The 66,127-nt window shown below is 37.8% G+C and overlaps 5 protein-coding genes, 1 long non-coding RNA gene, 1 other non-coding gene and 1 pseudogene across 22 annotated transcripts; 7 read left to right on the top strand and 1 right to left on the bottom strand.

Moving 5' to 3' along the window:
- The first annotated feature begins 5,795 nt into the window (after positions 1-5,795).
- On the top strand, positions 5,796-8,547 carry LOC103931234. Its single transcript, XR_007250935.1, has 4 exons — positions 5,796-5,929; positions 6,393-6,488; positions 7,311-7,383; positions 8,257-8,547. It is a non-coding gene; the product is annotated as an uncharacterized LOC103931234 (long non-coding RNA).
- A 1,267-nt stretch (positions 8,548-9,814) lies between these two features.
- On the top strand, positions 9,815-9,954 carry LOC125468654. Its single transcript, XR_007251039.1, has one exon. It is a non-coding gene; the product is annotated as a small nucleolar RNA snoR136 (small nucleolar RNA).
- Positions 9,955-13,740: 3,786 nt separating this feature from the next.
- On the top strand, positions 13,741-15,833 carry LOC103931233 (probable protein phosphatase 2C 25). Its single transcript, XM_009340666.3, has 4 exons — positions 13,741-14,282; positions 14,698-15,036; positions 15,143-15,322; positions 15,436-15,833. Exons 1-4 carry the CDS (start codon positions 13,830-13,832, stop codon positions 15,592-15,594), a joined length of 1,131 nt encoding a protein of 376 aa, XP_009338941.2. The 5' UTR covers positions 13,741-13,829; the 3' UTR covers positions 15,595-15,833.
- Positions 15,834-21,193: 5,360 nt separating this feature from the next.
- LOC103931232 (putative disease resistance RPP13-like protein 1) lies at positions 21,194-29,028 on the top strand. 16 transcript variants are annotated; one of them, XM_048564426.1, is made up of 9 exons: positions 21,194-25,355; positions 25,449-25,544; positions 25,900-26,071; positions 26,413-26,614; positions 26,734-26,896; positions 27,327-27,449; positions 27,595-27,726; positions 27,884-28,467; positions 28,657-29,028. In XM_048564426.1, exon 1 carries the CDS (start codon positions 21,318-21,320, stop codon positions 25,311-25,313), a length of 3,996 nt encoding a protein of 1,331 aa, XP_048420383.1. In that variant the 5' UTR covers positions 21,194-21,317; the 3' UTR covers positions 25,314-25,355; positions 25,449-25,544; positions 25,900-26,071; positions 26,413-26,614; positions 26,734-26,896; positions 27,327-27,449; positions 27,595-27,726; positions 27,884-28,467; positions 28,657-29,028. The 16 variants fall into 16 exon arrangements, with proteins under 16 accessions (XP_048420383.1, XP_048420372.1, XP_048420384.1 ...); XM_048564415.1 differs by having other exon boundaries at positions 26,734-26,979; XM_048564427.1 differs by having other exon boundaries at positions 26,734-26,979; positions 27,565-27,726.
- On the bottom strand, positions 28,860-31,914 carry LOC125468507 (annotated as a pseudogene).
- A 7,519-nt stretch (positions 31,915-39,433) lies between these two features.
- On the top strand, positions 39,434-41,277 carry LOC103959029 (mitogen-activated protein kinase kinase kinase 18-like). Its single transcript, XM_009371364.3, has 2 exons — positions 39,434-40,808; positions 41,219-41,277. Exons 1-2 carry the CDS (start codon positions 39,629-39,631, stop codon positions 41,275-41,277), a joined length of 1,239 nt encoding a protein of 412 aa, XP_009369639.2. The 5' UTR covers positions 39,434-39,628.
- Positions 41,278-44,424: 3,147 nt separating this feature from the next.
- On the top strand, positions 44,425-54,467 carry LOC103931231 (clathrin heavy chain 2). The gene is made up of 30 exons (XM_048564413.1): positions 44,425-44,658; positions 44,922-45,126; positions 45,441-45,529; positions 45,661-45,739; positions 45,869-45,996; positions 46,435-46,533; positions 46,631-46,739; positions 46,834-46,913; positions 47,004-47,231; positions 47,316-47,381; positions 47,728-47,844; positions 48,007-48,204; positions 48,370-48,486; positions 48,679-48,738; positions 48,870-48,956; positions 49,085-49,168; positions 49,269-49,403; positions 49,486-49,548; positions 49,620-49,724; positions 49,809-49,921; positions 50,035-50,287; positions 50,426-50,562; positions 50,645-50,923; positions 51,011-52,013; positions 52,232-52,717; positions 52,832-53,002; positions 53,080-53,265; positions 53,491-53,613; positions 53,694-53,804; positions 53,877-54,467. Exons 1-30 carry the CDS (start codon positions 44,614-44,616, stop codon positions 54,027-54,029), a joined length of 5,109 nt encoding a protein of 1,702 aa, XP_048420370.1. The 5' UTR covers positions 44,425-44,613; the 3' UTR covers positions 54,030-54,467.
- A 6,779-nt stretch (positions 54,468-61,246) lies between these two features.
- On the top strand, positions 61,247-63,250 carry LOC103959028 (galactinol synthase 2-like). The gene is made up of 5 exons (XM_009371363.3): positions 61,247-61,475; positions 61,642-61,918; positions 62,006-62,326; positions 62,452-62,586; positions 62,690-63,250. Exons 1-5 carry the CDS (start codon positions 61,342-61,344, stop codon positions 62,972-62,974), a joined length of 1,152 nt encoding a protein of 383 aa, XP_009369638.2. The 5' UTR covers positions 61,247-61,341; the 3' UTR covers positions 62,975-63,250.
- The last annotated feature ends 2,877 nt before the right edge of the window (positions 63,251-66,127 follow it).

The following is a 66,127-nucleotide window of genomic DNA, read 5'->3' as shown; positions in this document are numbered from 1 at the left end:
TAATAAGGTCAAATTCTAAACATATAAACGGTGTCACGGTCTTCCTCTGTTCGAATCACAATTCGTTAGGCAGGAGATTTATCACATGCAAAACGTCTTGATATTAGTTGGAGTGAGGTTGAGATATTTAAATTCTTCTTTTCTCAAAGATACGATTGATGTGAGATATTTCAACATCATCTTCCTATCTTTCTTCAAGGCAGTCTCTCAAATTTAAAAATGGAGAGCTCAATGCTATCAGGTTATAGGCACATTTGGAATTGCTTTTAAAATAACTGAAAGTGCTTTTGGTGAAAGTGTTTTTATATTCCAGAAGCACTTGAAGTGATTCCTGAATGAAGCACAAATTATATGCTTTTTATAGAAAGCAATGCAAGTGCTCTTGCAGAATTCACTTGTATTTTTACAAAAAATTGGCTCCAAAAGCACTCTTACAAAAAAGAAAAAAATCAATTATTTTAAAAACACGTCCAAACGAATCTATAATAATTTGAATGAATTTGCTACACTATATCAACATATGTTACTTAATTATGATCTGTAAATTTTCTTATTGTGAGCCATAGCATGAGGCTGAGTAAGATGTTAATAATTTATATAGTGATGGGCAAGGATCACTGGTGCTTGTAGAGTTGTACGGTTTTGTGGGGAAAAGCCAGGATGGAAAAAAAAATAGGCCAGTGATATGACCACGACTGTCCATCTCTCCAATTATTCACACTTATCTTTCTGAAAGCTGCATGCAGTTATCTATATTAATTAATAAAATATTCATTATCATTTAAAATTTTATGAAATTATCAGTTTAATCTTTTAATTAAAACAGAATAAGAAATACGGGGTAGAAATGTAATTTCATACAACTAAATTTTGTTTCTTTTTTCAAAGCTCTATCTACATATATTCTTAACATATCTCTAATTATAAAAAGAAATAAAGAATAAATAAATAAATAAAGAAAAAAAAAAAAAAACTTCTCACCCCACGTTCTCTATCACTCTATTCCTCTCTTCTTTTATTTCAAAAACAAAAATAAAATTCTCTCACACTTGTGTGCCCGTATGCTAGTATAGAGTCAGATAAGAGTCAAGTATACGACCACGTTCTATGCCAGGTTCGTGGAGAAACTAGAGGTAGGACCGAGAGTGTTTTCCTTCCTTAATACGATGCCAAATGCTTCACAGACTATGAAGCTAAGCTAGCTACAGCCTACCATAAATTACAATTGATTGAAGACAATGTGATAGGTTGTCTAACAGCCTCTTAGTTGCAGCTAACATCAAATTAGAAATAACTTTTGTTCGTATCCATAACATGTGATGAGGCATATTCTTTGTCCTTCCACTTTCCATACACTCTCATCTTCTTCCTGTTTATACGGTCAAGGTTAAGTCACGTCAACATTTTATATTAATTTTTTTTATATAGATAAAAAGACAAAATAATAGTAATATAAAATGTTGACGTTGTTTAACCGTGACCGCACAAACAAGAAGGGATGAGAATGTACGGGAAGTGAGAGGGCAAAGAATCTGCCTCCCTATAAATTTACGCCTTATAACATGCGTTATTATAAATTTACGCATAATAACATGTGAAGTTCTAGATTTATTCTAAGATGTAAATTTTTTGAAAGGGGATGTGCTAATTAAATCTTTGATTAGATAGTTTTATACTCTTAGTTTTATGGTAGTGATCTACACCTATAATTGATTCCAAACTGACGTACAGATTCTGCTAGCTTATCGTTTGTAAACAAAGAACAATAAAATCTTCTTAATTTCTTATTAAGTACTTTAATTGACTCTTTATATAATTAAGAAATTGCAGCGAAGAATATTCATGCAATTGATAGGTTTGAATAAAATGAACAGAAGGTGCAAAGATGTGTACTCTCTCGTGTTAATCATGTCCAAATCAGTGCAAATATTGCCACATTTTTACCCAATTTTCATGCTCAGGTAAATTATTTCTTAATCATACCCCTACCTCCAATGAATTTTGTGCTTAAAAACGTGCTGATCACATTTTATAATATAAATGCATATTATCTTGCAATGAATTTTGTGCTTAAAAACGTGCCGATCACATTTTAATAATACAAATGCAGATTATCTTACTTGTTTATGGTCATGGTCTCTTGATTATTATTGACTCAAGGAAAAAAACCATGCCCTTGAGTTGAAAAACAAACAAAAGAACCGTTAGTAATTTGTTTTCATGCGATATCCGAAAAGGAAATTTAACACAATTCTACGCGTGCAAGGATTAAACCACTTAAACTACAAATTTATTGCACCGAAGAGCTTAATTTGGTACCGTCGATGAATCAGAAACTCCACCATTCCCAGTAAAGCCAGATACACTTACGGGATTATTATTAAACAATTATTTTGTCACATAAGTATCTAATTTTTCTTTAGAAAAACAAATGAAAATGGCTTGAAAACTTTAAGGCTATCTCCAACCAATGATTGGCCAGAGGGTTCGTTTTAGCCATCTGGCCCTCCAAGATTCTCTAAGATATTAATATGTTAATGAACAGTACAAGACCATATTTGCCTCCGTCTCCAACCGAGGGCCAGAGGGCCATAGGGCTCGTTTTAGCCCTGTCACGAAAAACCGTCTTCAACTGAGGGCCAAAGGGCCATAGGGCCAAACATAATTTATTATTTAAATTTAAAAACTACAACAACTTAAATTCAAATCCAACAACATAAATTTAAAAACTACAATGATAACTAGCTCAAAAAACCAAAAAAATTAGAATTTAAATTTAATGAATGGTTTAGGTATTTATAAGGAAAAAAAAAATTAGAATTTTTAAGAATTTTAAATAAAAAAAGTTGGGCCAAAAAATCCAAAAAATAAAAAATAAAAAAAATTGAATACAACGGCTAGCTGACTAGCCGTTGCATTCAAAATTTTTATTTAAACAATCATGTCGGTTATAACCGACAGGAATACATTTAATTTTTAATATAAATATATTCCTATCGGTTATAATCGACAAGAATGCTATATTTTCTGGCCAGTAGCCAGCCCTCTAGCCTTCTCCGATTCCATGGGGCCCTCTCAGATTTCACAGCCCTCTGGCCTAGCCCTCGGTTAGAGACGGTTTTCGGGCTATTTTCGGCCCTCTGGACCCTTCAGTCGGAGATGACCTAAGTTTTAACGATAAAGACAAAATAAAGGGTAAATTGAATAGTACCATAATTGACTTTTTAGTGTAAAAATGTGGTTTTTCGTTAAAGTGAATAATACCGGAAGTTTTTCGTTAAAATTCTCTTCTTCTTTGGTCCAAACACGTGTGCATTATTGTTTAACACTCAATAATGTTCTTACTGTAGCTAGTTGATGGTAAGCTATGATTCGTGTACAAGATATGTGGCGTGAGGAATCCGCTGGTGCAGTTTGACATTTAGCATTAGAAATCTCACTGTATATATGGGGACGGCCAATATGGTGAAAACGAAACCCTAATTTTCAATTATTGTAACACCTTGTGAGTGGAAACGATTGATGATGTATCCACGGCCAGTAGCTGATCGCCATCTAGAAAAAAAAAATAGCTGAAAGCATGAATAATTTGTTAGCTTTATTCGACAGGTAAGCTCGAATAAAATAATCACAATGCAGAAAAGATCTATTAAAATGGCTTATTAATTGGAGTCATGGATAGTTAACTTGCTAGGCTTAACCTCCAATTTCAGCTATAATATTCACAAATTGACATGGCGTGCGGCAACACGATTGAGTTACGTGTTTTAAAGATTGAGCAGTGACATGGTGCTGTTGGAATATTTAAATATGATCAAGAGCTTCGGCTGTTCGCGAACGAGAACTCTGAAGGAATATTAAATAACGATTTGACTAAAAGAGCTTAAACGGTTGAGAGGTAAGTTTTAACAATGTATTTTAACGTAATCCTAAACCGGCTCTTCACGAACGAGAACTTTAACACAATGTTATACGAACGATTGAACTGTAAATGAGCATAAATTGTTAAAAATAAGTCAACAATGTATGTCAAACTCCCGTAACACTAAACCCTAATCAAACACTGAATATGAGTTTGCAGTTTGCTTATATGCAAGAGAGTTTGAGGGAAAAAAACAAGATTTTAAAGCATTTATATACAAAAACAGAAAGCCTGTCATATTTTCTATCAGATTAAGCTATGAAAACGTCGTAAGAGATTCTACAATTATAGAAGGAACCGAATCCTAATGTATGATGAGGACAAATTGAACGATTCACTTGGTTAAACATAATCTTATCGTTTGTTTTACGTCTTAATTGTAAGGCCAAGTGTAAAAAGGGTTTCACTTTTTAGCGTTTGGCCTCTATTTCAACAAGGATATCATACAAACAACGACTAAATCCATAAAATATAACATCTTGATTAGGATCTGTTAATTTTTTAAGGTCAGCGTGGTGCACAACTGAGTTTGGAGCTTTGCTATGATGGAATTTCAGCTGAAAAGCAGAGAGGAAATGGTAGTTGTGAAGGTCATAAGTAATTTGGAAACAATGAGTGGTTAGGCATTAAACAAAGGAGAGAAAAAGAATATAAGATAAGATAAGCAGTGGATGAACAATTTAACATCGTTTAAGTGTACTAACTTCTTCAATTAGGAAAAAGTGATGACGATGATGGAGATGAATGATGATGATGATAGACTTGACAATTGTTAGTAATTATTTACACTCAGTGCTATTTTTGTCTCACTTGTTTTATCTTTGACATTTTGTTTTGTCTTACTTTATTTTTTGTAGCTACCGTCTGTGTTCCTAAGTATTCTATTTCGTCAATTAGGTTTAATGATGCGTTAGTTTTGCTAACATGACATGAGTTTTAGTATTTTTAACCTCGTTTTTACATTTGGGACATCTAAAACTGCAAAAATCATTTTGGCAACAAAAATTGAAAAAAAAAAAACTTCCACCAAAGTTTTCTCAAAACATGATAAGCTCAATTTCTCAGGAATTGTCATTAAACTCAAAATGTCTTTGACGTATTCTTATATTCATTGTTAAAATGGCCAAAGGACAAAGAATCCCTGAATAAAGAAGCTTATAGTTAGGTGAAAATTCTATAAAAATAGGTTTATGACGGTTTCCATAGAATTTTGGAAAACTGGTTAAAACAGTAAGGATATTGTAATTCTTTTTTTTTTTTTTTTTGTGAATATTATAAACCAAACAAACAAAATTATTCAAAACTCAACGTAAATATCAAGAACTAAAGTTACATTTTAAAATGACACGCTATCAGAAAAAGATCACGATGAATAAAACAAGAGAACCCGACTCTTCAATCCTAATTTTAAAAGTACAAATTCTTCCAAACAAGCATTGAACTAGAAAACTAAACATTGTACACATATAATGTGGTTCTCCAAAAAAAAAAAAAAAGGAAAATGCCAAGGAAATCATGTTTTAAATCATATTTTGTAGACCACAAGATGTGAAGGTTGATATCATTAAAAAAAAATCAACCATCAACCGTCGCATCCTGTAATTTACCAAACATAGTTCAAGTGGATGATCTTCCTAGCATTTCCGAAAAATACCATGAGACCTTATTTCACTTACTCATCTAAGACATAACATGTGAGAATGTTGATAAAACTACTCTAAAGGCTAAAAAGCCCAAGCCTAAGGGAAAGTCCGATCCACAAAGCTTTACCCAATTTAATCCTAATGGGCCTAAGAGGCCTCATTGATAAATTGACGAAATGGGCTTTAAAGTGGGTCGAACAAGTTTTTCTTTTGTTTTGGTCAGAGTCAAACCAACTCGTTTTCGCTGGTTGCCACTTGCCATCTCAAATCTCTCTCTCTCTCTCTCTCTCTCTCTCTCTCTCTCGAAACGATTCATCGTCTCCGGCCAGCTCCGCTGAACTCACCCCTTCGTTTTCTGAAACCGGTTAGTCATCAGCTTCGTCCTCTCTGATTGGTTGGTGAGAAAGATTCGGTAAAAAGATACATAATTTGTAGGATTTGACAAATATGTAAAGCTACTGATCTGTTTGGTTACTTGTGAATAGAAGTAGATTGTTGTTTGTGTTAGAATAAATCTTGTGTACAATCCCAATTTTGTTAAACACCCATTTGTGGTTTTCTCAATTTAAAGTTCTGTAGGAATCCAATCAAATATACACACTTATATGCATATATATATGCGTGTGTGTGTATGCATATAGATGGGCAAGATCACAATGAAGCTCTGACCTTTACAGTCAACTCCATCCTACTAGATTTTTTTATCCTGGAATTTCTTATGCTGATTTACTCATGTTTTTCTTTAATATTTGGGATATGGTTTTGTTGACTTTTCTGTGACCTGAGATATCTTAATCTGGCACTAATCTTGTGCTTGATGTTTGTAGATTCCAGAGTTATGAATTGGGTTCAACGAAAGATCTATCTTTACAATGTGACATTTGGGCTCTATATGTTGGATTGGTGGGAGCGTTATCTCTTCAGTATCCTATGTTTTACCTTCTCTTCTCTTCAGAATGCTGGATATTTTGTCTTGTTTTAGTTTATAGAGAGCATGTGGATTTACATACTTTCAATGAGTGAACTTATTTCCTTGATCTGGTACATTTAGAGTATACAATTAGGAATGTTTGATAACTATTTCGTTTTTAGTTTCTTGTTTTCATTTTTGTGTTAGATATAGAGGGAAATACATGGGAGAAATGAGGGATATAGAAGAGTGGAGCCGAGGAAAGATGGTGGGGGAAATGTAAAATAATATACAGGGAGACACAAAATGAAAACCAAAAACCTAAAACCAATTCTGGTTGTGTTCACTTTCTAAATTTTGTTTTCGTTTATTCTTCTTTATTTCTGTACCTCTCTCCCATCACACTTCTTCATCCCTCTTTTCCCTCATATCTCAAGCACAAAAAGTGAAAACTGCAAACTAAAAAGCAAAATGGTAATCATAGGGACCCTAGCATTTCATGAGCTCATAAGAAATTCTTCTTGCTGTTATGATTTGGAAAAGTGTCTCATTTTTAGACAGTTGCTTTGATCATCGTGTGCTAAGAACTGATTCTATTTTTTAGCCTGTTTAATCCTTTCTACCATAATGTCACATATAAGTATCATAAAAATATGTGTTTTTGGTCATCAACGCCTGGTGCAATATAGCAGGAAACTGCATGTTGAGGAAGTAATGCCATTGAGGATTCAATATTTTCACTGTATATCCCACCATTCTGGGTCAAATTTAATTTGGAGTTCTCTCCCTTCCTTTCTGCTGTTTATTGCATTTGTCAGTTCCTTAATCTTAACAGATACTTTGGTTGTTGTGTTACTGTGGTTCTTGTGTTACAATGGCTCACGATATTTGATGGAGTTTGGGAAGAGGTAACATTCTAACCGTTTTCTCTTGTCGGATATCATTTGGTGGTAGCATCTTATCATTATGTTATACTATACCTTGTAGTATGTACTTTGCTATGACGCATTTGGATGTGATGGTATCATGATCCAATAGATAATGTGGTATTTGGATGCCATCTAAAAGTGAATCAGTTTACAGCTCTTGGTTCAACCTCCTTTGTGACACTGAAATTCTCTAGTTTATGTATCCATTTTGGAATAGAAGAATTGCCTTCTTTATTGCAGGCTTTGCAGCCACTCAACCCTCTTTTGTAGTGCGCAGTTTCAAAAATTCTTGAATTAGTTGTTGTAGTTGAATAGATTATTAGACTTCATCTGAATCTCCATTATCACTTTTACACATGAGAAGTGGTTTCTTTTGCTATGAATTCAAAGCACCATAACAAAATAATCTGAACATTATGAAGGGTTTATCATTTTCTGTTACTATCCAGGAATTGTGGCAATTTTATGCTAAAATAGTTCTGAGGTTTCTCTAGTATTTTTAGACTTCATCACATGTGCTTGTCGGGCCATTAAGAAACATACACAAAGAACTACATAAGGTGAAGTTGTTTATGGATTTCCAAAAAGACTGCCTAATTTGCAGGGGTGTTCTTCGAATAAAGGTCCCAGATTATATTCGAATCCTTTAGGATGTAGTTTAGACTTCGAATGCAAAATTTTCATCAACTGATTGTTGTGCTTTGTAGAAGTCCCTAATGAACACTTCCATACAAGTTAATCTCCTTTCAGCTTATCTATCAGATATTTATGGACTGTCATTGGTTGAACTGAAAGATTTAGTGTAGTAACTGAAAGATTGTAATGTAGCTTTAACTTGTCCTTCGAATATAGTGTCAGGCGTCTATGGTGAGGCCTGGACTCTGGATGAAGTGTTGACTTGGACTGTTCAGATTGATGACTGAGTGATGATTTGAATGCCGATGCACCTTGTATTACACTGTATTTAGATTTGACTTGTGAACTGTCGATTTTGTGAGAGCAATTGTGCATCTCCTACACCATTTTTCTCTTGTTTTAGGCGTCAGTTATCACTTACTATAGCGGACAGTTTTACTTCCTGCTGTATGGCATAATTCTAACAGTCGATTTTTCGTTACATGTTGTGATTCGTTTTGCTTTCCACTCCCTGAAAGCTTTGTTATTTATTTGTTTTCCCATCTCTGTATTCTCCATATCCGTTTGGCTGAGAGCTTTCTTAATATTTGTATTTTAGCAACCAAAAAAAAAAAAAGTTACATTTTGATTCAAACTATTGAAAGGTGAAAGTGCACTTTGAATTTGAACGTAGACCAATTAGAACGTGTTTTTAAAGTGTGGCAAATTTGCCCCATGAATCTTAATGTTTGTTCCACTTTGGTCCTCAAATTGTTTTCTTTTCCGCCCAAATTGGTCCCTCAACCATTTCAAGGACAATTGTAATGGGGGCTATCATTAAACACTTTGTTGTAATAGCTTAGGGAACGTGTGATAAGCGTGTGCTGTGTCCTACATCGGTGCACTCTTAGGTTGATCGACGCTTTACAAACGATTGTGTCCCTTGTCAACACACTTAAATGCATCTCGCTATCAAGATATGATGCGATGTAGGATCGGCACACTTTGTATCTTACTAATCTACTCTTGTCCGTCCACATAGTCATTACTCACTAAACGTTGTTACAATATACTGAGTCTATTTTGATAAAAGTACATGGATTACTGAAATGTTCGTTAACTAGTGGCCATGGCCTTTGTAATGAAAACCCCTTTTTGTACTTAATTAACACACATTCAAAAGTTTTACTAATCAAATTAAGACAACAAAAAAATGTTGAAAGACCAAAGTGAAAAAAGTCCAAAACTTTAGAAGACAAATATGTAATTAACCACTTATCAAAAGGAAAAAGGAAAAAAAAAACTCTAGGGGCACAAGGACCATTTGGTAAGTTCACCCAATGGAGAGGAAGGAAATTAGGGTTTCCCCCGACCCTCTCCTCCCTCTCGGTCCTCTATATATTGAGGCATCAGAGCAGCCGCTTCCTCCATTCTGAAATTTGCTACCCTCTTCGCTCTTCGCATTTTCTGTGTTTTCTCCATCATTTCCATCCAAAATTTTTTGCTGGTTTTTTTTTTTTTGGGAATCCGATGTGATACGAAATAGTTGTGTGCTTCACTATCTGGTCATTGCGGATTTTCAATTCCCAAATCGACTCGTTCCCTTGAAGCAAAATCGATCGTGTTGCTTCGGTCTTTTTTTAATTATCTCCCTCAAGTCTGCTACTTTTGGGAGATTCAGAACGCTGAAGCAGCTATATTTCAAATAACCCACTTCATAAATTCAATCCTTTTTCTTGGGTTTTGATTCTTTTTGTGATTTATTGGGTATTTTTCTTAATTAAATAAAAAGGGAAAGGCTTTGAATTTCGTATGAGCATGCACTGAAATTCGCTTCGGTGCGTGTTAATTTTGAGATGAGCCGAGAAAGATGTTCTCCTCGCTATCTAATGCCGCAATTTCTGTGTGGTATTTGGACGTCGGAGAACTAAATCCAATCCCCCCACTTCCCTTTCTTTTTTCATTCGATATTTTATTTCGTTTTAATTTGTATCTGTAGAAATAATTTGATCTGTTTCAATCCTTACAAGCTGCTCTTTTATATTAGGAACTGGAACTGCAAGTGCCCAGAAGAAGAAGAAAAAAGCCCAGAATTTGAGTGCTTTTATGAATATTGATTTTAATTTAGGGGTAAATAACTAAATTGCACAAAAATTAACAAGTACGTGGTGCCTTTTGTAAAATTGTAGAAGAAAATATACTGAAAATAATATCACAAACTACTGGTAAAAGTTTGTAAATAAAAGTAAAACGCAAAAAAAGCTCCAAAGAGATGAATTACTCCACTCTCTTGGGCTTCAAGAGGAAGGGGGTAAATGGTTAGTTTTAGGTGGTCTTGGGGCCTCCATTCCCAAAACAGGCACGGGCTTTGGTTGAGAAAACGGTCATTTTTAGTCAATTTGGATTTCACAGGATTTTAAAGAATTTTAATAGATTTTATAATCTTATGTGGATTTTGTCGGGTTTATATGGATTTCTATCATAGGATTTCTATGAACTTCTTTCATAGATTTCTCATTTGAATTGAGGTATAGTTTTGCGCTCATGTGGGTTCATTTCAACCGAGTTAGGGCTTAACTCGAATGATACAGCCTTGGTCCATTAATATTTAGTTCATCGGTGAGGAGAGGAGCTTGTTTTGTGAGATTCACCATACCCATATGAAGCATTTTGATTTGGGTGCAGTTAGGACCAGAAAAGAGCATACCATAAGAATGTCAGATAAAAAATGGCTGATGAAAACATTGGAGAAAATGATAATAGAGAAGAACTTTATTAGCTCAAAATTACTTCGACATATACATTTCATGACAACGAATTTTCTTTGCACAAATTAAAATTTTTCACTAGGATTTGGTCAGTTATAATTTGCAAGTGCAAGGGCCGGTATGTTGTGATTGCATAAAATCTCACTTATAAGAATCCTTCAAAATCTATGACATTTTGAATACCAACAGATTTGTATGCACTTTTAAAATGTTAATTGATTATACCTAGATTTGGATGTATTCTTTTAAATCATGTCAAATCCTACCTTGACTACACCATAATTTCAAAGTCTTTTAAAATCCTTCTTTAAAATCCTAATTGACTACACTTTGATTTCAAAATCTTTTAAAATCCTTCAAAATCCCCTTAGAGTTGCTCTAACTGATTTACTCGATAATGTCACAAATTCAACCCTTATTTACATGAAGAATGTCTCAATCTATCCAAGAAAGTTTTATGAATGTAGTAGCATGCAAATTGGTGTTTCATCGAGTCTAAAGTGCCAAGTTATATTGTATGCCTGTTGACATATGGCAACATATGGAATAAGGCTAACAACTACCTTGTCCAGTGTCCATAGAGACAATTCATCAAGCAATTGTATGACAGATTTCAAGGGCATCTAAAATTTTCGAAGGGTAGCATCCAATTTTTCTATGGAGAATTTCTGAACTTGGAGAGGGACTAGCCGACCCACCTTGTCTAAGGTGGATCCACCCCTAGTCTCAAGTTCGACAAATAAATGCACGAACAACTGTGTCGTTATAATGAGCCCAATACGAAGTTTTGGCCTTATTATGAGTAAGTTGACATCCAATGTTAAAATGTATGTGTAAATTGTAAATTCCTGTGTCAAATCGAATCAAAAGGTTAAACTAAACAAAATCAGATTGCACTCCTCTATATCACTTTTTAAATCAAATAAAAAAAACTCGCACAATTCATCAAAATCAAACAAAAATTTGAATTTGATCATAAGTTAAAATCATAATTTACCACTTCGAATTGAAACTCCAACATAATAGAGTCATCGACATCAAATCAGGTGCTATTTTCTCCTCCTGTTATCAGTAGTGGTCGGTTTTTGCGCTCGCTTAAGGATTATGAGCGTTATCTTTCCATTTCGTTAGATGTAGTTATGTCGAACAAGTTGTGTATTATCTTTATGTTGCATTCATAATTGTGGAATTGTATTCCTGACCGACGATATTCTTGGTTTTGTTTGATTAATGATCACTTATCATCTTCAAAAAAGAAGAAGAAGATCAAGGGAATATAATATAACATACTGCTAATGCTTGCTTCAATTGGCTTCTTTATCTTATGGTCGATCGCAATAATAAATTTGTTCTTGTTCTAGTATAGGATTAGGTGTGGGAGAGGTGAATTCAACGAAAGAGATTTTTTTGAGCTTAAAATAATTAGAGAAGAGAGTTTTTAGAACAAAATCATACGTTTAGCAATTCAATTGACATACAAATATGGCAACATTCAAAATTCAAACTACACGGTGGCACAGTTTCAAAATTTCACACCAAAACAAGTGCAAAACCGGAATTTCAAACTTCTACATGTTGACCGTTAGTAAACGCGCACAGTTTCCCAACGGTCATTTCTCAGTCATTTCCGAGTCAGCTCCCTCCCCACAAGGACAGCAGCATCGGCAAACGACGACGACCTTGTTTGCAACGGTAACTTCGCGGAAGCTCATCAAACCACCAATCAGGGGAGAGAGAGCGCGGGGGCCCACACTTTGAATGACATCATTAGCTTAGCTTAGTTAGTAAGTAGTCAAACACCGTATTGAAATTAATTAACGTGTTTGACACCTTAATTATCTCCTCCAGTTTTAGTGTTATCCGACTTACCGGGGGGAAGGGGCCCGGTGTTGTTTCATTGGACGGATTTGCCCCTGCGGACTAAAGCACTCCAACTGAACGGTAAAAGGCTTGTGAAATAAGATAAACATAACCAAACTATAACAATAATAATCTTGAAGAAAAATGTCTTGGATTATTTTTGGGTCTAGAAACCGAATTGGAATTGACTTGGATATATTCAAATTGCTTGGGTTTTGAGACCGTTTCATCCAAAAATCTAGAACCATAATTTGCTCAGATAATATTAGTTTTAATTTTCAAAACGAATAACCCTGTAGAGATAAAAAGAAATAATTATTTTTAACATTAAAAATAAGTGATTGTCACCGAAAGAAAGATAGAACGATCAGTGGAACAGACTTGGAGCCTAAATTGTTCCCAATGCATTGTAATTCACGGAATGGAGCTAACCAACTATTATCAGCTCTGCAAAACATTAATCATGCACTCCCCCGCCAATGTAGAAGATGATGAAGAAAATGTGCATAATGATTATAGTGCTAATTCATTGGTTTTACATATATGTACAAATTCTAGAGAAAACAAAGAAAAAGGAAAACATGATTAATTAGACTCCAATACCAGGATTTAATGAGTGATTAGCTTACCTATTAAAAAGAAGCTTAAATAATTCCAGATAAATTAATAATCATGACTAAGATAACATGCTAACAAACGTTGAACATGATTAATAATAATTTTTAAGCTTTAAGAAATTCAGTCTTCTTGTGAAATAGCATAGAGAATTCACTTAATATTTACAAGGAGTTCGTAGACGTCCACCAAAACTCCATAAAATACTTGTTTGTCCAAAATGAAACAAAAGAAATTCCAATCAAAACAAGATGAAATTGTTGAATAACCAAAACTTTAATCTCAAGCAACGACTAAAAGTCAAAGCAAATCCAAAGAGGGGCAAAATCGACATTCTAGAAGTAATGCCCCAAATAACTGGTCAAAACACTGTTTAAAAATAGCCCATTGGGGGCCCACAAACACGGAACAATGCGTGGACCCCACCCCGTGGAGCCACCTTTATATAATCAAAATTCTCTTCAACCAAAATTTTAAATCCAAACAAACGCAGAAAAGGAGGAAAAAAAAAAAAAAAAAAACACGAACTGTCTTTGGAATCGGAATAATAAAACCGAAAAGGGGAACATGTCGTGCTCCGTCGCAGTTGCTAACTCCCCGATGTTTTCTCCGCCGTCGTCTCTGTTCTGCAACAAATCCTCCATGATCTCTCCGGCCCCAGAAACCCTAACTTTACCGCCGCCGCCGCCGTCGGCCTTATCACCGTCGGGATTGGCTTCGTGTTCGTCTCCGTCGTCGCCGTTTCGGATTCGGATCCCGAATCCGCCAAGCGGGTTGTCGTGTTCGGGTCCGGGGTCTCCAGTGACGCAGCTGAAGAGGAAGAGGCCGGCGAAGCTTTGTATTCCGGTGGTGTCCTCGGGATTTGGGACTGGTCCGCCGACGCTGTCGACGGCGGGTAGGAGAGAGATGATGGAGGAAGATAGAGAAGGTTACTACTACGTGTGTTGCAAGAGAGGGAGGAGAGAGGCTTTGGAGGATCGCTACTCAGCTAGTCTTAATCTTGAAGGTGATTCCAAACAGGTAATTCTAAAGTTGCTCTCTTTTTTTTCTTAATTTTTTTAATTGGGATTAATTTGTTTTTATTGAGCTGAATTTTGAGAAATTCGAATGCTTGATGTATGATTTCCGGAAATTTGAAAGCTTTGGGCAGAATTGTGAGAAATCAAGTTGAGGTTTTCATATAAACCATAACTAATTTAGTTTAATTTTTAATTAAAATTCTGTGTTATTAGTTTCTGAAATGATGGAAAATTTTAAAACCCTTTTCTGAAATGGTGGAATTTGAATTCTATGTTAGGAGTTTGGAGAATATATAGACTATTTTGATCTATTAAAGCAGAATGGTGCTTCATGTTTTACGACTTTACTGATTGTAGTTAGTCGAATTAGCGGTTTGATAATTGGAATTCGAGATGCTGAAACTTTATTTCTGCAGGCGATTTTCGGTATATTTGATGGGCATGGAGGTGCAAAAGCTGCTGAGTTTGCAGCAGAGAACTTGTCAAAGAACATTTTAGATGAAGTTGCGAGGAGGGGTGATGATGAAATTGGGGAGGCAATTAAGCATGGTTATCTGAATACGGACTCTGATTTTCTTAAAGAGGATTTTCGTGGTGGATCATGCTCTTTAACAGCTTTGATCAGGAATGGTAACCTGGTTGTGTCCAATGCTGGCGATTGTCGTGCTGTCTTGAGCAGTGGAGGTGCTGCTGAGGCCCTCACATCTGATCATCGGCCATCAAGGGAAGACGAGAAAGCCAGAATTGAGAACTTGGTAAGCATTTGAGCTCTTCTCTACCAAATTGTTATACATTATGGTTACTTCAGATAAAGCCTTATTCGAATTGGGATTGATAGTTACGGTGAATTTGTTTTTGCAGGGTGGATATGTCGATTTATGCCATGGTGTTTGGAGAATTCAGGGGTCTCTAGCTGTATCCAGAGGAATCGGAGATAGGCAGCTTAAACAATATGTAATTCCAGAGCCAGAGACCAAAGTACTCAGAATCAAACCCGAACATGAGTTCATAATCATGGCCTCAGATGGATTATGGGATAAGGTATATTAATCCCCTTGTCATGATTGTGCTTTTGAATCAATAGAGTTCCATACATACTATTTGGATCAAATTAGTCCTCATCAACTAAATTGGATTTATTTCTTTGGTTTCAGGTTAGCAACCAAGAAGCAGTGGATGTTGTTCGTCCTTCATGCTTAGGCACTGACGGGCAAACTTTGGTGGCTTGCAAAAATCTGATAGAACTATCTACATCACGCGGCTCTTGTGACGATATTAGCGTGATGGTAGTCGAATTGAGACCTTACTTATAATTTTCGGCTTAATGAGAGGTGGTACATCGGAAAGATCATCGTGTTTGGACTTCGTAGTAGCCATATCTATGCTAAATTATTTAACAATCGTAGCTGCAATTTTTTTAACACCCGTAGAAGGTAGATCGAGCTTAGTCATTGACTTGTATAATTGTTGCAGCCCTATTCTTTAATTCTTTGTAGAACTTGACTTAGTTCAAGATGTTGATTAATTCCATTCTTTTAGAATAATTTACGCATTAGAATGTTACAAACTCTCTGACCTTTTCTCCCCTTGATTCGGTATACGACGTCGACGGTTGAAAACTTGATATCAACATCCGTTGTGCGTAAGACTTTGTCTTTGTGTTTAATTTTTTATGGGATGTGTTAGGATTTGAGAATATGTTCTGGAAATAGAACTACTCGGTCAATGTTGAGTCAACACCCTAAGGCTTCTAAACCTCATCCCTATGATTCCATCATTTATCATTTTTTGGGTCTTAGTTGATGCTGCATTTTGTTGTCCAAGGCTCCATCTTTCTAAGAACCTCTCTATATACGTGGTAAATGTTTGATCGATTTGTTGTCAATATTTGATTTGAAAATGTTTGAGCGGTTGTTGTCTATTTCATTTGAAATTCGTAAAATGGTCGTGTCGGTAAATCACACCAAGTCCACTCTACACTTGCCTACTCGAGCCCAGACTGGGTCTCCACCATAATGTACCAGCCTCAACCAAGGTTCACCCAAACCACACCAAGTCCACTCAAACCACCACCATCCACCACCCTCCCCTTCTCACCCAAACCACACGACCATTTTTGGGTCTTAGTTGATGATGCATTTTGTCCTCCAATGCTTTGTCTTTCTAAGAACTTGTCTAGATACGTGGTTAATGTTTGGTCGGTTTATTGTCAATATTTGATTTGAAAATGTTTGAGCGGTTTGTTGTCAATATTTCATTTGAAATTCGTAAAATGGTTGTGTCAGTAAATCACGCTAAGTCCACTCTACACTTGCCTACTCGAGCCCAGACTGAGTCTCCACCATAATGTACCAGCTTCAACCAAAGTTCACCCAAACCACACCAAGTCCACTCAAACCATCCCCATTCACCACACTCCCCTTCTCACCCATCCCCACCTCCCTAATCTTTCTTTAAGTCTCTTAGGCTATCTCCAACCGATCCGACCAAAAGGCCATAGGGCCGAAAATAGCTCAAAATGACACGAAAACCATCTCCAACTGAGGGCTAGGCCAAAGGGCTCGTAGGCCCCATTGGGCAAAAAAAGGAGAAAATGGCCAACTGCTGACCCAACCCAGCCAGCCAGCCGGCCCCGGGCCGGGCCAAACATTTGAATCTAATGGCTACCTAATGTCAGTTAACCATTGGGTTTGATTTTTTTTTTTTTGGTACAAATTTAAAAAATATATATTTAAAAATTCCTATTTTTTCCTATAAATATCTAAGCCATTCCTACACCATTTCTCATATTATTTTCACAATTCCATACTATCTTACACCATTTCTCTCCTACAACATTTCTTACCTCTTTCAACAATCTTTGCTTCAATTTTTTTCAATAATTTTCAAATGGGTGGATCTGCATTGAAAGGTAGGGCATGGACCCGAAAAGAAGATGAAACTCTTTGCAGGGCTTATAGATGGGTTTCGGAAGATAGTGTGAGGGAGAGTTCTCAAACAAGTGAAGGTGTTTGGACTCGTACGTCCGAAAAATACTATAAGTTCTACGAACGCACCACTCCACCAAATACCCGACATCACGAGAGTTGTTCTTCAAGATGGAAAAATCATCTTCATCCAAGTTTGAATAAATGGCATCAACCAGTGTTAAAGGCTGAAAGCAGACATGAAAACAGAGCCAATTACTACGACAAAGTAAGTGTTTTCACAAGTTATTTTTAATATTTAATTATATTACATTTAATTTCATAAACTAATTTCCTTTAATTTTTGTAATTATATTTTCTAGTTACGCCAAGCGGAGGAATTGTATATGGAGGACAACTTGAAACCCTTTAATGATCACGGTTGTAGGGAAATTTGTAAAGGGTGGGTGTTATTTGAAAATCCACCTCAAGAAAAAGTTGCTCATACGCCGGTGTTCGGAAATGCATCCTCAAATGCAGTTGGGGATGAACATGAATCTCCTACCATTCAAGAAACAATGGTAGAAAATCTGTCTTCGGGTGAAGGTTCCATACCTAAGGTTATGGGACAAAACAAGGCCCGAAGGTTGAAGGAAAATGGCAAGGCAAATGATGATTACGCTGTTCAACAGGAAGTGACGACGTCATTGTGATTAATGGTAAAGCAAAATGCCTTTGCCGCAGAAGAAAGGAACCGTAGACACGAAGAACGGGCAAAACAAATTCAAGAAGAGATGGATGATAGGAACATGCAAAGGAACACTTTGGATTACACTCCAATGAGTTTGGCCTATTGAAAAAAAAAAGGAAATTATGGTCCGACGGCAGTTGTTTACATCCGACTATAATCCTACAATAGCGGATGATGATGATGATTATAGACTTTAAATTTAAGTTGTTGTAGTTTTAAAATTTAAGTTGTATTTTTTAAATTTTAGTTGTAGTTTTTAAATTTAAGTTGTTGTAGTCTTTAAATTTAAATAATAAATTATGTTTAGCCCTATAGCTCTTTGGCCCCATCGGTTGGAGATGGTTTTTTGTCACAGAGCTATGTTTGGCATGTGGTCTCGGTTGGAGATGGTAAGAAATATGGCCTGATACTATTCATTAAAATATTAATTTCTTATAGGGCTATAGGGCTGAAACGAGTCATCTGGCTCTCCTTCGGTTGAAGATGGCCTAAGGCTGTCAGCCCAAGCACGAGTGAGGGTAGCTGATCTTAGTAATAGTGGTGAAGCAAATAGCAAGTACATGGTTGACATATTTGGGCAGAATCATCCTTCTGTAGCCAGCGAAGTGTTTGAGTGCATGAATTGTGGTTGGTCTATTATGGTTGGAGGTTTGCTTCTCATCTGGAGAAATGTATGGGAAAAGTAATTATCCGTCATCTTTTTAGATAGTAGAAATTTCCCCAGCTTTTATTTGTGAAGTCTTTAAACAAGAGACTAATAGACATTGTGATTTATTGCTCGACCACAGGGTAGAAATGCTTGCCTCAAGGTGACAAGAAGTAGCACGGTTGCACAGACTTGTAATTCTCGAGGTAACCCTACTTCCACATACTCAATATATTCAAGTTCCAACAGCACAAGCTGGTTATCAAATGGAGCATCCAATGTTGCTGGTGAGTCGAATGGTGCATTGGAAGAGCCATGAAACAGTTTAAGCACTGCTAGCTCCCCAAGTTACTTGGATGCAATGGATCTTGCATACTGGCTTAGTTCGTGATGATTGTGGAAAGTGACGCCAAATTTTGAATATCAGTCTATTGGTTTAGTATATGATCGAAGGAATTATGTGCTGACATTTGTTTTCCCGTACGAAGAATAGCGCCTTGTACACAACATTCTTGACCACATCTTGAATGATAATTCTAAATCTCATAAAAGCTGATTCTGTCTCCAAATTAAATATAACTGTTTGCTCAATAGAAGGTATCAAAATTATGAATACAAACACTAGAAAGATCTTGTATTGAAGGGATTAATTGCAGACTTAATTAGGTACTGACACTTACTCATTCTCTATTTTGTGAATGATAACATTGTGTTGTTTAACTCAAAGCCTCGAGAACTGCCATTAATATCGATTTCTTTTTGGTTTGTTTTTTACTGGATTTCCAATAACCCATTATTTTTTGGTAACATGCAATAACACATTATTGAGTAACCATGAAATTGGCACTGAGGTGTGATACTTTTCTTTCTTTGTTCGGGATTTAATCACATGTATTTTCGTTGAGCAAGGTTTTACGAGATCACTCTTTTGCTGATGCCACACTTGTATCTTAATTGAGTCCATCTCATGATAAAAAAATAAAATAAAAAACAATTGTTGTTCATGTGTATTGTACAAGTTATGTGTCAGTGGATCCCATGTAAGCACAAAGAAAGCTTCAAAAGGAGTACATATCATCTTCAGATCTTAAAAAACAGAGTCCAATGATCAAATAATCCGGACCATTGAAATTTGATTCAACGGCTACAAATTAGAGGCCCCGCTAAAAGTTATAATAATTATAACCGTTAGATCAAATTTTAATATTTCAGATCATTTGATCCTTAGATTCTGTTTTTTTTTTTTTAAATCTGGAGATGATCTGTACTCCTTCAAAAGTTGTCCCCAAAAAAACCTTTAGTGACAGCAGAGGAATATTCGAAGGTTGATTACGAGAGATTGATCAAAGACTAATTACAAATTGAGCTGGAAAGTGGAAACCGAAAGCGTAAAGGAAAATAAAGATTTCGGTAATTTTTGGGATTACCGATCAATGAGATATGGAAACCAATTCCACTTTTTACAGACCAATCTCAAGTTTTCTTTTGGTCAATTGACCAATCACAAGTTCATTACAAATTGGGATGCATCTGTATAAATACAAGAGTTTTTATCACAAATAATTTTTGAAATTGATCTATCTTATTAAAATGGTCATTGGAAATTTGGAATCGAGAATCAATTAATATAGTTCTTTAAAATAATTGTTGTAAATCAATATAGTCATTCCGTTAAAAATTCTACATGTTTAATTAAATATTAGCATATAGATTAAAAATGTTGAAAGAATAAAAAATAATAAATTTTTATGTCAAAATTAAAATTTTTTATTCTCCCGTTGTGTTCCTCTCGCAGGCTTGGCTGCCATGGCAGCCCTGCCCACTCCAAGCAGAAGCAAAAAAATCCCATAGGTGTGGAGGGTTTTGCCGAAATTTTATGCTACTTGTCGGAAATATTGGTTTGGGGCCGTCAATGTAGGCCTCGGGTGCACAGTAGATTGGAGAATATGGTGAGGAGAAGATGGTTTGGTTTGACTGGATTTTTTCATGGTAATTTGACTGGGTTGTAAGGTGGCGCCGATTATGTTTGAATGGGTCGAGTGCCAAAAATCGAGCCACCCGAGTAAAGACTGCCATGGCAGCCAAGCCATCTTGATGAAGATGACGGGAGAATTTTTTTTTAATTTTAATTTCGACATTAGAAAGATTATATTGATCAATTTTCAGTTTCAAAAATCATTTTGATAGAATGAATTAATTTCATAAATAATTTTTAATAACACAAAAATTAATATTAAATTATAAAATGATAAAGAATTGAAAATTTTCAATTTTAAAAAATACACTAAACATTTATCTTCTCTTTTTATTATCTCACAATTTTACATGTTCTGATTTAACGTTGTCATGAGAGTACCACCAGCATTGTCATGTGATGCTACAGTGTCACCCTCCCAGAAAAGCACCAGCTGGAAACCATTAAGCAACGCCTCGCCGTTTGTGTAAATTAAAAAATTTAATGGCCGCACGATTAGCATCCACTTTGAATCAACGGCCACGATGTTGTAGGCTACCAATAAAGCGATCCAGATCTGGATCAATGGGACAACTTTTGAACCAAAAGACTAATTACAGACCAATCACAAGGTCATGGTCAACAGACCAATCGCAAGTTCTTTTTTGGTCAACTGACCAATAACAAGTTGATTACGAATTGGGATGCATCAATAATTACAATCTCAAAAGCCCTTCTTCTACATTGGGCTACTAGCAAACTAAGCAACCAAGAAAAAAATGGCTGCCGCTTTGATCGGAGAGGCTTTTCTTTCCGCTTCCATCCAGGTGCTGTGTGACAGAATTGCTTCAACCGACTTCAGTGACTTGTTCCGGCAGAAGAAGCTGGATGAACCGCTCCTCATGAAACTGAAGACGACGCTGCTCACCCTTTATGCAGTGCTCAACGATGCGGAAGAGAAGCAAATTTCAAACCCTGCTGTGAGAGACTGGCTGGACGAGCTCAAGCATGCTGTCTTCGACGCGGAGGACCTGCTGGATGAGATCGACACTGAAGCTTTGCGATGCAAGGTGGAAGGTGAAGGTCAAACCGAGAAATTAACCAAAAAGGTGTTGAACTTCTTCTCTCCTTCTCGTAGTAATTTTTATCGAAGCATGAATGTTGAGATACAAGGGTTATTACAAAGGCTGGAGGGCTTTGTGCAACAGAAAGTTGCCCTTGGTCTTACAGAAGTTGTTGGGAGGAAGGTTTCACAAAGAACTCCAACAACTTCCTTGATTCATGAACCTTTTGTATATGGAAGAGACGAAGATAAAGAAAATTTATCAAAAGTCTTGTTCTCTGACGATGCGAGCGAGGATGACGTATCTATCATCACCATTGTTGGTATGGGCGGGGTTGGCAAGACGACCCTTGCTCGAGCCCTTTACAATGATGATAAGGTGAAAGAGCACTTTGCCCTTAAATCTTGGGCATGTGTTTCAGAAGATTATGATGCTATTAGGGTGACTAAAACTCTTCTCGAGTCGGTCACTTCAAAACCTTGTAACATGACGGATTTGAATTTGCTTCAAGTTGAACTTAGAGAACAACTGAAGGGAAAGAAATTCTTATTTGTGTTGGATGACCTTTGGAATGAGAAATATTTTGATTGGAAGTGCCTCCAAACTCCTTTTACTTCCGGGGCAAGGGGAAGTAAAGTCGTCGTGACAACACGAAGTGAAAATGTCGCATCTCTCATGAAAAATGTCCCCATTCAACACTTGAAGCCTTTGTCGCATGAAGATTGTTGGATGTTACTTTCAAAACATGCGTTTGGAATCGAAAACCACAATGCACATCCAACTTTGGAAGAAATTGGCAAGAAAATTGCACGCAAGTGCAATGGTTTGCCTTTAGCAGCAGAAACACTCGGGGGTCTACTACGTTGCCAGAGAGACTTCAAGGAATGGAATAAATTGTTAAATAGTAGTCTTTGGGAGCTACCTTATGATAAAAGTGATATCCTTCCAGCCCTACGGTTGAGCTATCATTATCTTCCTGCTCAGTTGAAACGATGCTTTGTGTATTGTTCACTGTTTCCAAAAGACTATTTGTTCAAGAATGAAGATGTCGTTCTACTTTGGATGGCGGAAGGTTTAATTCCACAAGATTTTAACGGACAAAGAATGGAAGAGACGGCTAGAAGTTACTTTGACGAGCTAGTATCACGATCACTACTTCAAAAATCAGGGGAGGATGGTTTTACAATGCATGATCTTCTTAACGACTTGGGTCGGTTCATGTCTGGGGGATTTTTTCTCAGGTTGGAAGAGAGGGAATCACAAGAAGTTAAAAGACTTCGTCATTTGTCATATGCTAGGGGAGAAATTGATGCTGCTAAAAAATTTGAGCCATTAAATGGGGCGAAGTGTCTGCGGACCTTCCTACCTATCTGCATAAATGACTGGTTTGAACGTTTCTACATAAGTAAAAAGTTTCTACATGATTTGTTGCCATCCCTGAAACGTTTACGGGTCTTATCGTTGTCCCGTTATAAAAATTTTGCTGAAGTACCTGATTCTGTGGGCAATCTCATTCACCTGCGCTACCTGGATCTCTCCCAGACGGCAATTGTAAGCTTACCTGGTGCAGTTTGCACTCTCTACAATTTGCAGACGTTGCTGTTGTCATATTGTTATGCTCTCATTGAACTGCCAGCAGACATGAGAAAATTGATAAATTTACGGACGTTAACGTTGGCAGGTTGCAGCTCCCTTACTAAATTACCTGCAGATATGAGGGAATTGAGTAGTTTGCATTACCTCGATGTCAGTGGAACAAAGATAGAAGGGATGCCAGTGGAAATTGGAAGACTAAAGAGTTTGAGAACATTAACTGCCTTTGTTGTGGGGAAATATACCGGATCTAGCATTGGAGAATTAAGGGAGTTGCAGCATCTTCAAGGAAGACTTCGTATTTCAAATCTGCAAAATGTAGTTGATGTTGTGGATGCTTTGGAAGCCAATTTGAAGAATAAGAAAGAACTCAATGACTTAGAGTTGGCATGGGGTGTGGAGGATGCTGATGATTCCCAAAAGGAGAGAGATGTGCTTGACAAGCTGCAACCTTCTGCAAATTTGGAGAAACTGACTATCAGATTCTATGGAGGAACCAGCTTCCCAAATTGGTTAGGAAGCTCTAATTCCTTCTCGAACATACAGTTCATGCGGATCAGTGATTGTAAGTATTGTTTGTCCTTGCCAAGTTTTGGGCAGCTGCCCACTCTTAAAGATCTATGTATCAGAAGGATGAAATTTGTTAGGACGGTTGGTGTTGAATTCTATGGTGATCTTAATGGAGCTTCTGTAATTCAGCCCTTTCGGTCTCTGAAGACGCTGGAGTTTGAGGAGATGCCAGAGTGGGAAGAGTGGGAGAATTGGCGACCGAGTCCAAGTGGAGCTTCTGTACTTCAGCCCTTTCCTTGTCTCCAGGAGATGATAATAAGGGATTGTCCGAAGCTGAGAGGATACTTGCCCAATCGTCTTCCATGCTTGAAAACACTTTGGGTGTCTGGGTGTGGATATCTACGTCTGCATGATGAATGGGCCAGTAGTAGTAGTAGTGGTCTTAACATGGACTACTTACAGAATTCATTGGTAATAGGTATTGGAGGATGCCCAGGTCTGTTACCATTAATAGAGAGAGTAGAGAAGAAGTTCTTGTCCACACTTGGAATTTCTAATTTTGATGCAATACAGTGCCTGCCCAAAATGAAATATCTTCGAATGTTGGTATTCGAGAATTGCCCAACCGTGTCGTCATTAGAGTTCTTATCTCATGAGATGATGGCCGAATTGACATCACTTGAGTCTTTGTTTGTGCACAACAGTTTTCATTCAGTGAGGTCCTTCCCGTTGGGCGTTTTCCCCAAACTTTCATCTCTTGAAATCCGTGGCTGTGAGAATCTGGAATCCTTTTCTATTGAAGGAGTTGATCAGAACCTAAGCCATCTCATTCAGCTAGAAATCAACGACTGTCCAAATCTGGCGTCTTTCCCGGACGGAGGATTGCCCACTCCCAACTTGAGACACTTGTCAGTCCGGGAATGCAAGAATTTGAAGTCGTTCCCCGAACGAATTCGCACCCTCACCGCCCTTGAAGGATTGGTATTATACGATCTTCCAAATCTGGTATCATTTGCCCAAGGGGGTTTGCCTCCCAACCTGCAATATTTTAATGTTACACGTTGCGACAAAGTGAAGCCTTCAGTGGAGTGGGGATTACAAGGACTTGTCTCCCTTAAACAATTTCAAATTACTGGCGAGATCTGGGCACCGTTGCTCAAGGAACAGCTCCTGCTCCCTACTACTCTTAACGATCTCCGCATCGTTGGACTATCAAATCTGAAATCGGTGGTGGACGTAAAAGCACTTCGACACCTCGCTTCTCTTCACCGGCTAACCATTGGTGATTGCCCAAGTCTGGAATTCCTGCCACGAGAGGGACTTCAACACCTCACTTCTCTTCAATATCTAACTATTGATCGTTGCCCAAGTCTGGAATTCCTTCTAGCAGAGGGACTTCTACACCTCACGTCTCTTCAAAAGCTACGAATTTCTGGGTGTCCAAAACTCCAATTCCTGCCAGAAAACGGTTTGCCGCGCTCTCTTTCTTGCCTGGAGATCTACAATTGTTCCACCCTGGAGAAAAGGTATGAGAATAAGACGGGAGAAGAGTGGGCCAAGATATCTCACATTCCTTGCATATGGATAAACGACGAAGTCATCATATGAGCTCTGTCTCTCTCATACAAAGTTGTGGCATTTCAGTCACAGGTATTTTGCATCTAATGAACTTGAATAGTTTGAAAAATAAAAGACATAACAGAAATAAGAATCATAGCATATTGATCAAATATTTCTTTGCAGGAAGGAAGACACATTATCGCTACATCTTTAACATTTTCGGAAGGTATGAAGAGGATCAATCCAGCATAGTAAGCATCAAAAGTGCAACATGTATAGGTGCTCTTTCATAACCGAATAATGTATTAACATTTCAGAAATTACAAAATTTTGCAATTTGTTTCTCATCTCTCCCATTTTCTTTGTCAAGTATTGTTTGCTCTTATTTAATCTCTAGCCTTATCCCTGGCGTCACTTATAGAATATATACTAGTTCGAAAACTCAAAATTTTTTGACCAAGAACTTTTGGAATATGTTTATTCCTGGACTTTAGGGAAAAATGGTGCTGTTATATGATAACGTTTCTGCATCCGCATTCTGGTTTCGGATTTCATTCATTTCTTATTGAAAGCATGCATGTTTCGTATATCAAAAATAATAAAAATCATCAATACTGCTTATTTTGGTCTGCAGAAGCCTACACAAACTTACATCCACACTTTCCTCCTCCTCCATTGGCAGGCTGTCTCGTTTTCTTTATTCAGCTGCCAGATTGATGCTTGCGTATATACTTTATGCTCTTGTGGTTCCGATCATATAATCGTAGTTGACAAATGGAAAGATGTGTGCAGATAAATCTTTCGAGGTCTGTTTTCTGATGTTTCGTTTCGTTTCATTCTTTTTATTTATCTCCAACATAAACTTGTTGATGAGAGAGAGAGAGAGAGAGAGAGGGGGGGGGGGGGGGGGGGGGGGGGGGAGGGAGGGAGCAAGTGAGTGGGGAGGGAGGGGCAGAGAAGAGGAAATGTTTTTGAAAGTTTTGAGAATCAAAGCTGCAGATAAGTTTCTCAGTAGCTCATGTGTATTATTGATGCATTATTCAACTGTTCTGTATTCTTTTTACCATTTCTCAGTTGCGTGAATCAGCATTAGTTATCAAGACTCTTGTAAAATCAATCCTAAGTATCTGTTAATACAATTTGACAGGACAGACTCATTTATGGCCTTTGTGGATGCGGCAGTGAGCTAACTGTGGTGTGGAACTGTAAAGTAGAATTACCCAAGGGAACAGATGCTAGCTTGCATCAATTACTGGGCCTGTCTGGCATGAGTAAACAGCCGTGGCATGCTTTAATAGTTTTCTTCCGATGTCCTAGTGATCTTCACGCTGGTGCAAGAGATATATCATGTAGGTAACCCTTGGACGATTTTTTTTTTTTTTAATCATTCTGATTTCGTTTTTATATGGTGGCTTTTATGTTGGTGCGGATGAGTTTCTTTACAAACACAAATTCGTAATTGCTGCAGAGTCCTTATTGTGGAACTTAAGAGGCGATTGTCTGAGGCAACGGATGTTAGCTCACATCAATTTCCTAAGCATTTTTGGCTTGAAGATGATGCACCTCTAAAGGAAGATGATGGAACCCCGGGATGATATATTTCTTTGTCATATGGGCATGGTTTGAATACGGTGGCCTGCTATCTCATCTTCGTTCAATGCCATTATCATCTTCAAGTTGGTGTATCTATGCTTTTCTTTACGAATGTGAACTGGTAATAGATCTTTAGTTGAATACTGCAGATGAGCTTTAATTTACATTCTCTCTTACCATGGACCATCTTATGCAGATGATATGATGCTTCGTTTTAACAAAGGGTAGCTGAATATATGTTTCAGTTTTGTTCCTTCACAGTATCCCTGTTTTATGTAGTTTGCATACCATTTAAAAAAATAAAAAAAAAAATCTCATGTTAATATAATTTACAAATCATATACTTCTTAGAGAGAATTAATTTATGAAGCAACAATAATCGGATCTATTTAAAACCGTAATAGTTAGTTTTGTTCATTCTTTATCATCAATGTGCCCATTGAATTTTACTTTCATCTCTGTATTTAGGAGTTTGTTGAGCTGATATGTAAGGCAAAAGCATCCGAGATGACATCCATGTTGAATAGCTATCACAAGAAGCAGGCATTTCAAAATTTCATATGTAGTAGGAGTGTTAGAAAACAGATGGAGGTAAACGTCTTTGTATCCTTTTCCCCTGCCTCTAATTTCTGGAGGACTCTAAATGTTGATTTTTCCAGTTGGAACTGCAGTTTATTGTTATTGTATTGCTTATTTTGGACTACAGAAGCCTAATATAGGTGGCACAAACTGGCAGGTTGTCTCATTTTCTTTATCCAGGGACCATCAAGCTTGCGGAGATACGTTATGCTCTTGTAAACCTGGCCATAAATTCGCAGCAAAAATGGAAAGCCGCACGTAGTTAGATCTTTAGACAGAAGATGTGGAGGTGTGCTTTCTCACGTTTCTTTTCCTTTCATTCTTTTTCTTCATCATCAACATAGAATTTAGCGAACAAGGGAAAAAATGAGACGTTGTGAGAATCACAGTTCATATGGTTGAATGTTCTCCATTTTTTAATAGTGTGATGCTTTTCTCCACCACAGGGTACAAAGGCTTGCCTAAAGGTGACAAGAAGTAGCACAGCCGCACAGACCCAACATCTTTACGATGCAGTGCTGCTTCCATGTACTTCACTGTTCGAATTCCAACAACACAAGTCAGTCATAAAATGGAGCACCGGTTTTGCAGGCGAGGACGTTAGAATAGCCATGAAACAATTTAAGCACTTGTGATCTGTCCAAACTACTTGGAAGCAATGGACAGAAAAGGACTTCGACACCTCACTTCTCTTCAAGAGCCATGAGCTGAAAGCTGCCCAGGTCTGGAGTATTTGCCAGGAGAGGGACTACTTCAAAACCTCACTTCTCGTCAAAAGCTATATATTTGGGGGTGTGACAGTTCCCAATGCCTTCCAGAAGAGGGTTTGCCGCCATCTGTTTCTTTGCTGGAAATCCACCAATGTTCGCCCTGGAGAAAAGGTACAACAAGACGTACGGCAGAAGATTGGGCCAAGATATCTCAGATTTCTTGCATATGGATAGGCAGAGACCTGATCATAAGAGAGCTCTTTTCTTCGGAAATACTTTGTTTTCTGACATTTCCCTCTCAACTCTCAAATCGAAGTCAGGTATAGTTTGCGTCCAATTAACTTTCATGGTAGCACAAATATAAAAATAAAGAAAAATAAATAAATATGACAAACATAGCATGCCTATTGTTTCAAATACTTTGCAGATCATCGTATAGGCAGACATTAGACTCTCATTCTGTGAATCTTAACAAGTCTTAAGTTCTGAATTATTATTTTTTTTCGCAGGACACAATGGCTTCTCTTGGAGAGCTTTTCGTACGCAAGCTTCCCAAGTTTGCCAATCATTGCCAGGGGAGAGGAGGGTTAAATGACCACTGTATATAACATTTCGTTTTTCTACAAGAACAATCGTCGCATGGAGGAGAAAGGGAAAGGTTCAAAAATTACAAGCTTTGCTAAGTTAACTAAGCTTTGTTTACTTCCGTTTACTTTCAAAAGTCTTGCTTGTTCTGAATATTTTGTATTTCATTTTTGTAATATGTTACGGTGGTTAAAGTCGATTTTCCCATTGTAGTCTTTGTAATGTGATTCAAAACATCAAATTTTGAAATATTTCGTGTATGCATTTCAAAAATCAATTGACAATATAGTTTCATACTTCCTTTCTTTCCAGAATATTACTCGCACTTTGTAAAATGTTGCTCATCATCTTTCATCCGTATTGTTGATCTCAAAGAAGATTGTCATAGATATACATTGTTCGGAATATTTGTCATCACCGCAGTCATTGACAAAGGCAACCCCATTGCCGCCCTGACTTCCAATGCTCTTTTGATGAAGCTGCAATGTCAACTCAAGCCCCCTCACAACATATTCATCGATGATCGTTCGATTCCTTTATCATGTAAGCAACTTATAGCAATGTCAACGAACTTTGTTCAAGCACTCGACTTCAATCTTCCCTTTCACATTTGGGTCAATGATTTGATCAAGTGTCCCGTTTCCATGACAACTCTTGGCCCACTCAGCTAGGCTGATTTCCCTAGCCTCTACCTTATGCATCAGAGATGGCCTCGCACACAATACCTCCCACAAAACCACCCCAAATGAGTACATATCAAACTTCTCAGTCAGTTGTTGACGTCTGTAGTACTCCGGGTCTAAATACTCGAAGCTACCTTTCACCACCATGCTGATGTGCGTTTTGGACGTGTTGGTCGTGCCCATTTTTGACAACTCGAAATCCGATACCTTGGCCACCATTTTTCCAATAAAATGTTTATGCTCTTCACATCGTGATGAATAATGGAGCCCTTGGCACCGCTATGAAGGTAATGTAACCCTCGCACTACGCCAATACAAATTTGAAGCCGTTGTTTCCAGGGAAGAGGTTTAGAGTTACCGGTGCGATACAGATGGTCACTGAGAGTGCCACATGCCATGTAATCGTAAACCAAGACCATCTCGCCTATATCGGCACAGCAACCAATGAGTGAAACCAAATGGCGGTGGCGGAGTTGGGAGAGCAGCTCGATCTCCATCTTGAACTTGCGGGCCTCCTGTGATGACTCGGGTCTCAGTCGTTTGATAGCAACAAAAGTGGCACTATCGTCAATGTATCCTTTGTACACATTGCCAAACCTGCCAACACTAATAATGAAAGTATCATTGAAGTTTTGGATGCCGGCTTTAATCTCAGCCAACGAAAAATAACGACACAGATAAGGCAGTAAAGGTGACTCGAGGATCTTTGTTGACTTTGTCTTCCCATGGTTGGAGCCAAAGGACTTGACTTTTCGTCATCGTCGGAAAATTAAAAATCGTAGGAGGTCAGACATAACAAGTATGCCGAAAACTACACCAATGACGAGGAACAGAGTGAAGGCCAAAACTGCAAATGTAGTAATAGTTGCCTGCAGAGGTGAGAGCAATGTTTACTGAGACAGCTCTGAGGGCTGAGCCAATGGGTTTTGCTGCACTGCATGAGTCGAATGATGCCTTCAATACTCGGATAATGTCGTGTGCGCCGATGCTGAATATGAAAACTGGTATACATAGTTATTGAAAATATGAAAATGTCGAGAAAAAAATGGTTATACAACATAAGGTTGAATATACTTCACATTAAGGTTTAGGAGAGAATTTTAAAATGTCATATGAATTTATACATTTTTATCAATTTGTTATATGTATTAAAATTTTAAGCAATTTGTCATTTCAACTTTTTGAAATCTTAAACCAAACCGTTGCCCTCCCTATATATTTGGTATTCACTTATATTAAAAAAAATGCACAAAACAAATGTGTTTTGTTTTGTATGTCTGAAATGCTAGATACTTCATGTGTTGTTGTCCAGTGTAAATTGATTTACCAACTAATTTAACTCTTGAAAATTCAACAGATTTGACACTTTTGAAAATATCACGATTTTAACACTCTCATGTCTCTTTGTTCAAAAAAAAAAATAATAATAACATAATAATTTCTCATGTCCTAGATTCTCATGCGCATTTTTCACAGGAATTGCAAAGATCCTGAGTTGGGTATGTTGTAAATTCGAACCCAATTGAAGAAATGGGTTAGGCAAATTTTCCAACTTCTTGGCTTTTTGGTGAATTCAGAATATCAAGCATACTGGGTTCGTGTGCTGATTTGGCTTCAGCAAGGTCTGGAGAGCAGATCCAAGGATATGCATGTTCAAAATTCACAAATATGAATGTATGCAGAAATTCACTATAGGCAAATATAATTTGATGTATGATGTTTACTAATTTTTTCTATTATTATACATTTGTTTGGTATAAATATGGGAAACCAAACGGAATCGCATGCTTGTATGCATTAAGAAAATCCCGAAATAGCTTGTCGGAATTAATTTTGACATGCGCAGCTTTGAAATAGCCCACCTTGCCAAAAGAACCACCTTGACGGTACAAGGGTGGAGGATATTCGCCACTCTTGCGATCAAAGGAAGACATCTTAAAGTCTTTGCAAAAAGTATGAGGAAAAATATTTAGAAGGCAGCACAAGATAAGAGAATAAAAAATAAGATAAAAAAGACCGCAAGCCCGGCACCCCCGTGCCAGGCCTCACGGCCCTCATGCTCTCTTTCGCGCCCAACACTCCACGGCCCAAGCTGTTTCAGCCCAGCATAGGGGGAAGCCCGCGCCTCCTTCCCCTCTCTCTTCCTCGCGCGCCAAGCAGCTTAGTGAGGCCCAAAGCCTCTCGGCCCTCTCTCATTTGCATGCAGGTTGACCCAACGCGGGGGGGAGGCCCACGTCTCCTCTTCCCTTTCCGCTCGCGCGCTAGACGCCCCAAGAAGCAAGGCTGAGTTATGCGAACCAGGCCACCAAAGACCGAGAGCCGGCCCAAGCCGAACTCTCCCTCTCTCTCGCCTCTCTGCTGACAGGCCCCTGCCCAGCAGCCTACAAGGTCCGGCCTGTGCCAACCTTTTAGCACCCCAGTGACGCCGACACCTCGACCAAGCCGAGCCGACCCTCTCGCCGCACTACCTGCAGCCCCGTGGCATCCCTGCCACACCATTTACACCTTTTTGGCACCCACCGAACCAATTTTTTAAGTCTCAAGACTCCCCAAAAATTCAAGAAAAAAAAAATTTAAATTTTTCTTACTTTGTGCGGCGCAGAGAAGAAGAAGAACAACGAGAAATGACTCTTTGCAAGGGCAAGAAAAGAAGAACGCTAGGGGAGAGGGAATAAAAATTTCCTCTAGCTTCTCTTCCTTGTTGGAATAATGATTGTTCTCCAAATTTATTTAATCCCCTGCTTAAGGTATAATTAAATAGGTATTGGGGGCAATTATTTTTCTTTTCCTGGAAGAAGTCTATATCCAAATCAAGAAAGAATATCAAGTTCAAATTGGGAAACAATTCTACAAGCCTAAGCAGCTTGGGATTCCTACACCTACTATCCTTTTTTTGCATGCAGCAAAGTAAGTGTGGAGGCATTTGTGGAACCTAAAATAATCCCAAAAAATCTAGAGGCAATACATGGACTTTTATTCAAGAAATACAAGATTGACCCCAATAAATGGGCAGGCTTCTCAGATGCTCACATCCCTAGAGGTCTCAACAACTGAGTACGACTGCCCAAAGCTTACCTGCCCTTGGCAAGGAATTAAAGATAAGGATTAATTACCCAAATCCTATCTTTAATACATTCCCAATTGAAAATTGATTCCAATAAAGTAAGTAATCCTAATTTAAATCAATTGGGATAATTACACCATTATCTCAAGATGTTATTTCCTATTTAATATCTTGGGAATATTTAGAGAATATCTCTCCATTAAACACTATGCCCGGCCCTATCTCTATAAATACCCCATATTTCTACCAAATTTTGAGAGCTTTGGCTAATCCTTAAAAGAAGCCCTAAACACTTTACTCTCTCAGAGAAACTAGCTTAGGCATCAGAGATCTGTTGACCTAACCCCCCCAACCCCTCCCCCCGCCCCCCCCCCCCCCCAAAAAAAAAAAATCTTGTGGGCGCATGAGGCTCAGGTCTTTGATCAAAGGTGTTGATTGTTTTGCAGGTGCATTTTTGTCAATAGTGAAGACGGCGGAAATGTGCATCAACAATATTAATGTTAAATTGAAATGTACCCCATACAAACTATCCTTTAAAAGGAAAACGTACCACTAAATTATATTTTTCTAATGTACCATGGTACGTGAAAAAAAAAATGAAAAATGGGTCGATAGTGTGTGCTAAAGCAAAAAGCTTACCCTCTGGTACAGATACTCAGATAAAGAGGAGTACGGATACTCACATAGATGATTATCCTTTTGATATCACTTATTAATTCTTATTATCTCCACTAAAAATCAGAGACACACGTTTCTTACTTTTTCGTTTCTCTTACCAATTCATCAAAACAGAGATACAATTTATTTTTCAAATTAAAACGTAACAATTTCAAATTGAAATGTATCCATTTCAACTTGAAACGTACAATTCAAACTTGCAACATACTAATATATCGGCTTGAAACGTACCAATGGTAAATTGAAATGTACCCAATACAAACTATCGTTTTAAAGGAAAAGGTACCACTAAATTCTATTTTTCAAATGTACCATGATACGTGAAAAAAATGAAAAATGGGTACATAGTGTGCTAAAGCAAAAAGCTTACCCTTTGGTACAGATACTCAGATAAAGAGGAGTACGGATACTCACATAGATGATTACAGGCCTTGGGCCATTTTGAGTGCAGGCGTCCAAAACCCTGTGCGCAGCCCAACTGCGGCAACCCAAATCAGACCATTTTTCCGAGGAATGGCAAAATCGTAAATAATCCAAAATTAGGCCCTCAACTTTAGAGTATAGTAATGCTAATCTTCATTTCTTTTTTCAAGTTACTTTTATAAAATTCTTTTACTATTTTGAAATTCCAATAAACCCCGAAGTGGGACTCATTGTTGCACAGATAGTGTATTATGTTTGAATAATGTTATTTGTACTGCAATTATTCACAATTTGTCTAATAAGTGTGGACCCTGCTATATATTATATTCATAGGCAAAATTGTGGTTTCCTATCCTAAATAAGACTGGTTAGGATCATGATTCTTTTCTATATATGTCTTTTCAAAACGTACGTGTAAATAACGGCTTCATTGATCCTATATCTATCTTTTTGAAGAAGAAATTAGACCCACCTTTATTAAAGCGGCAGTCTTCAAGGTGATCAGTAAAAGAGGTCCAAAACAGTTGTTACATTTCCTCATGTTATGAGTTGTGTATAAATATGAATAAGGAAATTAGCTATAATACAAGGATTTCAAACACGAAGTGTTGAAATAGAAAGAAAGATGGGAAAGACATGAACGACAGAGTGTTAAAAGAGTAAAATGTCTAAAGTACCCTTACATAGATAAATATTGATATAACGTAAATACCATATAGATAGTATTGACATACAATGTAAATATTGTTGAGACGATGTCTATAATGTGTGTAAACATCTATATGTTCATAATGTTGTTGATATGCTAATAGATATTATCAATGTGTTGGATACCTCATTATTTTAAACTCACCCCATCTACGATGTTGCTATCACCACAAGCTAAAATTTGCTCACTAAAGGAGGATCCACAAAGGAACGACAAACACAGATCGATTTAAAATTGAACTTAGAACGAGGTGGAATCAACTCCGATTCGGTAAAAACTGCAAGCTACTATATAGTTCATTAAATAAAAATCATAAAATTGAACAAAAATGTAGATAATCAAATAGCTAAACAAATGAACCACGAGCTGGTGGACTAGTGATAAATGACGGATTACGAGACTTCCTTACAACTAAAAATTGGAGGTCTCGGGTTCGAAACCCGATGTTGGTGTGGAAGCCAGACTTGTGGCCAGGAGGCGGCTAAAATGCCTCTGTGAGTCTTCATGGCCCCCGAAATGGGTGAATAACCATGATTTACCACCAGTTGTCCCCCCTCCTTTTTTAGGGAAAAAAAAAAAAGCTAAACAAATGTAGGGTACCCTTTCCTAGAAAAAGCGCAGTTTGGCTTCCCCTTGGACTTTTCAGTACCAATCACGGTGTGATTTTGTTGTACCAAACATCATACCTAATTTATCAATCAAATTCCACTAGAAAATCCTAATTACATGCATTGTATATGTCTATAATGCAGCCAGATCATGTCATGTACTTACTAGTTACTTCGTATCTAGAAAGGAAAAAGATGCATGAACTGTTAAGTAAATGCACGAACTCTCAAGTACTCACGTAATTAAGGCTTAATTATACTTTGACGAGGTCTGAACTATAATTCGTGCTTCACTTAGTCAATTGAAACTGACTCGCTTTGGTTTCTTGATCTACATGCGGATCATTCATTGGTTCATACTTTACATGTTGGGGCAATGAAGAACTACCATTGTTGTATGTGTCACATCATCAATTCTAACGGAAAATGTTTATGGTTATTAGAAGAAAAATGTTCTATATTGTGTATGTCAAAGGATGTGACGGTTAATGATTGGATTCTTTCTTTAAAAATTTAAGAATGAGTCCAATCATCAACTGTCACATCATGTGATTTACAAAATATGATTTAAGTAGATACTCTATCTAGCATCACCATTAACATAATGTCACATTTGGAACCAGATAAACTGAGTCAATTGAGTTTCAAACGACATACATGAAACGAGATATAGTTAGGGGGCATATGTATAATTAAGCCTATACTTGAGTTCATGTCTTTAAAACTTTAATTTGGATCTTAGAGGGATGTTGTGACACATGACCAAGTACCCAAACAGGACTCAGTTTTCATTTGATTGTGTAAGATATTATGTTCATGCACGCAAATATAAAGACGATATTTTTATGATATATACTGTATTAAATTGTAAATTATTGTGAATAGATTGACGATCCGTCATAAAGCATCTTTCTAAATATCCTATTATCTGTCAAAATCAAAACTTGGGGTTTGTGGGGATTGTGATTCTGTTGGCAATTGGTAGGGTTCATTAACACAATGCGTGCATGCATGATGACAAGGAAGAGGAAGCATTGTGAGTTGTGAGGACTGCATGCCAGCCGCAAAAGATGCAATCGTCTTTGGGTTCATGCATATCGACTTGAACGACATTGGTCCGAACCATCGGAACAAACTTGGACTTAAACTAAACCTTGTATGTATCAGATTATCAACCACTTCAAAAACAATTGAAAAAACAAACACACGTTTTTGTTAATTATAATTATATACAACTAATCATAGGCTATAAACAATGCAACACTTCCAGCTACTATAACTAGATTGTATAATCTTAAAGTCGAAAATTGGCATTATGGTGGTTAATCATCGGCTTCAAACAAATATGCGACACTTCCAAATACCATACCAATTGGTTTTATGGTGAAACCTCAACTTCTGTCATGGTATAAGAGCAAGTTGTACCATTTACGAAGCCTAACGGCTACATGTGCTATGTGTCACCTCAGTTGTGTTGTACGCGTATTTCGCTTGAAAATTCGAAACATGTGAGAGGCTGTGTTGAGATGAATCCGACATATAAAAGGAAGGACTTTACATGAGCTTTTAAGTAATCATGTTAGGCTACTCCCCATGGTCAATTGATTTATGGTGGATCCTAAAGTTCCTTCACTATTTTAGAGGTGTGTCTCCTTGTGGACTATGTTGTAATTAACGAATTTTTATTATACACATGTTATGATCAAAACCATTTATTCTTTGTTAGCTATCAGATCATGTATTAAAAAATGATAAATCAGATCAAAGATTGTTTGGCGATATATGTATTAAGTCAATGTACGGTCTATCATGATAATTTTAATTAATTGTTATCATAATCATCGATTTTTCTGAGACGTAATAACAATCAATGGCCAAGCAAAAGGAAACACTTTGGAGAAATGATTCTTGGGTCCGTGTATGGTTTTGGTTGGACACTTTGGAGAGATGTTACACATGAGCTGCTGGCCATATATCATTAAGCAAAAAAGGACACGTTTTTCTTTCCCTTTAAGGCAATCTCCCAAAAATTGAAGGTTCATCGACGAACCTTTACATCCTTACTCCCTTTTTGGCCTTGCCTTTCTACACCTACTTCTCCTATGCTTAAAAGCTTGCACCAACTTTTACATTGAACCAAACTTTGGAACACGTGGCTGAAAACCCATGAACCTCATTGTAAGAGGAAATAGATTTTTTGATGTATTAGAGATACGGTCCAAAAAACCACATATAATAAGATTTTTTAATGTATTAGAGATACGGTCTAAAAAACCACATATAATAGTACAATTGATTAAAAATTTAATTTAGTGTATGACATTTAATATTTCAAGCTGTGTTTCTAACACTCTAAAAAGTTTCTCGTAAAAAGAATAACTTAATCATATAGCTTTAACATGTCACATGTGACACCAAAAAAGATTGCTCACGAAACTTCTTGCTACTTGCTCGGTTACTTCTTGATTAACTAAAGTTTATCAAAAGAACCCAACTCCGTATGAGATTTCTTCTGTTTTTGAAGCTTCCCCATATTTGTCAATCACCAAATTTATACTGTTGTCTACTATTTTGGCCCTTATCCTTCTACTATGAAACAAAAAGGGCGAATCTTGTATACAGTCCGGAATATATATCACTGTGAATAGTTAAGATTTCTTTTGATTCGATAAAAGCAATGTTGATTAAACATACCGTGTTGTAAAATCTCAACTACAAATAAATCTTAAAACCAAAAACGTTTAATCAACTGAATTACAAACCGTCTGCTAAATTGTTGTTCATTTTTTATTTTGACGTAATTTGTCCCAAATGGTGGTGCCAACAAGTTAGAAGGAAAGAAAGATGAGGAAAGTGCCAAAAGGCACAGAATGTGTTTCATCATTTCATGTTATGGGCTCCCTTCCCCTCGTCCTTTTCCACAGGATTCGATTTGATATGGATAGCTGGCTGGTGGCTGCTCTCTTTATGCCAATTTGTCATTCCCCACATTATTTTAATCCAAAGTATTTTCCATGAACCGCGATAACGACACGTCATCACCAGACTCCTCCCTCACTTTCTTTCTCGCTGCCACCCGCAAGCATCCCTTCTTTGAAGGAGGATCGTCTCTGGATATTTTTCAGGAAATTCTAGATATTTTTAAATTGTGTTTGTTTATCCTATATCGTGTAGTTAATTTTTATTAAATATTATTTATATTTAATTTTAAATTAAAATATTTAAAATAATTTTTAACCGTACGATATATGATAAACATACATGATTTGAGGATCTTTGAGACCTCACAACCTCATTCCTCCTTGTTGCCGACCAAGTTATCTCTTGCCGTCGTGGACCAACCATTTCCCGCCACGTCACTGTAAAAACAGTTGTGCCTCTTCTGAAGTTGTCCATGACTCCGTGATGCATTGAGCGCCCACCCGCTCCCAATTTGTTTGGCGACCAATTTTCCACTTCTCTAACGTTCACAAAATAACAAAAAAAAAACTATTTGTTTAATTGTCATCCTGTGTAACACGTCCGCATCAATGTCCATTCAGCCTCGGCAGTTATAAGTATTATTGGATAAATACTCAAAGGAGCTGCAACAGCAAGACCGTGGGAATATAGTTTTAAGTCAACGAATCAAAGGGTCCGGATTTTGTTGCCCACCTAACCACAATGCCTTCCGCCACCCCATCACCCCCCACTCTATTTTTCCTTTTTCTTTTTTCGTTAGGAAAACAAAACACAAAAAGAACAGTAAGTTGGCCGCGAGGCCCGGTAGTTACGGAATTCAGTTCCAATCGGTTTCATTTTTTATCAAAATAAAAAATTGAACTAAAGTTATTATAAAGTTCGGTTCGATTTATTTTTTAAAATTTTTTTCAATTCAATTCACATTCAATTCAATTTTGATTCGGTTCGGTTTGAAGTTCAGACAATGACGAATCGTGACCTCATCATCTCATCATTAGCTAGGCCAAAACTAAAAACTTTTAAATAGACCGATCACCAATTTCAACCACAAAAAAGACTTTTTCCTGGCACATGGTGAAGAAATATCATTTAAGGTGTGTCTATTGCTTTCATCTGTGTGCTTCATGTACCATTTTTAAACGTAAGTCCAACGAAAATTCACAAATTTTTAACTTTGGTTACCGACATTAGTCCAAGATCAAAATTCACCACATGAATTGGCTTCGAGGCATCCACATACGACGTATGCAATTGGAGATTAAACACTTGGCCCGAGATCAAAACAGACACAAATTCGGTTATTTGGATAAGGATAAACCTCCCCAATCCTAGTACGTTCCCCCACCCCACTATCCATACTCTACGTGAACACAGACCAAGAGGCCAAGATGCCTCACTGACGTCATCGCACACCCCTTGGTCACAAGAAATTTTTCGATAGGACCGGTACATAGGATGGTACATCACGTATTACTATACAAATGTTGAGATATGTGTGTTAAAAAATTAATAATTTAAAAAATAAAATTTCTCACCATTCATATAAAAGCACATGATGTACGTCTCGTATTTCAATCACAAAGAAAACTTTCTCCTTAGTCACCCTCACAGAAAAAATTCTCCTTTTATCTTTTCCCACAAATTAAAAATTAAAAGATTAAAAAGCTACGAACGTTCGTTTGGATCTCCCGCACGTATAAATACCCAGTTGGACCCAAATCGAAAGACACAAGAAAAACACAAAAAAAAAAAAATTCCGACATAGGGAAAATGAACTCAAACTCTCAACATTCTCACGACACGGTTTCTTGGGTACGAGGAAAATGCGTAGGAAGAGGGTCGTTCGGCACCGTCAGCATCGGGGTCAGCAAACCGGACGGTCGTGTCTTCGCCGTCAAATCCGTCGACCAAGCCGCGTGTCTTCCCGGCCAGCTAGAGGCGCTGGAGAACGAAATTCGAATTCTCCGGTCGCTATCCTCTCCGCACGTCGTCAGTTACCTCTGCGACGACGTGTCGTGCGAAACGGGGAGCGGTTCCGCGACGTCGTTTCGGAACCTCCACTTGGAGTACTTGCCAGGTGGCACGGCAGTAGATGCTGAAGTGGACGAAACGACGCTGCGGTCGCGCGTTTGGTGCGTCGTTGCGGCGCTGAGGGACGTTCACTCGAAGGGCATTGTTCACTGCGACGTCAAGGGTAAAAATGTCCTGGTGGGCCCCGCGATTAACCAAGCCAAGCTCGCCGATTTCGGTTCTGCGATTATCTTATCGGATGACACGTGTACGGCCAGGATCACACCACGAGGAAGTCCGCTTTGGATGGCACCGGAGGTGATTAACGGGAAATATCAGGGACCGGAGTCCGACGTATGGTCGTTAGGCTGCACGGTTATCGAGATGGTGACCGGAAAGCCCGCGTGGGAGGATCGCGGGTTGGAGATGCTGGCTCGGATCGGGGTTTCGGACGGGTTGCCCCGATTCCCGAGCCGGTTATCGGAAACTGGTCGCGACTTTCTCGACAAGTGTCTGAGGAGGGACCCGAAGGAGCGGTGGAGCTGCGATCAGTTGCTGCAGCATCCATTTTTGGCTTCCCTCTCTCCAAATGCGGTCGCCGCCGACTCGTCACCTCGCTGCGTTCTCGACTGGCCTAACTCCGAGTTCGGTGATCAAAACGACGACGTTGAGGATGACGAGGACGATGAGGAGTACAAGGTTTCTGCCACGAATAGAATAGGTAAATTGGCGACGATGGGAGGGGCAAACTGGGAATCGGATGGATGGACGGTGGTGAGGAATTATTCAGGTGGCGGGAGCTCTTGCGAGGAAGAAGGGACAAGCGGCGGGGAATATTTGGATTGTGGAGGGGTAAAATTGGAAATTGAGAGCTTTAGTGGCGGTGGTTCAGTGGAGCGGGGTGTTAATTACTGTGGGTGGTGCGCAGTTGGCGCCAGCGGTTCGAAAAGGGAATATATGGCGGTGGAAAGGGTAGAAATTAGAGCAAGGGATCGTCAAAGCTTGTCTAATTTATGTAGAAGCAGATTATTATTATTTTTATATTATTTGGGGATATTCCTTAATAAATTACGAATCCTATTTATTTGTTACATTCTTTATATTTCATTATCTTGGCAAGGAGCATGTTGTTAAATTTTATTTTTTTGGTTTGGATCATAATCTTTTTTATTAGTGTAGCACTACTTCACGAGCGTACTACGTCTAAGTAGTCTCTAAACCACCGGGCAATATTGAGTTATTTCTAAATATTTTTGCTCAATACGTATTTGTACTTTAAAAATAAACTGGTAAGTAAGTCGTATTTATCGTGTTCGTATCATTTTCATGATATATTTGTTATCTTAATAGATTCTGACATGCAAATCCGTTATCTTAACAGGGGATCCGATAATGACCCGACTCATTAATCAATTGACCGAAATTTATTATTCTCTTATAATTTCATGCCAGGTTGCAAATCGTGCTGAAATTACGAGGCCGACTCTAAGAGATCATCATATTGTATACCTTTTATTTTTTGTGGACTAGTGTGAGAGCAATTGGGATGAGTTGAGTTTGCAAGTGGTTCAAAATTGGTTGCAAATCGGAGCAAGGTTACGCTATCAGATGATGATAAGGACGGGATTTTGCTAAAATATCGTAAACAACAGATGGAAGCAGGCCTGAGGATGAAGAAGCAAGTGGGAAAATGAGCAGACGATGCACTGCAATCTACAAACAAACGACTTGATTTTTCAAAACAGTTGGACAAGGACTATAACTGCTTGTTGACGTATGAGATAGTTCACTTGGCCATGAAAGTTCCCATGATTGTGTATTGACTCAACGGAATTATGTGGCTAGAAACAAGTGCAAGAAAAGATAAAAATGATGCGTCTAAATCATTTCTCCAATCTAATAATGGGTTGTAAACACTATAATGTCACAATTTGGATAACGCTACGTTTTTTTTTTTTGGAAACGGTTAACACAACACTTTGAAGTCAAACACCAAAGTTTAAATGAATTATTGTTTCGTGTGCATGTTCTCTTGGCGATACTGGGATTAAAGGTAGGAATTTTGAGTGCAAAGAATTATCAAATTAAACGATAAACACTTAGAGTTCGTTTGGAAGTGTTTTACAATGTTGAAAGCGTTTTTAATAAAAATGTTGTTTGTACCAATCTTTAGCAAAAATACAAGTGAATCTTGGAAAAGTACTTCAAATGTTTTTGAAACTCAATTTAAAAAAAAAAAAAAAAACGTTTTCAGTCATTTTAAAAATATTTCCAAAATAATTATTACTCTAATTTGATTGCAAACTGTTGTAACAATTCTGTTATTTATTTTGAATAAAAATGAAAAATAGTTCAAGGGCCACGGAAAAGTAAGAAAAAACAACTAGCCCAATGAGCTCGTACTTCGTAGAAGGGCACCCCATAAACTATAAGAGTACCCACATGGTGGTCATAAAGCCCACACAGCAAAATCAATCGGCCTGTGAAATAAGCCCAACTTCCCCTAAATATTTTATTTTCTTGAAAAAAACCTCTTTCATAATGCAACATTCTAAACTAATCTTTGGGGAAGTGACTCGAATCCAGGTTGAAAAGATGACCACCCTATCTTGATCAACTAGATTAACTGTTTACGTTATAGCTGCATTTTGCGCAATACATCCCAATTTATTGACAAACAGAGCCTCTTCAACTCTCTCCTCCCTCTCGAAAAAATTAAAACAGTAACATCGCTTTACAACTTCTTTTAACGGTTTGACAAAGTTACTTCAAGGAACAAAACAAAACAAAACAAAAATGACGTTTTGTGGGGTTTCTTAGCTACAAAGTGGTTAGAGGTTTCTTAAGTAGCAAGTCTATGTATTAATTGTTCAACGTTAAACAATTTTTGGCTACTATTGGTTGACAATTCACATTCCACGACCCCCATTGCTACCAAACGATGATGAATATGTTTGACCAATAACCATGGAATGTATGATGTATATGGAATGCATGGTACTATATCTTAATAATTTGATTTTAAGTAAACATACCTTGAATACTACCTAAAGTGTCATTAACTGTACTGAAACACGCCCTTAGCACTGCATTGATCAACTGGTCTAATTTACACGTGCATTTAGTTTTACTATTATCCTTTCATATAGTAAATGGTTTTCTCCTTCCATATTTTAATCAATTATCAGCACTTTAAGGGGGCGTTTGTTTGCCCTCACTAAGTTAGACTGGACTGGACTGGACTAACTATTAGTCCAATACTGTGTTTGTTCCATGCTGGGACTAACATTAATGAGACTAAAGGGGACTAGCATGGACAAAACCCTTCACTAAGAGGTCTTAGCGAGACCCCCCAATAACCATGGGACTAGCTAAGACTATCCTCTCTTTCTTGTCCTCGTCATTCTCAACGACCACTCCCGACAGACTCCTCGTCATCTCCGGTCACCTAGATCAATCATTAACTTTCTGACTCTCTTTCAGATCCATTTCACAACCAACTTTCATATAAAATATACCAAATTGAAGCTGGGAGTGACAAGATTACGATTTTACCTGAATCGATGCCAAAATGTGGTCGAATGTGGCCGGAAAATGGCCTGGAAGTCTCGGCCTATTTGGGCTTCTTCAAATCCATGACAGATTTGAGCATTCAAAGCTAAGATCTCGGTCCAGGGATGGTGATGAATTTTTTGGCGATGCTAACTTCATCCAATTTAACGAGGGTTGGCCGGCAAAACACATCAGGAAACCTGCAACTCATCGGGAAAATTGGAGCCGTGAGGTTCCGTTCGAACAACGCATAGCTAGAAAGGGAGGGAGAACAGAGAAATAGAGACTGGAATCAATAAGGAGTTTGACCAGGAATGAGAAAGAGACATGAATTGAGAGGTCTAAGGGGAAAAAAAAGGGAAGGGGTGGGACGATGAGAGAAGAGGAAAAAAGTGGGACGGAAATGGTAGGAAAAGATGGAGAAAAAGATAAGATCATAATAAAATATTAATAATTTATACATTAAATAATATAATATTAGAATTTGTTATTATCCAGCTTCTTAGTCCAATACTGCACCAAACGCTTCACTAAGTTAGTCCAGTTTAGTCTAGTCTAAGCTAGTCCAGCTTAGTCATTGAAGCTAATCCAGTCCGAGATAGTCCGGCGCAACAAACGCCCCCTAAAGGGATTCCTAATAACTTAACCCGAAAGGCATTTTAATTTATATATTGCACCTGAAAAACATCATGTATACTCTTCAAAACAGATAGGCTTGCCAAACAGCGCTACACCTAGCGTCTCATCCATATTTTTTCTTATAATTTAAAGTAATGCTAAGAAGAGTATATTTATGTATCACATTTGTATGACTTATTATGTAAACACGTATTTATAAAACAAACAAACAAAAACAATAGATTAAAATCATTAACCGATATGACATGCACACATCACCCGTTGCATTATGTATACAAAAAATGCAATCCGGTATTGTACGTTGACAAGTGCACTTGACTAAACCATTACATTCTCAACGTACAACCCCACTTAGCAATCGATTCACAAATTTTGCGCGACAAAAAACGCATACTATAGCTCCTCCTCTTCTGCATACATTCCCATACTACAAGATCCGCACAGACTCTCTCTCCCCCTCCCCCTCCTCTGCAAATCCACACGCAGAAGGTTCTGCTGTGCCACATTCTTCTCCGCTTATCGGGTCCTCCTACCGAAGCCCCGACCCGGGCACCATGGCCGCCGCTAACGCCCCCATGACGATGAAAGAGGCCCTAACGGTAATGCCACCTTCATCTCGATCCTAATTTCATCAAACCATTTCTGGGTTTTCGTCATTCGGTCATGCCTCATTGGATCGATCTAGATCCTTTTGAGAACTGCATTTTCACTCTGTTTCCCACTGACCCGTTTGCGAATTATGTATAAATCCGGCGTTTATCTGTGCAAGTTTGTGCATTTTTTGTTGGATTTTTGGCAATGCGTTTGAGTGATCGAGTGCGATGATGGTGATTGTTGATTTGAATTTTGTGTGGTTTTTCAGTTGCCTAGTATTGGGATCAATCCCCAATTCATCACGTTTACGCATGTGACAATGGAATCGGATAAGTACATTTGTGTTAGGGAGACATCGCCGCAGAATAGCGTCGTTATCATCGATATGAGCATGCCCATGCAGCCATTGCGTCGACCCATTACCGCCGACTCGGCTTTGATGAATCCCAATTCCAGAATTCTTGCTTTAAAAGGTATATGATTTGAATTCTTGAAATTAATGTAGTGATGCAATTCCAATGTGTAGTAATGCAATTTCAGCTTATCACTGTGAAATTGAATGTATATTGGAACTGTGTGATTTCTGTTATATACTGGATGCATTTCCATTTTTTGTGATTGGTAAATTGGCGAGCGTGGAGCATTATTGAAATTCGTTTTTTATTTGCGTGGAATTGTTTATAAACCGTCATAGTTTGTGTTGAGTTGTTGATTTTATTGTCTTTTTCTCTTATTATTAGTTGTTGTGGTGATTGTCCTGCTTACAATGGCTGAATTCAATGTGTAGCTCAAGTTCAAGGAACAACTCAGGACCATTTACAAATATTTAACATTGAAATGAAAGCAAAGATGAAATCACATCAGATGCCTGAGCAGGTGATGATCTTGTTCCTTTAGGGCATTCACAATGTCGAATTTGATGCTGTGAAAGATCTTTATTTATAATTTTATTTTGGTAACTGGTTGTAATCCTAAATTTGTCTGTTTGTTTTTTTCGTTCTTTGTAGATTGTCTTTTGGAAGTGGATTACTCCAAAGATGCTGGGTCTGGTCACACAGACCTCAGTATATCATTGGTTAATTGAAGGTAAGACGTCTTTACAAATCCTTGAATCTGGTTTCTTTTATTTTATTTTCTTCTCATTCTCTCATCTCTCCACATGAGGTTTTTTACTCTTATATTTTTTCACATGTTTTAAATATATTTTACTTTTAGGTGAATCCGAGCCTACAAAGGTCTTTGAGCGGACGGCTAATTTGGCAAACAATCAAATAATCAACTACCGTTGTGATCCTTCGGAAAAGTGGTTGGTCTTAATAGGAATTGCTCCTGGTTCAGCAGAGGTGAGTGATTATCTTGTTGTTTGCTAGTGTGAACTGGCACTTTTATAATTGTACATAACTGTATGAAAATAATTTTTCTATGTTAATATTTTTAGACGTGACCTCTTATTGCTATTTTTTCACTTTACTTTGTTGTGAAGTTGCTAAAAGATTTAGAAGAGTGGTCAAAATGTTGTGTTGTTTTCAATTCATGGGAGCCGGGATTAGATAAGATGTTCTAGTTGCACTTTTATACTTCACCATTTTATCCGTTTTGTTCTCACTGATACTTGGAAGTATGTAATTACTTTATTGAAAATAAGATTTTTTTTTTCTTTTTATTTATTTACTTTTATCTCATTATTTTTATAATTTAACGAGAATGGAACTAATTATGGTTTACCAGATTTAGTGACATCTTCAACAATTAACATATTGCTTCTGCCAAAATGACTGTAGAGGCCACAACTTGTCAAAGGAAATATGCAGCTTTTTTCTGTGGAACAGAAACGTAGTCAGGCTCTTGAAGCACATGCTGCATCGTTTGCCACATATAAAGTACGGTGCCATACTTCTTTCTCACTTTCTCTTGGCTTAAATATATGCGGTTTACTACTGTGCTATATTCTCTTACTTAATTTTCTGTTACATGCAGGTTCCTGGGAATGAGCATCCATCAATTCTTATTAGTTTTGCCTCAAAGTCCTCCAATGCTGGACAGGTTACATCAAAGATGCATGTAATTGAGCTTGGTGCCCAGCCAGGTACATTGCTTCTTCACTGGATTCCATTTAGAATATTTGAGAATATATTAGTGCACATCGCACAGATCTAACGTTTACTGTGAATTGACATCAGGAAAACCATCATATACTAAGAAGCAAGCAGATTTATTCTTTCCTCCGGATTTTGCTGATGACTTTCCAGTATCAATGCAGGTCTTACTTTTGGCTGTTATTACTTTGATTTCAACCATATGTTTAACCTATCAATCAAACTACATTCTTTTTTTCTCTTCTCGATTTCAGATATCGGAAAAGTATGGGTTGATATATGTTATCACAAAGCTTGGACTTTTATTTGTATATGACCTAGAGACAGCAACTGCAGTTTATAGAAATCGAATCAGTCCAGATCCTATATTTTTGACAGCTGAAGCTTCAACTGTTGGGGGTTTTTATGCAGTCAATAGGCGAGGCCAGGTCTTACTTGCCACTGTAAATGAACAAACAATTGTACCTTTTGTTAGTGGTCAGGTATGCTTTTGAGTCGTTTTGTGCATTTGACTACTGGAGAAAGAAAGTGTTAGGTCTTTATTTTATTGTTTGGGGATTTTGCAGTTGAACAATTTGGGGCTTGCAGTGAGTCTTGCGAAAAGAGGAAACCTTCCCGGTGCCGAGGACCTGGTAACGATTGCAGTTGGTTTTTGTAATAACATTCTGACAATTGGCACGTTTATCTTAGTTGTTGTCACTACTTCTGGTGTCGAAGAAGGAAATCAGTAACGATAGTGTGGGTTTTTGTGGTGCGTGTCTTTCCCCCATATGTGTGGAAATCAGTACGTAGTGATATGTAGAAATGAGATCCCTATATTCCCTCTGGAAACAACCTTTTCCTGGGAAGTTCTATGGTGCATTTAGTAATTTAAGTCTTTGTGGGTGTTCAAAATGTATGAGAATATGAATACATAATTGTTTTCTGTTTGCACTTTGGTGATATCTTGAAACTACAATATATGGTTGTTGTGCTCAGGTTGTCCAGCGGTTCCAAGAACTGTTTTCTCAGACTAAGTATAAGGAGGCTGCAGAGCTTGCCGCGGAATCTCCAATGGGAATACTCCGTACTCCTGATACTGTTGCTAAATTTCAGGTATAGCATTCTGATATTTGTCAGCTTATATACATATTCTTCATAGTTCTTGTGCTTCTCGGTGTCACCTTTAGATTACCTTGGAAGTATTGTGCTTCCTTTACAAGACTATGTAATCTTTGAATCAGGATCTAATTTACACACTTTATTTATTCTTTGCAGAGCGTTCCTGTGCAAGCTGGGCAAACCCCACCGTTATTGCAGTATTTTGGAACTCTTTTAACTAGAGGAAAACTCAATGCTTATGAATCATTGGAACTGTCACGTTTAGTTGTAAATCAGAACAAAAAGAATCTTTTGGAGAATTGGCTAGCAGAGGACAAGCTAGAATGTAGTGAAGAGCTTGGAGATCTTGTGAAGGTTTGAAACAAAATTGAGCTAACCTTAAAAGAGAAAGAAGAGGATCATGTTAGAGGGCTCTTTTCAACTTTTACTCAACAATGGCATTGTTGAGTCTGCTGCCGCTTGATTTTTTTTATGAGTTATATTGTCATTCTAATATTATGAAACATATTTACAATGCAGACAGTGGATAATGACCTTGCTTTGAAAATATACATCAAAGCCCGGGCAACTCCCAAAGTTGTTGCAGCATTTGCTGAGAGAAGGGAATTTGACAAGATTTTAATATACTCAAAGCAGGTCACACAACTTTGCTTTTCTTTGAACTAGAATCTTAATGACATACAATTGTTCAAATTCTCTCATTTTGAACAGCAATATTTTCCTGGCTGAAAACTATTATTGTGTCAGTTTTGGTAGTGTGATTTTTAATAACATGGCCAATAGCTCTTACTGGATTTTTATCTAATTGTGATTTTTAAATTGTCACAGGTTGGATATACACCCGATTATTTGTTCCTTCTCCAAACAATTTTGCGGGCAGATCCCCAGGTACATGCATTTCTTTGAAAGTTTGAGGCACTTTTCTCTTTACAGCGGTTTTGTAACTATTTACTATGCTCTTCTGACGGGTTGAGCTAAATTGTCTGACATTGGAACAACTTCAACTATCTTGATGGCAGGGGGCTGTTAATTTTGCTCTAATGATGTCTCAAATGGAGGGAGGTTGTCCCATTGACTACAATACCATCACCGATCTGTTCCTTCAGGTTTAAATTAAATATTGCTTTATGTTGTGTCAACAATTTTTTGTTGAAATATGTTCTTCATTTTGTTATTTTTCTGAAGAATGAGTTTTGGGACTTCTTGTCATTGTGTATTTTCTTTTATTTTTCAGAGGAACTTGATCCGTGAGGCAACAGCCTTTCTGTTGGATGTGCTGAAGCCGAATCTACCTGAGCATGGATTCCTACAGACAAAGGTTCATAATCCCTTTCCTAAACTTTGATTTCTTTTCCCTTTCTTTGCTTTTTTTTTTTTTTTTTTACTCACATGTCTGCTCCATATAATGTTTTTCTTAGGTTTTGGAAATCAATCTTGTGACTTTTCCAAATGTTGCCGATGCTATATTGGCCAATGGTATGTTCAGTCATTACGATCGCCCACGTATTGGTCAACTTTGTGAAAAAGCTGGTTTGTATTTGCGTGCCCTACAGGTATAGTAATTCTTGGATTCTAATGAATATTCATTTAAACATGATAATTTTTTTCCTAACCAATAGTATCTTTAATGCGCAGCACTACACTGAGTTGCCTGATATCAAGCGTGTCATCGTGAACACACATGCAATTGACCCTCAGGTTGGCACTTAAATTTCTTTGTAACTTGATAGTATGTGATGTAGTATATCTCTAACTACCATGTGTGTTAGGCTCTTGTCGAGTTCTTTGGAACTCTTTCTGTAGAATGGGCTCTTGAGTGCATGAAAGATCTTCTGCTGGTCAATCTTAGGGGCAATCTTCAGATTATTGTACAGGTAAAGTGCTTTTTTTATTTTTTTTTACCAGTATTGCTCTTTCATAGTTTATAAAGTTGAGGCTTACCTGATCATCTTGTGCAGACTGCCAAAGAGTATTCTGAGCAACTGGGTGTAGATAAATGCATAAAATTGTTTGAGCAGTTCAAGTCCTATGAGGGGCTGTACTTCTTCCTAGGCGCATATTTGAGCTCCAGGTATCAGTTTCCTTAAGTGGAAGAGAAGTTTAAAGATTACATTCATTTGCTCCGCAAGTTTTATGAGATTCTTTTTTCTTTGCCCCTTTCATTTATTCATCATTTCTGGACAGTGAGGATCCTGATATCCATTTCAAGTACATTGAAGCAGCTGCAAAAACTGGACAGATTAAGGAGGTGGAGCGTGTGACACGGGAATCCAATTTTTATGACCCTGAAAAAGCTAAGAACTTTTTAATGGAAGCAAAGCTTCCAGACGCACGTCCTCTGATTAATGTCTGTGATCGTTTTGGCTTTGTTCCAGATCTCACCCATTATTTGTATACGAACAATATGCTTCGTTACATTGAAGGTTATGTCCAAAAGGTATTCATACTTGGTGGCTTTATGTCATTTTTCTTTCTTTCTTTCCAATTGCAGGTTTCCTGTTAGCTTTCTCATGCCTTGTCAATGTTATTATTCAAATTGAGCATCAATCGTTATATATCTTTTATGGTTTGATAGGTCAATCCAGGAAATGCTCCTTTAGTTGTAGGGCAGCTATTGGACGATGAATGCCCTGAAGATTTCATTAAAGGTCTTATTCTATCAGTTCGTTCTCTTCTACCGGTTGAGCCCCTTGTCGAGGAATGCGAAAAGAGGTGTAGTGATCTCTTTTATGACCCTGTTTATCCTTCATCATTCACATTAGTTGCTTATCGTTTCTGTGATTTCTATTTGCAGGAATCGTCTTCGCTTGCTCACCCAATTCTTGGAGCATCTTGTGAGTGAGGGAAGCCAAGATGTACATGTCCACAATGCTCTGGGTAAAATCATCATAGATAGCGGCAACAATCCTGAGCATTTTCTCACAACTAACCCATACTATGATTCTCGTGTTGTTGGTAAATATTGTGAAAAAAGGGATCCTACCCTTGCTGTTGTTGCCTACCGTAGAGGGCAATGCGATGATGAACTCGTTAACGTTACAAATAAAAATTCTTTGTTCAAACTCCAGGCCAGGTTTGTGTGTTTCTGTTTGCTGGTAAGATGTTGGATCATGATTTTATGTGGCTCCCTTATGCTATTTACTTGATATGTGCATGTCAGATATGTTGTGGAAAGAATGGATGATGATCTCTGGGCTAAGGTCCTTGATCCTGAAAATGAATATAGAAGGCAGCTAATCGATCAAGTTGTATCTACTGCCTTGCCTGAAAGCAAGAGTCCTGAGCAAGTATCATCAGCTGTAAAAGCATTTATGACTGCAGACCTTCCACACGAGTTGATTGAGCTTCTTGAAAAGATAGTGCTTCAAAATTCTGCTTTTAGTGGGAACTTCAATTTGCAGAATCTATTGATTCTGACTGCCATCAAAGCTGATCCATCCAGAGTCATGGACTACATCAATAGATTAGACAACTTCGATGGACCTGCAGTTGGAGTAATGGCCGTAGAAGCTCAGTTGTATGAAGAAGCATTTGCAATCTTCAAGAAGTTCAATTTGAATGTTGATGCAGTGAATGTCCTGTTGGATAACATACAGAGCATTGACCGAGCTGTAGAGTTTGCATTCCGGGTTGAAGAAGATGCTGTTTGGAGCCAGGTGGCCAAGGCTCAACTGCGAGAGGGATTAGTGAGTGATGCCATCGAGTCATTCATCCATGCAGATGATGCCACCCACTTTTTGGAGGTCATACGTGCTTCTGAGGATGCAGATGTATATCATGACTTGGTAAGATACCTTCTGATGGTCAGGCAGAAGACCAAGGAGCCGAAGGTGGACAGTGAACTTATTTATGCTTATGCTAAGATTGATCGGCTTGGTGATATTGAAGAGTTCATTCTTATGCCAAATGTTGCCAATCTCCAAAATGTTGGGGATCGCTTGTTTGATGAAGCCCTATATGAAGCAGCCAAGATCATATTTGCATTCATTTCTAACTGGGGTAAACTAGCATGCACTCTTGTGAAGCTAAATCAGTTTCAAGGTGCTGTTGATGCAGCTCGGAAAGCTAACAGCTCAAAAACGTGGAAGTTTGTTTGCTTTGCATGTGTGGATGCTGAGGAATTCCGCTTAGCTCAGATTTGTGGACTCAACATCATTATCCAGGTAGCATTTCCTGTTTATGTTAATTTCACCTGTCTTCACGAAATGCTTTTGTTTATTAAGATGTCTCCCAAGATTGGTGGTGCGTATTCTTTGAATAAGTTTTTGTTAAGTTGTAAGCACTGCAGATTGCCGCACCTGTCTATGTGCCATAGGACACAATTAATTAGTTACTCAATTATACTTTTGATTATTTCTTACTTCAGCATGTTTAATTTTAGGTGGATGATCTGGAAGAGGTCTGTGAGTATTACCAGAACAGGGGATGCTTTAATGAGCTCATTAGTCTCATGGAGAGTGGGCTAGGATTGGAGCGTGCACATATGGGCATCTTTACAGAATTAGGAGTTTTATATGCAAGATACCGTCCTGAGAAGCTTATGGAGCACATTAAATTATTCTGTACCCGTCTCAACATTCCTAAGCTTATTAGAGCTTGTGATGAACAGCAGCACTGGAAAGAATTAACATACTTGTATATCGAATACGATGAGTTTGATAATGCTGCAACTACCATAATGAACCACTCCCCTGAAGCATGGGACCACATGCAATTCAAGGATGTTATTGTCAAAGTTGCGAGTGTCGAACTCTACTATAGGGCTGTGCACTTCTACTTGGAAGAACATCCTGATGTTATTAATGATGTTCTTAATGTGATTGCGCTTCGTGTGGATCACACCAGAGTGGTGGATATAATGAGAAAGGTTTGCTTCTGTCACATGACGTCCTTTATATTGGTCTCTGCTACCAAGTTTCTGTTCTGCCAGGGTTTGTAAATGGTTCTTTCGTGCTTACATGTTCAATCCCTTTGGTTTCAGGCTGGTCACATCCGTCTGATAAAACCATACATGGTTGCAGTTCAGAGCAACAATGTAGCTGCTGTGAATGAAGCTCTAAATGAAATATACATGGAGGAGGAAGACTATGACAGGCTTTGTGAATCAATAGATTTGCACGACAGCTTTGATCAGATAGGTCTTGCTCAAAAGGTGAGATTGAAGTTTTTCATACATCGGAAGTATTTGACTGAGACATGTAATTATTTGTTATTGATGCAAATGAACAGCTTGAGAAACATGAGCTTCTTGAGATGAGACGCGTTGCTGCATACATTTACAAGAAAGCTGGTCGATGGAAGCAATCCATTGCATTGTCAAAGAAAGACAATCATTACAAAGATTGCATGGAGACGTGCTCACAGTCTGGTGATCATGAACTTTCGGAGGAACTACTTATCTATTTCATTGAGCAGGTCTGTGTTCTTTTTATGCACTAATTATGCTCTAATTTAAGAGTGCTCATGCACGCCAAATAAAGCAAGGATTTTACTGCTCAAACATACTCATTTATTCGTTCCTTCTTCCCACCTCGTGAATTAAAGAAGGCGGTTCAGTCCATGCTTCCATCCCTTTCTCTTTGTAAAGTATTAATTTTTGATGTGGTTTTGTAATCATGTTCTTCTGTAATGAATATGCAGGGAAAGAAAGAGTGTTTTGCTGCATGCCTATTTGTTTGTTATGATATGATCCGGCCAGATGTTGCTCTTGAGCTTGCGTGGATGAACAATATAATTGATTTTGCCTTACCATACCTCCTGCAGGTAATGTTTTTATTTCTGTTGTCCTTTATCCACTGGTTACCTTTCAATTGTTCCTCACTCAGTCTTCTCGCTCTCTCTAGTTTATCCGAGAGTACACAGGCAAGGTGGATGAACTTATCAAGGACAAAATTGAAGCTCAAAACGAGGTGAAAGCCAAAGAGAAAGAAGAGAAGGAACTCGTTGCTCAGCAGGTATTTCTATTTGCTTTATCCTTGTTTTGTTGAGAGGATTTCTTAAACTAATTGTCTTTGCACGATCTGCAGAATATGTATGCTCAGTTGCTTCCTGCTTTGCCTGCACCACCGGGAATGGGAGGTTATGCTCCACCACCAATGCCACCAATGCCACCAATGGGAGGGATGGGAATGCCGCCAATGCCCCCCTTTGGAATGCCACAAATGGGCCCCTCTTACTAAATTTTGAGGCGGATTGAGGTTTTACGAGTGCTCTAACAACTTCTACTGGCTAAAAGCTAGAATTTCCGCAATTCTCCAATCACGCTGAAGGCAATTCGTTTTCACACTTCACATATGGTTGAGGGAAATGAAGGGTTGAGCTAGTTATTCCCCCACTTTCTTGCCGGTTCAACATCTTCGTATGCTGCGTGTTTATGGTCACGTTTTTAGAAGTTCTTTTAAATTTACAGTATCAATTCTTTTTTGTTTGGCCTTTTGAGAGATGTAGGATGGCAACCGAGCTTGCACGTAGTTCATGGCCATGGTTGTGGCAACATTGTTACTACCTGTATAGGAATTTTTTAAGAACTTGGTCTTGTTGGTGTCAAGAAACTTTTCATTGGTAAAATTCTTGTAGTAACATTTCTCACTTGGTGCGCAAGGCATTTCTGTCCATTACTATTGAAGATTGTCCCCCAACCCCCGGGGCCCCTAAAATCTGAAGGGCACAAAAAATGTATTTAGTTGGTCAATAATCAATACCTACAAGGTTTGGTTAATAACTTAATATAATGATGGGCTAGGATTTGGAGACTCATGCTTTTGACAAACGTTTTTTGCGGGGTCCATTTCTCAATGTATTTTAATGATCTAAACGTTTATTTTTTATGTCTCACCTCAAAGATTATATCTACAAAAAATCACCAAAATCTGAAATCATATGATCTTTGAATTAAATTTAATGTTTTTTTTTAGAACCATATTGGTCCCTTTTCTATCATTAGATTCCTACCAAAGTTCGATAAAATGCCAATTTGCATGTTATTTTGTCCAATACATATTGCGCACTGTGCACACTATTCTTATTACCTATGTTATAATCTATGAAATTAAAAAGAAAAAGAATTTCCTATGTCCAATTTAAGACAACAAAACCCTTCAATTTCTCTTATTATATTATGTCCATTTCCCTTATAGATTTAAAGTATACCTCGTCTAATAAGAAATTTTCGATGTGTCACGTGTCATGCATGATGGGTTCACAAGAGTCCTTATAACACTTCCAAAAGAGTTGGCAAAAACGTCAATGGCGGGGTCCACAAGATTTCAAGAGCCAACTTAATTAACAAATTATTGATGGATCTCTCTGGACCCAATTCCACCGAATTCTTTGGATCCTTCTTCTTTAAAGGCCGAATTGATGTCGTGCTTTTCCGGTGTGGACGTTGGCCTAGGGTTGGCGTCGTGGCCTCCCCTATGACATCCCGTCCCCGAAATTTCATTATTTATTTACGTATTTCATTATTTAAATTCGTGTTTCATTTACGTGATTTTTAATTTTATTTTAAATTCGTTAAATTTTAGAATTTTAGTTTTTGGAGTAGAGTACTCCAGATCTAATCTTTTTTTGTAAACTCCCTGTTAAGGAATAGAGTCTACTCACTTTTTCTCTGGTTTCCAGAGTAATCTTTTCCATAGTTTTCAATACTTGCATCATGGTGGCTTACAAGTCTTCATTGGTCACTTTTCCTCCTAACTTCTCAGATGAAGTCATGTTCTCTAGAATAGTTGGTCCTCATAGGGAGGGGAAATCTTCTGGTTAATCTGTCATGCTTGATCTTGGTAGACACTGGGGTGGCATGTGTTATGTGTTCCACCTGAAGGTTCGTTCCTTCCTTTTTCTTCTTGGCATACAAGACTAATGGAATCCCACCGGGCATGCAAAAACTATGTTTGGGCAAAGATTTCTCTGGAGAAGGCTCCTCATACCTCAGCACAGCTCCCCAAGGGATTGGCGTTTTAGATGTGTAGTCGAGCTCTTACTTGTTGATGTGTTACAAGAAGAGGACAAACTTAGTTTTGAAAGGTGCCTTTGTGGGGCCTTAGGTGTAGGCCGTGAGGCTCGCAATCAAAACTAACTAAGTGTTAGGCGTGCCACTGATATCTCAGTATAGCAGATGTAGAACAAGTGTGTTTTAAGTCAATTACTTGCGCCTCAAGTTACATTAAGTTCTTTTTCTTGCCTTGTAAACAAGGACTTTTGGTTCATGGTCTTGTATGTTCGAATGAAGAGGGTTCAAAGCCCCTTAAGTCATTTGTTTGGTCCTAGATTGCGCTTAATGAAAACATATTCATTAAACTAACCGGATTCAGATGCAAATGAGACTCTTAAAATAGAAAAACAAGTGGAAATAACTTGAATACATACTGGCGAATGCATGAAATAATAGATTTACTAATTTAGAAAACAAATGAAGAGCTTTGGGCAAGATTTCACCTTATCTGGCAAGGTTGAACTTCTTGTAGACACTTCTCTTTGTATTTCCAAGGGTTGTAGGCTAAAAAGGATGGATGGTAAACAAGTTTACATGAGAGAATCAATGCTACAACACTGAGAGAGATAACAGAGCTTTTAAACTAGGTAAGAGATAGCTCTTCTAGAGAACTATCGCTAAAAGGGCTGAATCTGGGTTGATTTCAACTTTTGGGTGAAAATATGACTTGAGAACAGAGTTTGTATATTTGTTTTGTTTGATTGGTTAAGTGTCCTTGTCCCCGTTGTCTCTTCTTCCTTTTATGGACAATTTGGCCCGACTGCTATAGCCGAAAGCACTTGGAGGGTAGTGAGTCATCAACTTTTTACTTGTGATGCCACTAGAGCTTTGGCAGATAGTAGGTTAGCCTCCATCACTTGTCACTTCGCCCATAGACACGTGGCTTGTATTTTGGCTGAGAAGGCTTTAACTTGCTCTGGGCTCGATGCTGGGTTTCGGGCAAGTTTCCCCTTTAGTTGACATCCTTGGGCTTTCCTTTATTTAAGCCCAATATTCAAATATTAACCCAAACAACCCTGGCTCCACATTACAACCTTAGACCATCTCCAAAGGAGATGTCAAATTTTAAATGGAGTTTTAACAAAAAGCCCGCAGTACTGTTCACTTTAACGAAAAACCACATTTTTACACTAAAAAGTCAATCTTGGTACTATTTCACTTTACCCTTTATTTTGTACTTATCGTTAAAACTCAAAGTTTTCAAGCCCTTTTTATTAGTTTTCCTAATTTTAAATCTAAAATTTAAATTTGAAGGCTTACGTGGGACTTTGACATTTTTTAAACTTTTGCTCTCCAACCGATATGTCAAATTTTAAATATAAAATAATAATTCATATGTATTTTCTTTGCATTGGGAATGAAAAGAAACAAAAGGATAATGCTTTAAACCAATAAAAAATTAATAAAAAGCATTTAATACTTAACTAAAAAAATCTGAAGGTGCTGTCAAATTTGGCAGCAAGGAGGAGATATGTAAATCCATGTCAAGCCACATCAGATTTGGCTTCTCGGTTGGAAAACATTAATGTTGTCTTTTGTTACCGTTATTGCTGATTTAGACAATTTGACATCTCCTTTGGAGATGCGCTTATGCTGCTCATGCTCTGGCGTCACCCAGAGGCCGTTGAGCTTGACAAGGTCAAAGTTGTTAACTATTATGCTAATGTGAGTTCTTGTTACAACCCTTAATGAGTTCTGTAATATCGATGCATGTCTGTTCTTTTTAATCAACTAAGTTGAAAGTGTGACCTTCAAATTTTTGGTTCAGGGGTCTAAGCCATGGAGTTACACTAGGAAGGAAGAAAACATGGAGAGGGAAGATGTCAAGATGCTGGTGAACAAATGGTGGGAGATATACAATGGTGACTCTTTGGACTACAAGAAGACTCTAACTTCAGCTGAAGCTGGAAAGGGTCCAGGCCAAGTTAACCTCAGCCTGTGACTTCAGCTGAGGCTGGAAAGGGTACAGGCCAAGTTAACCTGCAGCCTGTGACTTCAGCTGAGGCTAGAAAGGGTACAGGCCAAGTTAACCTGCAGCCTGAGGCTGGAAAGGGCACATGCCAAGTTAACCTGCAGCCGTCAGAAGCAGCATTTTCTGAGACTGGCGCTGTTGAATTCATCTTTAGCCCATCTGCTGCTTGATCATTAGGGCCTCATGGGAGGCTTAAGTTTCAGAATAAACTTGTACAAAAACTCTTGCTTTTGTACGAACTGATGTATCATGTCCCCATGTTCCCTTTTTTTCGTTGAATTTCAATAGTGGTTTGATTTTTTTTTTATTTTGGTCAAAGTTGATAACTTTCATTAATTAAAAAAGGCAATACAATTGTTCCCCCCAAAAAAAAAGGCAGTACAAGAGATAAAAAAAGTTAAAAGGCAAACTAAATACAAGTACAGCCCAACCGAAAATACAACATAAAGCCGAAGTGAGCAAGCTTAACAACGAAAACCCTAAATTTAGAAGACAAGTGCCTCCACCACCGCACATGCGATGCCATCGCAAATCCGCCATCACCACCGGGAGAAAGAATCCACGAAAAAACTGAGTGAATGAAAAATAAGGGTGAACGAACCACTTGCGCAAAAAACACTTCCATAATCCTACCATATAGTGCGAATAACACTTTAACAATCACCTAACACTAAAGAGCCGCTGAGGAGACACATGATGGGCCAAGTAACAGAGGTCAATGGTAAAGGACTCACGATGGGATGAAATATCCATGGAAGAAAAGGACGTAAAAGCCAGGAAAATTGAGACAAAGCCTCAAAAAACATTAGAAACTGAAGGCCAAGATAAATAGAAACGCAGAAGGCAAAGGAAACGCAGAAGAGAAGGAGAAGAGGAAGAGGTAACGAGCATTGGCAAGACAAATGGCGGTTGCCACCAACCCCCACCCAAGAGCAGGAGGCGGCGGCAAGAGGGGAATTTAGTTTTTTTTTTTTTTTTTTTTTTTTGCTATCGCGAAGAGACAATATTGGTTTTCCGACTATTCACACCGAGTACAAAAGTGAAGTGCTTTTATTTCATCAAACCAGTAGATGTTTTGCTGGCCGCATGTGTCAGTAAATGACTTATAAAGAAAGAAAAATATTTGGTACTCACTAGTGAGTACTCAATATGATGACTTGCTTATTTGGCCCACTAATTGAAGACATCTGGTATTCTAATTAAACACACAACCAAACATCTTTTAAACATGGATAATATTAGGGAGATTAATTTTTTAAATCAAATTTGTAAATCAAATGATTGTCACAAATATAAAATAAGCACGTTAATCAACACTTAAATAATAATTCAATCATCAACATCCAAATCATTTTGTTTACAAAATTTTGTTTAGAAATTTGGCCATCTATCATAGTGGCAAATAAAAAAAATGAATTCTTTTTAAGATGAACAAAATCAATTTAATCTCACAGTCTTTAATATGGATAAATCATTATGTTAATAATAATAAATAAATGTGAAACTAAGATACACTTTTGTGTCGCTAAAATAACGTCTCCAAAGAATTATCCATTTGAAAATCAAGAAACGTTATATTTATTTTTGTTGATACAACGATACATTTACACTAGAAATAAAAACAAATTGATTCGAACTCATTATTCACAAAACTTGTATTGAACACTTTTCACTTATAAGTGAAAAAAATAATATCAATTCACTTTTATAAGTGAAAAAAAATGATATCCTTTCACTGCGGTTGTATGTTGGCAGAAAGTTGTATTTGTTATGCTAGCACTTTATAGATAACGATTAAATTAAGGGGACTAGATTAAAAAAGGAATGTTGGAGGCATTTGAAGGGAGTTAATTAGTTTGCTTGTAGGACAAGGAAGGTCCGGAATCCAAGGGCCAAAATGCTTGCACTATTTACATATTATATATTCGGCCCCATAATAAATCTTATTTATAACATATATAATTTACTTGATATGTTTGATTAGTTTGTTATATTTAGCGTTAATTGCCCATGTGTATGCAGCAGGTCTGTACGACTATTGGTTTCGATGAAATGCTAATTTGCATGGTATTCTGTTCAATACATTTTGTGCATTGTGCACACTATTTTTATTACGTGCATTATAATCTATGAAATTAAAAAGAAAAGGAATTTCCTATGTACAAATTATGACAACAGAACTCTTCAAAATTTCAAGATGGGTCCTACTTGACCTCTTATAACAACTTGTATACTTTCTCCGTGATCAAAACATAAAACGGTAAAAAACAAAACATTACAACACACGAGTTAAGTTATGAAAAAGACCCTTAGAAGTTAGAACATTTTCAAAAGAGTTGGCAAAAATGTCAAATGGTGGGGTCCACAAGACTCCAAGAGTTAACTTAATTGACTGATAATAGGAAGAATTATTCACATGCCTGCAATGCAACCGTGGGGTCCATCCAATCTTGACTTCCGTACCATCCAACAAATAATTATTATCTTTTCCTAGAGGCTCTCGACTTTCTAGACGATTAACTCAGTGTCGGTTGGCTCCCCGTCGAGCAAGTATTAGACTAAATCATAACACCAATTATAAAACAAAAAAACACAAAAAAAAGAACTTCAATACCAACAAAAGAAATTGGATCGTCTGTCATAATCCTCCTGACTGACACACAAGGACCATTAGATTTTGATTCAACGATTATAATTCTTATAACTTTTAGATGACTTCTCTGTTTATAATCGTTGGATCAAAATGTCGGTCAGGAGGATCTAAGCGTGGGCTTAGGAGGGGATCCAATTCTCCAACGAAAGGTAGCACATGTTTTTCTTCATATTTTTTGTTGAATTTTAACATGGTATTTCTTTTAAACTAAGTATTAAACTAATGTTTAGTTCATCAGGTATTGAATTAATGTTTTTCAATTGGCATATTGACTACCTTTCCACCTGTGCAGAAAGTAAGGTTTAACCAAATAACGGAATGTCCTGGAACCATCCTCTGAAAGAGAACATGGGCAAATGATTGGTTCCCAGAGTTCCATTCCTCCATAATCTTGATTCTTGTCGGCACAATCTTCATCAAAATATTATCCATTCGATCCATGATCTCTAAAATATGGGGGCAGGTTCTCTGCCCTCCCACGTTACATGTTCTTTTGTTTTATGTGTTCACGGTTAAGCCATGTTAACATTTTATATTATTTTTTTTATAGAGATAATAAGATTAAAAAAAATAATAATATAAAATATTGATGTAACTTAACCATGACCACACAAACAAAAAAGCACAGGAAGTGAAAGGACAGAGAATCTGCCTTCCTAAAACATTATCCATTCTGAACTCCAAGTTGATAACGTGTCAACCTGTGAGAAGACCCAATTAAAAAAAATTAAAAAAGTGCAAACCATGTGCTCTTTTTGCAGTGTCGTCCTTCCCCTCTAAATCCTCCCACACCCACTGTCCAACTCCATCAGCCTACAAAAACCTTGAGCTCGAGACGTCCGAATCCCTTTTCCCTCTACAAATCTACAAAAGATGTCGAGCGCCGATTCCAAACTCAGAGACCTCCAGGAGTCCTCACTCGCCAGCGACCACGATCAGATCAGATCTCAGATGGATGGTCGAGGTACTACCAGTCTCAAGGGGATCCCCATCATCATCCCCGATCTGTAAGTTAATTGCACTTGCTCCAATCGTCTTTCTTGTTTTCTTGTTTTATTTTGGTCAACGATTATTATCCTGGGGCTTTCACTTTTTCTCCGATCTGGAAAAACCTAGCTAGCTAGGGCTTGGTGTAACTTGACTAACTCTCTGTCTGCTGTGTTGTGTTATTAGGAAACCTCAAGGTGCGTTCTCGGCAGCCAGTGAACCCAGGAGGGCCTTTTTGACCATGTTGGCTGGAAACTATGACGAGGCCGTGTTCGGTGTAGTTGGGTTGGCCAAGGGCTTGAAGAAAGTGATGAGCAAGTACGCCCTGGTTGTGGCTTTCTTGGCGGATATGTCTGAAGAGCACTGCAAGCTTCTGGCCTCCAACGGCTGCATCGTGAAAAGGATTGAGCCCGTGTTCAGGGCCCCATATGGCACAAATTACTCCAAGCTTCGCATTTGGGAGGTAAACGTTTATTTATTTATTTTATTAATTGTTAGTAGGTTGTTTTTGCATGTGATTTGACCCCTACCTTTTGATTGAAATTTGCAGTTTGAGGAGTATGACAAAATGATCTACTTGGACGGAAACGTCCAAGTCTTTAAGAACATTGATCACATGTTTGACTACCCTGACTCCTATTTCTATGCGGCGCTGGACTGCTTCTGTGACAAGTCTTGGAGCCGCAACCCACAGCACAAGATTGGGTACTGCCAGCAGTGGCCCAACAAGGCTCAGTGGGACCCCACATCGGGCCCTAAGCCTCCTCTTTACTTCAATGCTGACATGTTTGTCTTTGAGCCCAGCGTGGCGACTTACGGTGACCTCGTCAAAACCCTCCAGACTTCTCCTACCACCGCCTTTGCAGAGCAGGTAATTTTATCTCTATTCCATATTATTTTATTCTCCATATATAAGTTTTATTGAATCATTGTTTGTATTTGCTCAATCGGGTTATAAAATCTGACGTTGCAGTTTTGTACCTTGTTTTTCGGCAGGATCTTCTGAACGAGTTTTTCAAGGACAAGTTGGTGGCCCTGGCTCCTCATTACAACCTTATGGTGCCCATGCTCTGGCGCCACCCAGAGGCCGTTGAGCTTGACAGGGTCAAAGTCGTTAACTATTGTGCTAATGTGAGTTATCGTTACAATCTTTAATGAGTTATGTAATATCGATGCACGTCCCTTCTTTTTAATCAACTAAATTGAAAGTGTGACGTTTAAATTCTTGGTTCAGGGGTCTAAGCCATGGAGTTATACTGGGAAGGAAGAAAACATGGAGAGGGAAGATGTTAAGATGCTGGTGGACAAATGGTGGGAGATATACGATGATGACTCTTTGGACTACATGAAGACTTTGACTTCAGCTAAAGTTGGAAGAGGCACAGGCCAAGTTAACCTGCAGCCTGTGACATCAATTAAGGCTGGAAAGGGCACAGACCAAGTTAATCTGCAGCCGTCAGAAGCTGGATTTCCTGAGACTGGCGCTGACGAATTCACCTTCGCCTCATTCGCTGCTTGATAATTAGGGCCTCATGAGAGGCACGTTTGTAAATAGAGGTTTCGAGTGTGAGGATGTTCTTAAGTCCCCATTTTCTGTTTTTTCGTTTGATTTCTATGGTTAAGGAGTGCTTTTATTTCATCCAACAGTGGTTGTTGTTGTCCTCTTGTTCTGTTTTTTCGTTCTGGCTAGCTAGTCACCTTTAACGGAGAATTCAAAATTGAGATTAATATATTATATGTCAATGTATTTACCTGCGGGTACTATGTTGGCATAAAGTTATATTTATTATGCTTACACTTGGTCCATATATAACAGTTAAATTAAAGGGAGTTTTAACGAAAAGTCCGCAGTACTGTTCACTTTAATGAAAAACCACATTTTTACACTAAAAAATCAAACATGATACTATTCACTTTAGCATTTATTTTGTCTTTATCGTCAAAATTCAAAGTTTTCAAGCCCTTTTCATTAGTTTTCCTTAAATTAAATTAAATTATTATGATTAGTCTATTTTGAAGTTTAACTCACTTTTGTACATGTAGTATGTATTGTAAATAAGCCTCATGGGAACTGTCACTTTTAGTTGTAAATCAGAACAAAAAGAATCTTTTGGAGAATTGGCTAGAAGAGGACAAGCTTGAATGTAGTGAAGAGCTTGGAGATCTTGTGAAGGAAATGGCAATCCCATTGTTTTTTAGGGGTTTCGTTAAGATCGGCTAATCCCACGGTTAGTCAATGTGACTAAAGGCTAGCATCATTAAAGTTAATCCTAACGGTGAACAAACACAAGATTGGACTAACCCTTAGTCCAATACAGTTTAGTAAAAGCTGAAGAAGGCAACCAAACGCCCCCTCAAAGTTTTTACTTTTTTTTTTTTTGGTGAACATCAAAGTTTTAAATTTTGTTGTGTAGCTGGGGGAAAATTGGAATAAAATAATGGGTAAAGTACAAAAAACTACCTCAGCTATTGGTGTCACAACACTTTCATACCTCATTTTTTTAAAATGACATTGTCATACACCATCTTACGAATTTGTGTCAATGTCATACATCCGTCAGTTTTTCTATTAAGTGTTGACGTGACTAGATACTGGGCCTCTCACTAATCCAACTGGATTAAAATATAATTAAATAAATATTTTTAATATAAAATTGTGGATCCATCCTCTCTCTCTCACCTCTCTTCTCTCTTTAGACACCCACCTGCATCCCCAAAACCTTCCCACCCTTCCCACATATCCCCCCCCCAACCTTCCTCCCCCTTACCATTTCTTCCCCCTGTTCCCATCTTCTATGTGCAACCTCTCCCTCCAAAAACTCTCCCATCTAAAGCCCATTGACCTCTCCATCTCCCTCCTCTGCTTCGCCACTCTCCCGCCCCGCCACCCCTCCCTCTCAATCACTTGCCTCGCCGTCAACCACAACCTCTTCTACGCTGCATCAAGCCATGAAAAATGCCTCTGGATCTCCGCTGCATTGAGCCTGAAGATTTGGTGGGACTCGAATCTTCGCTGTGTCGAGTCGGTCAAGGCGCATGAGGACGTCGTGAATGCATTGGCAGTGTCGAACGACGGGACGGTGTACACCAGGTTGACGGATTGTCGGATTTGGGTGTGGTTCAAACCGTTCGGGGAAGACGTAGAAGACGGGAGTGGGGTGGGATCTGGGTTGGGTGGTTCTGGTTTTGAGTTTGGGGAAGACGGGAAGCAAGGGGAAGAAAGGGTGAGGGGGAGGAAGGTTGGGGGGGGATGGGTGGGAAGGGTTTGAGGGATGTAAGTGGGTGTCCAGAGAGAGAGAGAGAGAGAGAGGATGGTGGAGGAAGGTTGGGGGGGCCGGGTGGGGGGGGGGGGTTAGGTGGGAAGGGGTTTTGGGGATGGAGAGAAAAGAGAGAGGCAAGAGAGATGGGGGAGAGAGAGAGAGATAGATTTAATATAATTTTTTTAATTTTTAATTATTAAAATATATATTTAATTATATTTTAATCTAGTTGGATTAGTGAGTGGTCCCCATATCTAGTCACGTCAGCACTTAACAGAAAAATTAACAAAAAAACTGATGAAGGTATGACATTGACACAAATTCGTAAGATGAGGTATAACATTGTCATTTTAAAAAGATGAGGTATGAAAATATCGTGACACCAATAGTTGAGGTCGTTTTTTGTATTTTATCCTAAAATAATTGAACCAACCTTGTCTTCACATGCCAATTAACAAATAATTGGAATGAAATAAGGGGAATCCTGTCAAATTGACCTTTCAATTTTTTTAAACGGTAAAAAGCCACACCATTCCATTCCAAGTTTTTTGAATTCTTTCATTCAACTAAATATAATTTAACCGTGACAATGTATCTGCAGTTCACTGCAATGGTCTGTCCGATGTATTTATTGCGGAGTCCCATCTTAATTTTCTTGATATTTCCTCTATTTCTATTTAAACGGTTATGGTTAAGTCATATCAACATTTTGTGTTAATTTTTTAATAGATAAAAAAATAATATGTAAGAGGAGGAGAGGGAAGGAAAGAAAATGAGAATAAGAGAGGAGAGAATCTTACTCCATTTATTGCCCTGACCTTTTAGTCTGTGTTGCCATATGGTTTTTGTTATGGTTTTGTAGGGGTAGAAGAATGAAAACTTAAGCATGAAGCTGTACACGTATAAATATATTAGTGTGTGTATACGTTAGCGTTCAGGCCAAGAAGCTTCTCGAATTTTATTATATTTTTTTAGTTTATTTGGGTTGAACTAAATAAATTATATAATTTCTATTACGCAAAAGAAATAGAACCGAAAGGTCTTGTCCTTGTGTTTTTTTTTTTTTTTTTTTTTTTTTTTTTAGAAGCAAGGTCTTGTCCTTGTTTGGTATAGAAAAGTAGCGTGTTCAAATTTGGCAAAGTCTTACTTAATTAAAAAGTATTAATTAAAATCATTATTTATTTTCTTATTTATTTCATCTACTATAGGTGAATGTGACATCACCACGTGAATGTGCTCAGATGCATCCCACCAGTGCTTTCAAAGAAAACTTAAAACTTTTGTGCAAGATTTTGTGATTTAATTGTTTTAGCCAAAGAGTTTATGTTTTTTGACCTTTAGTTAATTTCTTTTGGCCTGTGCACTATATTTTTCCTTTTAGAGTTAGAATATATAATGAAAAGAAAATGAAT

The sequence above is a fragment of a genome, unplaced genomic scaffold (genome assembly GCF_019419815.1).
Source record: "Pyrus x bretschneideri cultivar Hongxiangsu unplaced genomic scaffold, Pyrus_bretschneideri_v1 Contig39, whole genome shotgun sequence".
NCBI lineage: Eukaryota > Viridiplantae > Streptophyta > Magnoliopsida > Rosales > Rosaceae > Pyrus > Pyrus x bretschneideri.
This window is presented reverse-complemented; position numbering and strand designations above follow the sequence as displayed.

Bases quoted from the DNA above. Each gene is read 5' to 3' on its own strand.
- LOC103931233 (XM_009340666.3), top strand. From the start codon at position 13,830: ATGTCGTGCTCCGTCGCAGTTGCTAACTCCCCGATGTTTTCTCCGCCG. The intron at 15,037-15,142 runs GTAAGCATTTGA...TTGTTTTTGCAG, and splicing joins AAGCCAGAATTGAGAACTTG to GGTGGATATGTCGATTTATG. The intron at 15,323-15,435 runs GTATATTAATCC...CTTTGGTTTCAG, and splicing joins CAGATGGATTATGGGATAAG to GTTAGCAACCAAGAAGCAGT.
- LOC103931232 (XM_048564424.1), top strand. From the start codon at position 21,318: ATGGCTGCCGCTTTGATCGGAGAGGCTTTTCTTTCCGCTTCCATCCAG.
- LOC103959029 (XM_009371364.3), top strand. From the start codon at position 39,629: ATGAACTCAAACTCTCAACATTCTCACGACACGGTTTCTTGGGTACGA. The intron at 40,809-41,218 runs GTTCGAAAAGGG...TTATCTTAATAG, and splicing joins GTGCGCAGTTGGCGCCAGCG to ATTCTGACATGCAAATCCGT.
- LOC103931231 (XM_048564413.1), top strand. From the start codon at position 44,614: ATGGCCGCCGCTAACGCCCCCATGACGATGAAAGAGGCCCTAACG. The intron at 46,740-46,833 runs GTACATTGCTTC...AATTGACATCAG, and splicing joins TGAGCTTGGTGCCCAGCCAG to GAAAACCATCATATACTAAG. The intron at 49,404-49,485 runs GTATAGTAATTC...TTTAATGCGCAG, and splicing joins TGTATTTGCGTGCCCTACAG to CACTACACTGAGTTGCCTGA.
- LOC103959028 (XM_009371363.3), top strand. From the start codon at position 61,342: ATGTCGAGCGCCGATTCCAAACTCAGAGACCTCCAGGAGTCCTCACTC. The intron at 61,476-61,641 runs GTAAGTTAATTG...TTGTGTTATTAG, and splicing joins CCCATCATCATCCCCGATCT to GAAACCTCAAGGTGCGTTCT. The intron at 61,919-62,005 runs GTAAACGTTTAT...TGAAATTTGCAG, and splicing joins CCAAGCTTCGCATTTGGGAG to TTTGAGGAGTATGACAAAAT.